The sequence below is a fragment of the Leptopilina heterotoma genome, unplaced genomic scaffold (genome assembly GCF_015476425.1).
Source record: "Leptopilina heterotoma isolate Lh14 unplaced genomic scaffold, ASM1547642v1 Lhet_68, whole genome shotgun sequence".
Lineage (NCBI taxonomy): Eukaryota > Metazoa > Arthropoda > Insecta > Hymenoptera > Figitidae > Leptopilina > Leptopilina heterotoma.
This window is the reverse complement of record NW_025111157.1, coordinates 6,265,347-6,337,435: the sequence shown is the minus strand read 5'-3', so window position 1 is coordinate 6,337,435 and position 72,089 is coordinate 6,265,347. Positions and strand designations below refer to the sequence as shown.

At 24.2% G+C, this 72,089-nt stretch overlaps 5 protein-coding genes across 5 annotated transcripts; 3 read left to right on the top strand and 2 right to left on the bottom strand.

Moving 5' to 3' along the window:
• Nucleotides 1–475: 475 nt before the first annotated feature.
• On the top strand, nt 476–12,083 carry LOC122510216 (40S ribosomal protein S12, mitochondrial). Its single transcript, XM_043624688.1, has 5 exons — nt 476–663; nt 1,124–1,171; nt 1,381–1,449; nt 11,571–11,801; nt 11,894–12,083. The coding sequence occupies exons 1-5, from the start codon at nt 600–602 to the stop codon at nt 12,025–12,027; spliced, it is 546 nt and encodes a 181-aa protein (XP_043480623.1). The 5' UTR covers nt 476–599; the 3' UTR covers nt 12,028–12,083.
• Nucleotides 12,084–35,924: 23,841 nt separating this feature from the next.
• Nucleotides 35,925–42,561, top strand: LOC122510214 (protein giant). The gene is made up of 4 exons (XM_043624685.1): nt 35,925–36,156; nt 38,143–38,228; nt 38,498–39,246; nt 40,617–42,561. Exons 2-4 carry the CDS (start codon nt 38,151–38,153, stop codon nt 40,855–40,857), a joined length of 1,068 nt encoding a protein of 355 aa, XP_043480620.1. The 5' UTR covers nt 35,925–36,156; nt 38,143–38,150; the 3' UTR covers nt 40,858–42,561.
• Nucleotides 42,562–43,709: 1,148 nt separating this feature from the next.
• On the bottom strand, nt 43,710–45,456 carry LOC122510215 (zinc finger protein 511). The gene is made up of 4 exons (XM_043624686.1): nt 45,376–45,456; nt 45,081–45,248; nt 44,749–44,932; nt 43,710–44,301 (listed from the first exon to the last, which is right to left on the bottom strand). Exons 2-4 carry the CDS (start codon nt 45,221–45,223, stop codon nt 43,963–43,965), a joined length of 666 nt encoding a protein of 221 aa, XP_043480621.1. The 5' UTR covers nt 45,224–45,248; nt 45,376–45,456; the 3' UTR covers nt 43,710–43,962.
• A 1,751-nt stretch (nt 45,457–47,207) lies between these two features.
• LOC122510196 (putative uncharacterized protein DDB_G0282133) lies at nt 47,208–52,332 on the bottom strand. The gene is made up of 2 exons (XM_043624663.1): nt 47,927–52,332; nt 47,208–47,373 (listed from the first exon to the last, which is right to left on the bottom strand). Exons 1-2 carry the CDS (start codon nt 52,323–52,325, stop codon nt 47,342–47,344), a joined length of 4,431 nt encoding a protein of 1,476 aa, XP_043480598.1. The 5' UTR covers nt 52,326–52,332; the 3' UTR covers nt 47,208–47,341.
• Nucleotides 52,333–59,670: 7,338 nt separating this feature from the next.
• On the top strand, nt 59,671–66,541 carry LOC122510217 (glycine-rich protein 23-like). The gene is made up of 3 exons (XM_043624689.1): nt 59,671–59,793; nt 61,346–61,542; nt 65,781–66,541. Exons 1-3 carry the CDS (start codon nt 59,782–59,784, stop codon nt 66,058–66,060), a joined length of 489 nt encoding a protein of 162 aa, XP_043480624.1. The 5' UTR covers nt 59,671–59,781; the 3' UTR covers nt 66,061–66,541.
• The last annotated feature ends 5,548 nt before the right edge of the window (nt 66,542–72,089 follow it).

Here is a 72,089-nt window from a genome sequence, read left to right as displayed (position 1 = left end):
TATTAATATGAATTATGATGATTAAAGAATGTTTTTAATAATTTAATTTTCATGTGAAGCATATTTTAAATAATTATATAATATTCAATATTATAATTATATTGAAATAATTTTAATATTGTTTTAATAATTATTAAATATTGAATTTAATTAAATTAAATTTTGGAATTAAATAAATTCCCAAAACTTTGAGTCATACACTAGTGTCAGGAGGGTTGCAGCTTCATTCCCTTTAGAATAGAACAAATTTTTCATTTACTTTAATTATATAATATATTGTTGTACTTCTCTAATTTATATTTTCGTACTTTATCATCTTTGTTATCGGTAGGAACATTTCTTAATGTTTTATTATCTTTATTACTTATCCAAATTATTTATCGTAGTTTTCTTTTGACGTTTATAATTTGTGAAATCTACTTTATCATCTTCAGTAATCTACTTTATCTACAATGATGAAGTAGTTCAGTTCTCTGCCACTAGGCGTCGCATTAGTTTCGCATGGTGGAATATCAATGTGTTTTTCGAGAGTTTTAAAGAGTTTTTACAATCTTCTGACCATGGATTATTAATTTATAAAGGATTTATACATTAGAAACATGAGTTTTCTAGTTAAAAGTGTATCTAACATTGCAAAGTATTGTTTGAGAAGTAATATTCAAGGTATGATTTTGTATTCTTATCGTTGAGAGATTTTTATACTTCCTAACCTCAATTTTGCCATTTATATTTTTATTTTTATTAAATTAATTAACAATTATTGAATTATATTATTAATACATATTGTGCAAACTTATTTATTAAAACATAATTTGAAAATTTCCAGTATCTTGAGTGAGGTTAGAAATAATTTATCAACTTTGTCAAAGTATTGAAATTCTTTGAATATTTTCTTTATTGACACACTAGTTTGATAAAAATTAACTATAAAATAGTGAGATTTTGTTAACAAATCTTAATGACTAGTATTGTTAATGAAAATTAAAGCATAAACATAATTTTTAAATATAAAATTTTCTGGATTAAATAAATGAAACATTGGTATAACCTTAAAGTATTTCAAATTAAAAAATTAAAACAAAGTTTCGGTGAATAAAAATATAAAATGGATATATATTTGCAGGAAATACTACGTCTATAGTAAATCGCTTCTCACATTCAAATAGCACAGGTAAAGATTCCAATAATTAAAAAAATTAATTGATTTTTTCTTTAATTTGAAAACAAACAAAATTTAAATAAATAAGAAACAAAATTTAAAAACAAACGACTAATAATAATTAAAAAAGAGTTTATAAAATTTAACATAACATAAAAATATAACTTACAAAAAATTAAAAACTACTACTAAAAATTAAAATTACTATAATTTAATTTTAGCACAATTATGGAGCGCGGGGAAATTAAATATAATATCTAATTTAATCAAGTCGATCAATCCGATACAGGGTGAGTGTAAAATTAAAAAGATTTTGATTAAATAATTTATATTTTTCAAAAAACTTAATTCTAAATTCACTTAAATATGAAATTAAAATATTTTTTAATAAGTTGAAATTTAATACTTTAAAAAAAAGGATCAATTTAAACCAATTTTAAATGATAAAGAAAAGTTTATGAATATTAAATATTAATTAAAAATTAATTAAACACATTATTTTTTAATAACATTTTTCATAAATTAAATTACGTAAACTATTTTGATCAATGTAAAATAAAATACATGCAGAGAAGAAATTTAATTTATCAAAAGTAGTCGGTGATATGAATATTATTACAGGAATAGTTTGATTCATTTTAAATTTGTTAATAATTGCAATTATTGTAATATTAATATTAACATTAATAGAAATATACTAATATAAGAATAATAATAATAATGATAGTAAGATAAAAATATATTATTTATATTGTATTATTTATTATATTTTACATGTTGTTGCTCTGAAAAAAATTATTCAATTCAAATAACCAATAACTTGTTTATTACCAAATAAATATTTATTTGAAGCAAATGACATTTAATTGATTTAAATAAAAATTATTTAATTATAATAATTTAAATCAATGAAATTGTATTTACTTCAAATACTGAAATTATGTATTCAAGTACAATTTAATTGATTTAAATAAAAATTATTTCATTTAAGTAAATATTTATTTGATAATCGACAAATATTCGGTTATTTGAATCAAATCAATTTTCTTTGCAGTGTAAACGTAAAATTTAATTTTTTAATTTTTATTCTAATTTGTAATAAATTATAATTCATTTTATTTTTAATTTTTATTGCAATCAGTAATTTATGGAAATATTTGTAATAAAAAATATTTGTTTCATTTAAACGTTCCAAATTTGTGAATCATTATTATAAATGACTCAATTAATAAATTTTTAAATAATAATTATAAATAAATAATTTATAAATTTTTGTAGTAATTCATCAAGTTGCAGACTTTATGAAAATTAAATTTTTTCACTGCATTTATTAATAATAATTGTTTAATTTTACATTTATTGTAATTTAAACTAATTTTACATTAATATTTTTCAATTTAAAAATTTTTAATTAATTTTTAATATTTTTTTTATTTCTTTAATATTTTTTTATTTATATAAAAATAGTTTTTAAAACAATCTTGAAAACAAGAGTGTTTAAAACAGGAAAATAGTAACAAAAAAGTGTGAAAAAAATAATATGAAATAAAAATAAATAGTATCAAAAATACTAAAAGAAGGTGCTTTTAGAAAAAAGTCTACTAAACTCTTATGGCCATTTTTATATTTTGGTATAGGGAACGGAAATATTTTTCAATATAACTGCGTTTTACAATGGTTTCCGGGATATTATCGTGTTAATCCTGCTGCACGATTATTTTTCAACTAATATATTTTAATCTCGAAGAATATATGCGCTCACTTTTTTTTTTCCTTTTTGGAAAATCTGAAAATCTTTTGTCTATTGTAAGCTTCTATCAAGTCACAAGTGACCTATTTACATGAAATCGTCTGAAATGTCACTTTCTTTATTTGCATTTCCCATAAAAGCATATAATGTGTCAGAAAATCCGGTCACAAACTTATAGTAGCCTTGTGACAATCTCAAGTTTCTCAATATGTATAATAGTGAGATCTGTATCTCTTAGGCCCGTGCGGAAGGGTGGAGAGTGAGAGAGAGAGAAAGAATTATTTGAAAAAAGAGGTACAAATTCTAAAACTAGTTCACGATTTCCCATCTCATTGAATAGCGTTTTCCCTTATATTTATTATATTCTTTTGCGAAAATGCGCGTGTGGCGAACTATAAGCTTACCTCTTTGATCCCCGCGAAAAAAAGGAGTCTCGAGAAATATATATATAAATATAAGAAAAGGGTATGCGCTGAGTAGCTCTCGGGAAGAATGGGATGCTGTGTTGGGAAACAGCCAATGGTTGGGAAATTGGTGGGAATTGAGGGGGTGACATGTCCATTTGCGGTTGACCAGTCGTCAGACAAGAGAGAATACATTCGCGTTCTGTGAGAAAAATACTTTTTCCTGTTTCTCTAGAGTTTTCTTTTTCTCCATTTTTTTTTCTTTCTTTTCGGTGTAACAATGTAAAGATATTTTCAGTAAAGCGGAATCATTTTCTTAGGTTAACTTTGCATGTTTCCTTTCTTTATTCTTCCTGTTATTCGTTTTAGTTTCAGTCGTTTCGTTTCACTTTTGTAGATGGAAAAAATTTGTTTTTTCATTTAGAGAACATTATTTCTTTGAAAAAAATTCTCAACTTTCTGAATTTGCCACTTTTAACTAATTTGACAGTAACGATTCATTTATATTAAATGAATTAATTAATCAGTAATGGTAATAATTCAGAGTTGCTACAGGTCAGGGAATTCAGGAAAAAGTCTGGGAAATTAGAATTGGTCAGGAAAATCAGGGAAAAGTCAAGGATTTTTATTAAAAGTATTGGAAAAAATTAAATTCAATTATTTTCAAAAGTGATAAACTTCTTCGCATAAAATCAATTAATTATGTTCAAAAATTTTTTTAAATTCTCGTCAAAATTTCAATTATCTTTATAAATAATAAAAATCTTCTCCAAAATCCAATTATTTCCAAAAAATTTAATAAAATTCTTGGCGAAATTTCATTTATTTTTAATATCAACTATTTTATTAAAATTTTCCAAAAGAATTCAATTATTTAAACAAATAATACATTTTTTTATGAGAATTCAATTTTTTAAAAAAATTTGAATAAAATTCTTCACAAGAAATCTATTATTTTCATAAATAATAAAATTTTTTTTCGAGAATTCAATTATCTTAAAAAATTATAATAAATAAATAATTGATCATAGAATACAATTATTATTATTAGCAAAAATGTTTATAGAAATCTTCGAAACAATTCAATTATATCTGCGTAAAAAAATAAAATTCTTCAAAGCAATTCAATTATTTAAGAAATTTTAATTAAATTCTTCCTAAAAATTCAATTCTTTTCAAAAATAAACATTTTCCCGGGAATTCAATTATTCAAAAAAGAATTTTTTTAATTCTTTGTCAGATTTCAATTATTTTTAATTTTTTAATGAAACTTCTCGATGGAATTTAATTATTTTCAAAAAGTTTTAAAAAATTCTGAGAAATTCAATTATTTCGAAAAATTTAAATAAAATTCTTTTAAAAATTCTATTATTTAAACAAATTTTGACAAAATTCTTTACAAGATTTACTTAATAAATTTGCAATTTAAGTAAAATTTTTCTATACAGTTCAATTATTTTCAATACAATTCTACTTGAGAATGTCAACTCGTTTAAGGTTTCACTGTTAATTACCAGTTTTTTTATTAATTCAGATTTAGAGAGCAGGATTTGTATTTTATTTTAAGTAAAACTTTTGATTAATTAAAACAAAATTTGCTCATTTCTGATAATTGCTTTCGTATGTTTGGTTATTACCGGATTTTTCTTTTAATGACAAGTTAATCACTGCACTAATCCTCTGAATTCTTTGTATGCTCGACGTAATTAGGATCCTAAGTGTTTTGTGCAATGAATATTTTAGGGTCACTTACTTTCGATTGTATCAATAATATTCGTTTTTTTTGTAACATGTTTTATCTTTGTTTTATAATTGATAATTATGTAAATTTTAATTAACATAGGAAATTAATTTTGGTCAGTAAAAATTTTATTATGGATTTAAATAAATAATTTTACTATGCTAATTAATAATAATAAATAAATAAATAAATAATTTTACGGTCAATTTGAATTAACGTAGAAAATTATTTTTGCTCATTAAAAAATCAGTTGTGCATTTAAATAAATAATTTTTCTACTAATTAATAATAGTAAAAAGTAAATAAATAATTTTACTGTTAATTCGAATTAACATAAGTAATTAATTTCTGACAGTAAAAATTCAGTTATGGATTTAAATTAATAATTTTACTGTTTGAAATTAGTTTTTTTTATAAAGTTATTAGATTCATTATTTTTAAGATCTTTTTTTAATTGTTTATTAGTAATTTTTTTCCTAATAATTTTTATGCACTAATTTCTGGAGTAGTTTTTGATATTTACGAACATTTTCTTTTAATTAGTGAAATTTTACATTTCATAGTCTTGAACAGGTTCTAATGAATGAAAATTTTCTCCCTTTCGATATTTCCTAATTTTATTGCATTTTAATGAGAAACAGAATAAATTTAACATTTATTAAATAAATAATTTATTTTTTAATGTACAAACTAATATTTTGTATCAAATTTCAAAAATGAATATAGATAAGAAAAAACTTTGTTCATTTTAACGTTGAGAACAGAACAGAAAACAATAAAAAGTTTCTCTTAACAAATATTTTTGTTTAAAATACCTAGTTGATGAAAGAAATTTGTTACAAACTTTCCAAGCGAAAATATCTATAAATTTTATTAGAAAAATAGTTTTTTTTCTAAATTGTTGATTGTTTGAAACAAATTTTTTTCTGAGTCTGGTTATTTTTTATTTTATAAATGTAAATCTAGAGTTTTTTCAAGTAAATCTAGAGTTTTGCTTTAGAAATTTGTTTTCGGGAAAATTTGCCTTTAAAAATAAATGATGGTTTTTAACGACATTATTATTTGAGAAGAATTTACAAATCTGTAATACAAAATTAAAAGATGAAAACTTTCTTTAACGCTTATTTATCGCAATATAAAAGAAGTGCGAAGAAATAATTTTGCATGGATCTTGAGAATTTTTTTCGAATGCATAAATAACAAAGATGAAATAACTTTTGAGAATATGTATACGACAATGACGTGGAAAATTTTTCGCAATGTAATCTTACGCGTATTGATCCTTCCTTGTTCTTTTTTTTTTGTTGGTGGAAGGGGTTGCCTTCCGGAACATAATAATGGATTTTGCTGGTCTCTTTTGGCTTAGTTAAGTCCAAGTTAGGTCGGGATTAGCGAGCGCCACGTTTCGGACATCTGTCGTATATATTGATGGACGCTGGTCAGTCATATCTGGAAAAATGAACAACACAATAGTTACAGACTTTTCCAAAAATACTCACCCACACAGAGACAAACCATGTCAATGGAAAGTTTTTCTATACACACTGACATTATTATTATAATATCGCGCGAAAGTCTCTCGTAATGTTTAGTCATCATTTCCTAGGAAAAGATTTTCTTTCTCTTTTGACATGTCTATAATATTTCCGACTTTTTCAAAAATGGAGATGTACCCTCAAAAAAATCCTTTTTCTCTTATATTTTCGGAATTTGTTTGAAAATAGAAATGAGTATTGTATTTTGAGATTTTTGAATTTTCAAATTATTATTTGTTTTCCTGTATCGCACTCTGAGAAAATCGTTTCTTTGAATCAAGAATATTTTCTTTGAATCAAGCTTAGAATAACTTCTTGGCGGTAACTTAGTCGATAACTTCTTAATTTAATTTAATTAAATTAATTTAATTAACTTGGAGACTTTTTTTTATTGACTTTGTCTCTCACTTTGCCTTGATTTTTGACAATGACATTGACTTTAGCTTTCATTTTCACTTTAACATTGAAAGTGAAAGGAGAAAAGAAAGACGAAAAGTTCGTAAATTGCAATATATAATTTGGAGAATTTTAGAGAAATTACAAATAATTGCAGAAATTCAATTATTTTCAAAAGTAATAAAATTATACGCAGAAATTCAATTATTTTCAACAATTTTTAAAAATTTTCGTCAAAATTTCAATTATCTTTAGAAATTATTAAATTCTTCTCCAAAATTCAATTACGTTCAAAAAATTTTTAAAATTCTCGTCAAAATTTCAATTATTTTCAAAAATTTCTAAAAATTCTCGCCAAAATTTCCATTATTTAGAAATAATTAAATTCTTCTCCGAAATTCAATTATTTTCAAAAATTTTAATAAAATTCTTGGCAAAATTTCATTTATTTTCAAAAATTTTCCTCTATTCAATGATTTTCAATATCTACTATTTAAATAACATTTTCCAAAAGAATTCAATTATTTTCAAAAAATTTAATAAAATTCTACGCAAGCATTTAATTATTTTCATGAAATAATAAAAATTTCACAAGACTTTAATTATTTACATATTTTTTTATAAATTTTTTCGCAATCATTTAATTATTTTCATAAATAATAAAATTTTTACACGGATTCAATTATTTTCGTAAATATTAAAATTCTTTGCAGGAATTCAATTATTTTCATAAATTATAAAATTCATTGCAGAATTTCAATTATTTTTAATACATTTGTAATCGAATTCCTCGAAAAATGTAATTATTCTTAATAATTTTAATAAAATTCGTCGAAAGATTTTAATTATCTTGATAAATATAACAATTCTTCCCAGAAATTCAATTATTTTCAGGATATTTATTAATATTTTTTATAAAATTCAACTATTTTCCTAAATAACAACAAGAATTCAATTCTTTTTAAAAGTAATAAAATTGTTTAAGAATTTAATTATTTTTGACAAATAATAAAATTTTTCACTGGAATTCAATTATTTAAAAAAGTTTAATAAAATTCTTCGCATGAATTCAATTATTTTCTTAAATTACATTTCTTTTCAGGGATTCAATTATATTCATAAATAATAAAATTCTTTTTAGAAATTCAATTATTTTCATAAATAATAAAGTCATCGCAGCATTTCAATTATTTTTAATATAATTTTAATCGATTTCCTCGATAAATTTAATAATTCTTAAAAAACTTATTAAAATTCGTCAAGAGAATTCAATTATATTTAAAAATTTATTGATAAAATTCTTTATGGAAATTGAATTTTAACAAACATTCAATAAATTACTTATTTTTGTATTTAAATAATTGATTTCTAGTAGAATTTTCTAATAAAAAGTGATTTTAAAATGGATTTCAGCTAAAATTTTAGATTATAATTAAATATTAAAAGTATTAGAGCGTCAATTTTTAGGAAAAATTGAATTTCGAAAAGGTTTCAAATTAAAATCTTTGAAAATCTGAATTTTTCATGTTTTTAACTAACAATTCTGTGGAATTAATTTTTTTGAGAAAGTTTAATTGCGAATTTTGTTTTGTATTATTTGAAGTTTTTATTTTCTAATATTTATTTAATTGAAGAATTTACGCATAATTGAAATTTTGTAAAATTGAATTGTAAAAAAATGAATTTGAAAATACTCAAGAAAATTGTGCAAAAATTATTAAAAATAATGCATTTATAGAAGAATTTTAGTTTAAACACAAAAAAAATTTAATTTTGAAAAAGTTACAAATTATTGCAGAAATTCAATTATTTTCAAGAGTAACAATATTCTTCATAAAAATTAAATATTGTTCAAAAATAATAAAATTCTTCTTAGGGATTCAATTGTTATCACACAAATAATAAAACTCATTAGAGAATTTCAATTATTTTTAATACAATTTTAATCGAATTTCTAGAAAAATATGTAATTATTCATAGAAATTTTTTTAAAATTCGTCGAAAGAATTCAATTATTTAAAAAAATTTGTTGATAAAATTTTTTATGAGAATTGAATTTTAAGAAATATTTAATTATTCAATAAATTGTTTATTTTTGAATTTAAAGAATTAAATTCTAGTAGAATTTTCTAATAAAAATTTATTTAAAAATGAATTTCAGTTAAAATTTTAAATAATAATTGAATATTAAATTTTTAGAGAAAATTGAATTTTGAACAGGTTTTAAATTAAAATCTTTAAAAATCTTAATATTTCATATTTTTAACTAACAATTCAATTATTTACAATTTTTTGATAGATTTCTTCGCAATAATTCAATTATTTTTATAAATAATAAAAATTTTTACCAGGATTCCATTATTTTTAAAAATAAAAAAAAATTTTTACCGACATTTAATTATTTTCATAAATAAATAAAGTCATCACAGAGTTTCAATTATTTTTCATAAAATTTTAATCAAATTCCTCAAAAAGTGTAATTTTTCTTAAAAATTTTATTAAAATTCGTCGAAAGAATTTAATTATTTAAAAATTTGTTGATAAAATTCTTTATGGAAATTAAATTTTAACAAACATTTAATAAATTATTTATTTTTGTATTTAAATAATTGAATTCTAGTAGAATTTTTCTAATAAAAATATGTTTAAACATGAATTTCAGTTATAATTTTGGATAATAATTGAATATTAAAAGCAATATAGCGTGAATTTTTTAGAAATAATTGAATTGTGAAATTAATTTTTTTGAAAAAGTTCAACTGAATTTTTTTTATATTATTTAAAATTTTTATTTTCTAATGTATATTTAATTGAAGAATTTTCGAATAATTGAAATTTGGTAAAATTCAATTTTATTAACAAATTGATTTGAAAATTGTCAAAGAACTTTTTCGAAAATTATTAAAAGTAATCGATTTAAAGAAGAATTTTAGTTAAAAATTTTTGAAAATAAGAATTGAATTGATAATGATTTTATCACTCGGTCATCTTTAAATATTATAAAACATGAAGAAAGGGATCACTCACGAGTCGAAGACTCGGATTTATCGATAGCTTCATGTTTCATAGTTATGAAAAATTTAATTTATAGTTTGAAGTAAAATGTTCTTTTATTTGACTCGGACTGTTTATATTTTCGTCAGTAATTGGTCCATAAAGTCCGTATTTTTAAATACTTTCACTGGTTCGAGCCCTGTTGATTTAAACGTTCAGAACTTTAGTAACATAAAAAACAGTTTCCACTGTTTTCTCAGTTTGGAGAAGGGAAAACTGACCATATAATCGAAATTATTAAATGAAATTTAAAAAGCAATTTCCGTTTCTGCTTTTCATTGCGGGGAAGTAAAAGAGAATTTTTTCCGAAAAAATTTGTTGACCCATATAATATTTCAAAAAATTGAAAAAAGAAAAAAATTTTTTTTTCCTAAACCTCAAGAATGCTTTTCCTTTTTCCCTGTTACAGAAAAGAGAATAATGCTTATGATTGCGAAAGAATTTTCATGCAAATGGAAAAAGAGGCTTACTCCGCCCACTTTTTCTTCTCGATCTTCTTTTTTTTTCTTGAGGAAATATCAATTGACAAAAGAGTTGTCCACTTTTGGGATCTTGAAAATCTCGATGGTGACCATCGCTTTTGGGGATGGACCTTGCTTCGTAACATTGTTACTTAATAAGCTTATGCACGCACCATCGAGAAAGGTTTCAAAAATCTCGGTTTGTGTGTGTGTGTGAGAAAGAGAGAGAGAGAGGGCTCGCAGATGTCAAGCGTCTGTCATATTTGATATTTCGCCTTTTTTCGCCAGGGTGTTCTGGGTCCTCCCTTTTTCTTGTTGTGTGTCCCCAAAAAAGATTATTATTATTTGCGAAAGAGTTTTCAAGCTCTCTCGCATCTTAACATAATTCTCAGTATATATACCGTTTTTGAAAAGTTGCTTCGATTTTCTTTTTTCTCCATCCATCCAACGTTAATTCTTTTCTTTACTTTTCTTTTTGTCTCCCTCGCGCAATTCTTGAGATGCTTGACAATTGAAATTAAAAGATTTCCCTTATGGATTTTGATCGATTACCCTCATCAGTTTTTTTTTTTAAAGTTCAAAGAACAGGTTTTCTATTGATTTTTCACTTTTTTGTTGGTAAAATTCGTTTTAGTTATATGATTTTATCTTTTAGGTAGAGAGAAAATTTTTTTGTTGGCCATAAAAGTTTGTGTTTTTTTCAGTTGAGTTTTAATTTGAATATATTTTAGTGGTTGAATTTGTTTAACTTTTGGTAAATTGATCCGAAAATTTGAATTGGATAAATTTTTTATGGAATATTTTTGGAGACAATCTAATGAAATAACATTAAGACAATGTTAATGATTTGCTTAAATATTTAAAGATTTCTTGAGGGCATGTTTAATTATGCAGTAAAAAAATAGTGACGCAAGTTTGTAGCATTATTTCAGTGCATGTAATAATTTTGTAACACTATTAAGCTGTTAAATAATTGATTTAATATTAGAAGCTTTAAATATTTTTGAAAATCAATTAATATCTGTTGAAATGTTGAGATGATGTGTGAGGTTAATTTTCAACTTTATTAGGATTAGCGGGCCTTCAGTTTAGCAGATATGGAAGTTCACTTTGGCAAATGCATAAAAGAGGGCCTATAATTAAAAAGCGTCAGAGGCCAAGGCCTTTGGATGGGAATCCATTTTTAAAGGGAGTCGTTCTAAAGACACTTATTAAAAAACCAAGAAAACCTAATTCGGCGAATAGAAAATGTGTTCTTGTTCGACTTTCAAATGGAAGGGAAGTGACTGCTTACGTACCAGGTAAAGAAGAAGGAGAAAAACAAGAGTGGATTAATTTTTTTCTATATAGGATTTGAAAATTTGAAAATAATTGGTGATTTTCAACTTTGCAGGGATTGGGCATAATTTACAGGAGCATAACGTTGTTCTGGTGAGATGTGGGAGGGTGAAAGATGTGCCTGGAGTAAGGATAAAGTGCGTCAGGGGCAAATTTGATCTTCCTCATGTGGTGAAAAAGACTCAATAGATTATCATGAATTGTGTTTGGAAATAATTTTGTTAATTAAATAGTGTTACTTCGAATTTTCGTGTTTTTCTATATTTAAATTAAAATTTATTTCTCGTTTAGTTCACCTAAAGAGAGATGATGAATAAAGAGAATGAAGCTTTTTACACTTTTTTTCGTCAAATAAAACGGTTGCCATATAGATCAAGGAAAAAGTCAGGGAAAATTATTATTTTATCATTTTATTAGTGAATGAAATTGCTTAATTTTTGGTAAGTTGATCCAAAATTAGTTGAAATTTAAATCAGAGGAATGTCAGGAAATTTTATAAAAAAAAAAGGTTTCCGGTTTAGAAAAGTGCTATTAACTATTTTTTAAATCCCTATAGATAAATGAAAAATAAAAATTAGTGACATTTTTGTCTCTAAAAATCCCAAATATTAGTTTTTTGAACATATTTGACGCTAACTTTAAAAACATCCTAAATTTTCTTTTTTTCTTGTTTAAAAACACTTATGACAAACTTTAAAACTTTGAATACTCCTTGAATTTTTTCCCCATCAAAAACTTTTAAATCACAATGAAAACTTTTAAAACGATATCTTATTTTTTATTTCAGTAAATTATTAAACTTTAGAATAACTTTTTTCAAGTTAATAGTTTATATAATTAACTTAAAAAATATTTTGGTTGAAAACATTTTACAATTTTCAGAATTAATTTAATTTCAGAAAGTTTCAAACTAAATTTTTTTGGAAATTTCAAATGTTTTGAAGAAATTAATAACAATTCTAAAAATAATAGGTTTCTTAGAAATTTTAGTTGAATTTTTTTAAAGTTACTTGAATTTTCAAAAACTGTTTATTAAAATTATAGGTAAAATTAATTGAATTTTGTGAAATTGAATTAAAAATAATTTAATTTGTTAAAGAATTTCATTAGAAATTTAAAAAAAGTCAAATATTATAGAGTCACCATTGAATGTATTCATATGTTTGTTAGTATAAACAGAAGCTTTAAAGGATCCACATGGAAATTTAAATAATTTTCATTATTTAATTAATTTTAATAAGATTTAAATTTGAAATTTTATTAGCAATTTAAAGTTTTACTTAAAATCCTGAAAAATTATATTTTTAACATATATTTCAATTCTATTTTTTAAAGATTATTGAATTTTTATAGAAAAATAATTGGAATTGTTTGAAATAATTGAAATTTCCTAAAATTCTATAAAAAATTATTGAATTTTTTTAAATAAATGGAATTTCCTAAAATTCTATTAAAAATAATTGAATTTTTTAGAAGAATTTTAGTATAACAAGAAGCATTAAAGAGTCCAAATTATATTTTAAATTATTTAATTTCGAAAGAGTTACAATTAAAATTTTTATTAATTTGTTAATTTCAAAGAAATCACAAAACATTAAAAATATTTATAAACTTAAATTTTTTTCAGACAATTGAAGTTTAGAAAAGTTTTCTTTAAAATTCTGAAAAATTAGATTTTAAAAATATTTCAATTCAATTTTTTATAAAATAATTGAATTTCTATAAATGTTATTAAAATTAATTAATTTTAAAAAGATTTAAATTTGAAATTTAATTCAAAACTGAATTTTTAGAAAGTTTTATTTAAAATTCTAAAAAATTATATTTTGAAAAAAGGTCAATTTTATTTTTCAAAGATATAATTGAATTTTTAAGAACCAGTCATTGTTATTTTTTTATATAATTAAAATTTTTTTAAAAAATTAATTTTTTTATATAATTGAAATTTTCTAAAATTCTATTAAAAATAAATAAATTTTTTAAAAGAATATTAGTTTAAAAACCAGTATTAAATGATCGATATTGCATCTAAAATAATTTAATTTCGAAAGAGTTACAAATTAAAATTTTTATTAATTAGTTAATTTTACAAATTATGTAATTAAAAAAAAATTTTTTAAATATAATAAAATGATTGATATTAAAAATATTTTCAAATGATTAAAATTTCCTAAAATTCTACTCTCTAAATGTGAATTAGTAAAAATGTTTACTAATTTGAATTAGTGACTGACTTTTTGCTTTTCAGTTAGTAAATTTTACTAATAAATAATAATTTCCACTTCTTAGTAAAATTGACCATGGAAAAAGGAAAATTTATTAATTATAATTATTATTTATTATTTATTATTATACTTTTAAATTAGTAAATTTTACTAATAAATTGTCATTTTTTCTAATTTATTAGTAACATTTACTAATTCAAAAGCAAAAAGTCAGTCACTAATTCAAGTTGATAAACATTTTTACTAATTTATTTAGAGAGTTCTAAAAGTATTGAAATTTTTTAAATAATTTTATTGAATTGTTTTTTAAAACTATCGAGAAAAATTAGCCACAGTTTTTGCTTCTAAAAATTTATATTTATTTTAGAATTGCCAAGAAATTTTTTGTTATTTTTTACAAATCAGGGAAAATTTAATATTTTGTCTCAAAATCAGAAAAAAGTTGAGGAAAAACAAAATTAAACTTTTGGCAACCTTGAAGAATTGTTAACGCATTTCTGTTTTTTGTTTCCCTTCTTTGAAAAATATCTGTTTTGAATATCAGAAATATTTCGGAAAAAATTGAAATGTATTTAGCGTGACTCAATGTGATGAATTTTTTCAAAAAAAAAAAAAAAAATCTCTATAAGTATATAACATGGCGTTTCGAATTTCCGCAGAAGTTTTTCTTTCCATCGAGCAAGTGATATGTATATTATAATATCGCTTTGGGAATTTGGGATTTTAGGGCATTGGGGGATTGAAAAACGTCACGGTTTTCGTTGAAAGGTGGCACCGCAAATTGCGGCCTTTTGACACACATTTCAAGTTCAACCCCCTTCCTCTCTCTCTCTCTCTCTTCCCTTGTCCTTTCATTTCACCGTTATAAGCTGGACCACGCGTCCTCCTCCTCCTCCTGACCCCTTTCGCATCAAGATGCATAATGCATTTCTAAATTCTACTGACATTGTCGGAGAATAATCTAGGCACGCAGCCCCCTTCATTGAACTCCATTACGGAAGGGTTGCTCATCTAGGGGTCCATGGCATCTGCACATTGATCCACCCACACGGCCAGTGGCTATTGACCATATGACATGCTGACCAACTTCTCAATATTTTTCGGGAAAAAGAAAAAGAAAAAAAAATAGGTTCTCAACTTTGTCAACACCCCGCCTTTGTTATTGAGAGAAATGTAGAAAGAGTAGAGAAAGACGTCATTTTAAAAAGGAACTTGAAAAAAAAATTGGACAGTTATTGTAGGTTTGTCGTAGGTCGGAAATTGAGAGTGGCGATGAGAGAAAGAAAATTCCGAGAAGGAACACGAAAAATTTGTATTTTTCGCTTTTCGGAATAGAAAATTATTTTTTGGATGTTTTTTACTCTTGGTTTTTTTTTATTTTCCTTTCCTCTTTCTAGTTTACGGTCTTTTTGACCTAGAGAATTGAAATTTGGTACAAAACTAGAAAACACGTCTTCTTTGTCAGTAAAGCCAGAGAAATGTCAGGAAAAAAATTGTTATCAGGGAAATTAAGAAAATTTAAACTTTTTTCGACTTATTTTCAAAAATTGCGGCTTTTTCGACTTTTCTTCTAAACATTACAACAAAATACAACAATTTTTAGTAAAGAAGTGCAACTTATTTTGATTTTTATAATGCGATAAATAAGTGTAAACAAATTTTTCAAAAATTGTTTTCGAATCATTTTTTAACATAATTAAATTTTTCAAATATATCTATAATAGAAATCTTTTTAAATATTTGAAATTTAGTAAAATTTAATTGAAAATAATTAATTTATTTCAAGTATTTTGTTACAATGTTTGAAAATCAACTTTCGCAGAATTTTAATTGCAAATTTTGAAAATAATTGAATTACCAAAAATTTTAATGAAAAATCTTTAAAGGTAAATTTAAAAATGAAAATTAATGAAAATTAGCTTCTAATTGTTAAAAATTCAATATTTTCAGTATTTTTAATTACATATTTCGAAAAATTCGAATACATACATACCTACAAAAATAATAACATTTTAGAATTATTTTTAACATTTTAAAGAAAACAATCATGTTCAAAATTTTTAATTAAAATTCATCAAAAAATTAATTAGTTTTTTTAAATTATTCAAAAATTCTTTTAAGAAATTTAATTATTTTCGAAAAATTACATTAAAATATTTTTAAAAACTAATTATTAGAATTGTTTATTTTTAAAAGATTTTATTAAATTTTAATTATTTGGAAATTTTTCAAAATTGAAAAACTAAATTTTAAGTCAAAGTCAGATTAAAAATGAAAGTCAAAGTCAAAGTGAAGATTTTTAAAGTTCAAGTGATCTAAATTATTTTCATTATAAATATTTTCAACACGGAAAAAAATTTTCATTTTGAACAGCTGAAAATTCTACTACATTAACAAAATTTTTAGTTGTTTCAATTAATACTATCGCTATTTTAAAGAAATTTATCGCTGTTCCCATTAAAATTTTTTTTTTCGTGAAAAATTACTGATTGCAAAAAAATTACAAACTGTAATTTAACATTCAGAAACTTTAGAATTTATTGTTTTTTATACTCGATACGAAATTATTGAAATCAAATTTTAATTTGATGAAGAAATAAATAAATTTCAATTTCGTTCATTTAAATATTTAGTTAAAATCATTTAAATCATTTCATTTAAATATTTAGAACTTTAGGAACTTATTATTGACCTGAAAAATTTGACTTAAAATTAACTAGGTAATTTTATTTTTATTTGCATTTTTTTGTCTTTAACTTTTAATAATAAACTTTCGGATTGACTTGTTCATATTTGTTTTGATCGTATATTATTTTGATTTACAATTTAATTTTTAATCCACATTTCATCTTAATTTTACTTATATTTTTTTAAAATTAAATTGAAATCTACAGTGAAAATGGAATATTTAAATATTCAAACTATTCAAATTTTTATAACTATTGTTGTGATTAACAAGTTTTGAACCTTTAAATTCATGAAATATTTAAAATTAAAAATATTTTTAAAAATTACTGATTACAAAAAAATGAATTTAACATTTAGAAACTATAATTTACCTTTTTATACTTGACGCAAAATAATGTAATAAAATTTTAATTTAAAGAAAAGAAAATAAATTTTGATTATTTGAATTTTCAGAACTTTGTAAATATATTGAACTAAAATTGTGTAATTTTATTTTATTACGCACTTCTTTGTCTTTCGACTTTTAATTTAACTTTCAAATTGACATATTCACATTTTTTAAAATATTAAACTAATTTCATTTTGATTTTGATTTTCAATTTGATTTATAATCCGACTTTCAGTTTTTTAGTTGTAATTTCAATTTAATTTTACTCCTATTTTTTGAATATTAAATTGAAATCGACAGTGAAAATTAATTTCAATGTCGAATTGAAGCGAAAATGGAAGATTATAATTCAAAAAACAAATTTGAAGTGAAAGTCAAAATGAATTGAAAGTGAAAGTTAAATTCCTTAAAATTTTCTTTTTTTCAAGTATAATACTGTTTTTCTAAGGATATCAAATTGAGACAAAAAACGAATCAAAATGTTGCGAAGCAACGTTTTGATTCGTTTTTGTCTCAATTTGATATCCTTAGAAAACTGAAATTTTATGTTAAAGAAAATAGTAGCGAACTAAATCGTAATAAATTTTATTAAAACTTCCCTTTTACCAAAAAGCAAAATTTAAAAATTTAGGATTAGGAACATTATTAATTTATTAGTTTTCGGTGTTTTTGAAAAGGCTATTATTTTTTTTCAACCATGTGTTTTACACTTGTATTGTCGTTAAAAATGAGAACCTGATGCTTCATCATTATCGCTAGACTTGCAAGCAAACGGTGTGACGCCAAGAGAGTATACGTCTGACACGTGCCCGAAAAATGGGTGAAAATTTGTGCATCGTATTCATCCCATAATCAATCACAATGTCGAAATTACTTTTCAGCTATCGAATGTTGTATATATTTACTTTAGTCGAAAATTAGTCAGATTGAAATGAGAAAAAGCAATCATTCGTTAATAATCTCAAGAGAGAAAAAGGAATGAGCAATGTTTACTATTATATCCTTTTCTGAAAATTATTTTTCAAACATCTGTTTTGAAAGTGTTCGAAACAGGGTTCGAATGTAAACGGGAAAAAAAGAGAGAAAGAGAAAAAGATTTTTCGATTTTTAAAGAGGCGCCTACTTTGTAACTTAAAAGTAAATGGAGGTCAATTTTTTTTGCGCCAATAACCTAGTCATAAACTGTTTTCCATTTTTTTCGGTTGCGACTTTCTTAATCCAGGATAAGGGCCATTAACTCATTTAAACAGTTTTGCGAGTCAAACAAAGTTAATCCGATACGCCATATAATCGAGTTTTTCTTAATCCTTGTTGTAAAAATGAGGACCATGGCTGTAAAATCGAAATGTTTTTAATGGAAAAAGTAGCAAGGGTGGAAAAAAAAATGTCCGTTAGTTCGTTAAGTATTAAATTTTTTTTCTTTTTTTTTCTTGAAAAAGTGAAAACCCTGTTTTTCTTTGTTGTGTGGCGTACCTGCCTTTTTCAGTTGAGAGATGATGTTTGGAGGCATATTTTTATGACCATGTATTTATAACCTGATCTTGGTTTTGCGACAATTTTCTTATTAGAAATCAGTTTGCATTATGGTTTTCCGTAATAATATACACACCCCTGGGTTCCGGATCGAACATCTTCCTCTTTTTGAAGTTTCGAGACACATTTCTTCGTAATGATCATTTTTCTTCTTCTTTTATAAAAGTCCTGTGAAATTATTCCTCTCGACAGTATTGTGAAAAATGAAATCGTCTCCTTTCGTATAATTATGTGACATGTCAAAATTAGTTTAAAAACGATTTTTTATTTTCAAAAAAGGTTTTCTGTAAATACAAATTTGAAAAATTTGTGCTAATAGGAAATAACTTGTTTTTTTTCTAATGTTTACATTTTTTCTGATTTTTTCCTTACTTTTCAAGTCACAGTTTTTTAAAGGATATCAAATTGAGACAAAAAACGTATCACAATTTTAGCAACAATTTTGATACGTTTTTTGTCTTAATTAGATATCCTTGGAAAAACTATTCAATTTTCAAAACTGAGTTTAGGAAAGTTAATTTAGTTTCAGATATTATTTTGGGAAAAATTAGGTACTTTTTATATGAAAAAGAGAGAGGGATTTAAAATACAGTCCAAAAAAGGTATTTTCAACTCTTTACTTTCCGGATTAGTAACCAAATACTGTGATCTGGTTTTTGAAAGTTTTTTGTCAGCAACCGTTGAATAGCGGATTTTGTCCCTTTTAACTTATGACATGTGTTGCTCTTTCTTGTTTTCCTAGTTTTACGTTTTCATCAATATATGCATACAAATACCGTTTTTTTTTTAATTTTTGTAAAGCAAATTTGCAAACTTCAGACTGTTCTTATTATTTTTTTGGGGAAAAAAATAAAAGTGGAGAACACGTTTCTTTGTTTGTGAAAAACTAGTCCGATGAATGTAAGGAGTTTTATTTTGACCATTAAGCGACGGTAAAAACAGACCTTTGTTTCGAAACTGGAAACTATTTTTCTTTCCTAAAGATGTAAACATTAAATTCATTAAGATTTGAGACAATGTAGACGTACTGAAAACACAGATTTTTGTTGTACATTCGATCCTAAAATAAGATTGTATTAGGCAACAGGAAAATTTTGGGACGAAATTTTTAATGCTGAGTCAGGATTTTTACTTAGCGGAATTTTGACATTTAAGGGAATTGTTTACTGATATTTTTATTTACTAGAATTTTTATTCATTAGAATTTTTATTTACTATGATTTTTATTTCATATGCTTCTTATTTAACAGTGTTTTTATATGAAGAAATATTTAATTGAAATATTGAATTAGTATTTCATAAAATTTTCATTTAACAGAATTTTTGTTTGGTAGTATTTTATTTAGTATTATAGAAATTTAAGTTCAACAAAATTTTTATTAAACAGAATTTTTATTTAGCCGAATTGGCATTAAGTATAGAAAATTTTATTTATCAGAATTTTTATTTAGTTGAATTAGCATTTAGTATAGAAACTTGTATGTATTTAGCAGAATTTTTATTTAGTCGAATTAGCATTTCGTGTAGAAATTTTTAATTGGCAGAATTTTTTATTTAGCAAGATTTTTGATTGCTTGATTTTTGAATTAATTTTTTTTATTTGGTCGAATTAACATTTAATGTAGAAATTTTTATTTAGCCGAATCAACATTTAGTAGTTGCAGATATTTTTATAAAGCAGAATTTTTATTTAGCCGAATGATTATTTAGTAGAATATTAATCTATCAGCAATTTTATTTAACAGAATATTTCTTTAATCGAATTCGCACTTAGCAGAACTTTTAGTCGTATTTTTATTTTTATTTAAAAAGAAGTTCGGTTCAATGGAAATTCTGCTAAATGAAAATTCTATTAAATAAAATTACTGGTAAATTTTAAATTATTTTAATTATAAATTTTATTAAATAAAAATTATGTTTGACAAAAATGAGCTTAAATGAAACATTTGATAATTAGAATTTGTTCATAAATAAAAATTTATTTGAAAATAAATTCGGTTCAATAAAAATTTGCTTGAATGGAAAATTTGTTAATTAAAATTCCTTTTAAATACAAATTTGTAACAAAAGAAATTTAGTTGAATGGAAATTCAGTTAAATAGAAATTCTACTAAATTGAAAATTCAGTTAAGTTGAAAATTATTTTTTTAATTATGAATTTTATTAAATAAAAATTTGCTTAAGTGGAAAGTTTGTTCTTTTAAATAAAAATTTGTTTAAAGAGAACGATTTTCTTTTAAATAGATATTAAATAGAAATTTTAGTAAATAAAAATTTTGTTCCAGTTAAAATTTATTTTGATTGAACATTTTCTTAAATTAAAACTGTTTAACAATAATTTGCTTTAATGAAAAATCTGGAAAATTTGGTTAAATAGAAATTCGGTTAAATAAAAATTCTGTTCAGTTAATATTTATTTGAATTAAAATTTTTTTTTTAAAATCCTAATTGGGAAAAATTTCCTGGTCTGTTAATTAGAATTATTTTTTAAATAAAAATTGATCTGGAAAGAAATTTGGTTAAATGGAAATTCGGTAAAAATACAAATTTCAGCAATTGAAAATTCTGTCAAATAAAAAATTATACCAAATGGAAATAATTCAGTGAAATTTCTTCCACTGAATTTCTGTTTGGTATAATAATTTAGTTGAATGGAAATTCAGTTAAATAGAAATTCCACTAAATTGAAATTCACTTAAGTTGAATATTATTTTTTTAATTATGAATTTTATTAAATAAAAATTTATACTTTAAAGTAGAAATTAAATAGAAATTCTAGTAAATGAAAATTTTTTTTAGATAAAATTGATTGTAATTGACCATTTTCTTAAATAAAAATTGTACGTCAATAATTTGCATTAATGGAAAATCTGTTAAATGAAAATTTGGTTAAATAGAAATTCGGCTAAATAAAAATTCTGTTAAGTTAAAATTTATTTGAATTTAAAGTTTTTTTAAACAAAAATTCTGATTAGGAAAAATTTCCTTAAGTGGAAGGTTTGTTAATTAGAATTATTTTTTTTAAATAAAAATTGATCTGGAAAGAAATTTGGTTAAATGGAAATTCGGTAAAAATACAAATTTCAGCAATTGAAAATTCTGTCAAATAAAAAATTATACCAAATGGAAATAATTCAGTGAAATTTCTTTCACTGAATTTCTGTTTGGTATAATTTTTTATTAAACAGAATTTTATCACGTTCATGAGTATAGAATAATAATTATAACTATTTTTTTTAACCTAATTTTTTTTAATAAAAATTTTTACATTTTCTAAGTTCTTTATAAATAATATATAATAAATATGTTAAATATAATAAATATAATAAATATAATAAATACATAAATACTTTGAAAAGCCATGAAATACAATGATTGAAATATCATCTATTCTATATAGCACATTTTTTAAAAAATGAAGATTCAACAAAATTTTTTTTCTTTATATATAAATACATATTGACCAACATATTGTATAAATATAACCAACAACAAGTCCATTCTCCAGAGACGTTAATACACACACAAGTCAGAAGGCGTGCTTTACCAGAAATGAATGTATTGCTTGTATATATGAATTTTAGAGAAAAGGGGTTCCCCAAGGAAAAAGGCGTGTGCGAGGGGGCCGGAAGTATGCAAATTTTCAAAAGTTATGTTGGCAAAACCTGCCTGCCCGGTGGTCTGTCCTTAAATGATAAATCGAAAAATAATTACTTTAAAAGTCGCCAGCACTCTTCATCCCTTAAACGTCTTAATGGAGGTCCAGCTACTGGTCAAATATTCTTCTCACTAGTTTTTATTTACATCTTTTTTTTATTTTCAAAAAAAAAGAAAGAGAAAGAGAAAAAAATTCCCCCGGGCGCCTATTTTGCTACCAGAAATGGCTAATGGTCTCTTTGCCTATAGAGACAGTATTGTGACATTTTTAGACCTCCCACAAAATATTGACATATTTTTTTTTCTCTTATATATCCGCTTTTTTCATCATTCTCGATGACGACTATTTCCTTAAGAAGGTGGTTTGTGATATTTTCAAGAACAGATGTACAGTTAGTTAGACCTCCCAACAGTTTTTTTTTTAAATTGTCATTACGATTTTTGGTTTTGTATAATTTTGAAAAAACTGAATTTTTATGAAATAAGAATTTAGAGAATTTTTTTTTAAGGGAAAGTTTACAATTGGGTATTTTAGCTTATAATTTTTCTAAGGATATCAAATTGAGACAAAAAAAGAAATCAAAACGTTGCTTCGCAACACTTTTGATTCTTTTTTTTGTCTCAATTTGAAATTCTGGGAAAAACTTCCCGTTAGAAAATTTGTCGTATTTTTAAAAATTGACTTAATGCAATTTTTTAGCACTTGTGTTTCATTTAACAAAATTTAACTATAAAAAATTTTAAATGCTCGAATGAATGAATTTTTTTGTTTTAATAATTGTGACAAGTCGCTAAGAAAAGAAAGAGTTCTCAAAATTCAAAGGTTATGTTTGTCATCTTTTAAGTGAAAATGCGTAAAGTGGGTCAACTCTCAACTTAAATTAATTATGTTCATACCTTTATTACATTAAAGATATTCAAGAAATATTATTTCTCGCTTTAGAAAATTAAAAATTAATCCTTTTTTCAATGTAAAAAGCTGAGAAACATAACCTATAAAATTTTGCTTCTTCCTTTTCTTCGCGACTCGTCACATTTTTAAAAATTACTGCATTAAATTCTAATTTGTAAATTCAGCTTTTATTTAGAGAATAATTTTTTTCTTAGCATTAATTTTTATAATATAAAAAATATGTTTTAAGAAAATATGAATTAAGGAAATTAAGAGAATTAACTAATTAAGGGAATTAACAGAAGTCAGAAAAATATCGGCATATTCATTTGAAAGTTGAAAACTTAAGGGACACATTAAAGGAACTTAATATATATTTCAGCGTGTCTGTTCTTTATTAAAAAGATCTCTTTATCGACGTTCCATTTAAAATTGGATGTAAGAAAATGTGCGGAGTTGTTGGTGAAAGGGAAGATCGTTAAAGTTCCAAATTAAAATTTACAATCTCGGGGATTTATCCTAATCCGTAAATATGACGGGAGTAGCGTTAGAGGATAATAAAGTTGTTTAACCCTCAATAATGAGAGTTACTTCTGGCGTTGAAAAATTCTTATGGCACATGGCCCCCATCGGTTAAGAGTGCATTACTCATTTTTATTAGGTACCATTCGAACCCTCCTTTTTCTGCAATCTACCTGCCGTTGTCACTTTGTCAAGATTTTCGGTTTATACCTTCAAATTTTAGACATTTCTTCTTCTTTTTTTTCTCCCAATGGAACCACCGCACAATATCCATTGTCACTTTCACTGTTATACATATATTCAGCCATCGCACTCTATTAAGATTTTTCTCGTTTCGATTTTTTTCTTAATTATATACTATGGATAGATGTGTAACGAAATTGGTAATTGAGTGCAAATAGGAAAAATTTGGTTTTAATTAGATGTGGTTTTTAATTTATATTAATTTGAAGAATTTTTAGGACAATTTCCATTACCACAATTATTATTTTATTTCCGGTAGTGCGGCTACTACCGAAACGTATTGTTTCATCAGAAATAAAATAATAATTGTGGTATAGGAAATTGGTTTAAAAATTCTTCAAATTAAAAATTAGGTTTTGTTTTTATATCTGATTTGGTGTTAAAATTAGACTTTTTTACACAGTATAGTGTTATTTTAATACCACAATTGGGGTAATAATTCCGTTATTGGTAGTATTTTATTGTACCCTCTAAAGCTGAATTCGTTATAAATTAATAATTGTTTAGTAAAATCTTATATTTTTCTTTAACAATCAACTCAAAATAAATAATTACTAGTAAGAAAAATGACATGAAAAGCTTATAAACGAAATGTAGTGAAATATTTCAATTTCTTTTTTTTTTGTTCTTCGTTAAACATGAATTCAATATCTTTTAATTGAATTAAATTATATTAAATTTAATTTAATTCAATTCAATTTAAAAATTCAATTCTGTTAAAAAAATACACAATTGAAATAATTTTAAATAAAAAACTGTTATGATTCTGTAAAATTATAGCAATTGTCAAGTTTTCTCAGTAGAACTGAATTATTTGAAATTGAATTAATTGCAATTTAATTCAGTTCAATTTAATTGAAAAACACTGAATTGAAAGTAAACCAAATAGAAGTTAAACCGAAATGTCGATATTTTAACCGAAATGAAGTGTTTTTCAATTAAATTGAACTGAATTGAATTAAATAGATTTGATTTGTTTTGAATATAGAATGGATTTGAATTCAATTCAATTCTGTTAAAAATAATTTTCAATTAAAATGATTTAAAATGAAAAAAAATTCAGTTTCTGTAAAATTAATATAATTGTGAAGTTTGAATTGAAATTGAATTATTTTGAAATGAATACATAAATTAACCCGAGTGGCGATATTTTTAACGAAATGATTTGTGATTTAGTCAAATTTATACACAATATTTGTGTGAATTAAATTAAATTAAATTGAATTGAATTAAATAATTTTAACTTTTAATTAAATAATTTATGTTTTCTATTTGGTTAAATATTAATTTAATTTATTTGAATGGAATTAAATTGAATTGAATTCAAAATAATTCAATTCTCTTTAAAAAATTTACAACTGACATAATTTGAAATAAAAAACTATTTTTTTTTGTAAAATTATTGTTATTGTAAAGTATTTTAAACAGAATTCAATTCAATTTAAATCAATTTCATTCTATTCAAGTGATCAACGCTGAATTCATATATCAAACCAAATAAAAATTAACCGGAGTGGCGATAAAAATAAAATTAAAAAAAAATTCTTTGCAAAATTCAATTATTTTCAAAAATAACAATATTCATCACAAAAATTCAATTATTTTCAAAAATAATAAAATTCTTCTAAGAAATTCAATTATTTTTAAAAATTTTAACTAATATCTTGTCAAGAATTCAATTATATTTACAAATAGCAAAATTTTTCGACAAAAATTCAATTATTTTCAAAAATTTAAATAAAATTCTTTGCAAAATTTCAATTATTTTCAAAAGTTTTTCGCAATTCAATAATTTTCAATATTTACTATTTTCATAAAATATTTATCAAAGGATTCAATTCAATTATTTTCATAAATAATAAAATTTCATTTAGGAATTCAATATTTTTAATACAATTTTAAATAAATTCCTCGAAAAATGCAATTATTCTTAAAAATTTTATTAAAACTTGACGAAAGAATTCAATTTTGAAAAACATTCAATTATTCAATAAAATAATAAAATTCTTCGAAATAATTCATCTACTTTCATAAATAACATTTAATTCATTGCAGAAAATCAATTATTTACAAAATTTTTAAGTAATTCTGTAAAAGAATTCAATTAGCTTGATAAACAACAAAATTCTTCCCATAAAATCAATTATTTTAAGGAACTTTAATAAAATTCTTTTCCAAAATTCAATTATTTTAATAAATATCAAAATTCATTACAAGAAATCAATTCTTTTGAAAAGTATTAAAATACTTTGCAGAAATTAAATTGTTTTCAAACATTTTTAAAAATTTCAGTCAATTAAATTATCTTTATACATAGATAGAGAAATTCTTCTCAAGAATTAAATTATTGTAAAAAATTTTTAATAAAATTCTTGGCAAAATTTTTTATTATTTGAACAAAATTTAATAAAATTCTTTGCATGAATTCAATTATTTGCATAAATTATTTTTTAAATGCTTCTCAGGAATTCAATTATTTTTAAAAATTTTAATAAAATTTTTTAAAAAGTTGTCAATTTTTTTCAAAACTTGTTTTAAATTTCTTTAATATAATAAATTTTATTAAAATTTTTATTTAATTCGTTAAAAGAAATTAAATACTTACAAAAGTTGTTAATACAATTCTTCGTAAAATTTAAATTTTAAGAAACATTCAATTATTCATGTTTTCTAATATAATATTCTTATAATTGTTAGAATAAGAATTTTTGAAAATCTTAGTCCCATGGAAAAAAAATAATGACTAAATATTTATTTAAAAATGAAGTTATTGGTGTTTTTGAATAATTTCACAATTAAGGAAATTTGTAAATAAATGTAATAGAACATTTTTTTTGAGTATCTAATCATTTTTAGACTGAATCGCAGAATATTCTTTAGGGAAAAAGTCAAAATTCTGTCTGGAAATCAGGGAAAAACAAAATTTAATTTTTGTGGCAACCCTGATTAAATTCATTTATTTTTTAATTCCTAAATTCGTTTACAAATTTTTTTAAATACTTTTTTGAAGTGTTGTCATCTAAGAATAGAATTTTTATTCCGATAATTTCCGTGAGAAAAAGAAGACAAATGCCGGGGAAGAAAACTATTTCAATAATGAGAAAAGTATATGTATAAAGAAACTTGTTTTTATTATGTCTCGGCCCACCATAATCACGCTAAATTTATTTCTTCAGCTCATTTGCGGGTTTTTGTTAAAAAAAAAAAAAAAATGAAGAGAGTCCTCTCACTCTTTTTTAGTTTCTGTAGATTTTAAGCACCATAGGAAAAAAGGCACAGCAGTATCCCTAGTGCCTCAATTCAAACACATTTGGCCTCCTTTTTCCCATGTATAGAAATTTTTGCTCTTTTAGTCGACACATAACCCAGATTTGAATGGTGTAAGCGACCGCAACCCGTTATATATGCATTTTCCCGTGACCATCGTCCTAGAAGGATGATGATGAATACCTCAAATATCGCCATTTTTACATCTGCCCAAATCTCACGAGAATTACAAAACGGATATTTTCTAACGGTATTTTCTCTCACTTATTTTGTATATCTTTCTCTTTCTTTCTTTCTCTCTTTTTTTGATATTTTTTTTCTTTTTTCCGTTTTTCTCTCTCTTTTTCTTTTTTTTCTCTCTTTTCGGTGCACGGTGGATTGGCAAATCCGCTGGTAATTTTCTCGCCGAAAACGTCTCAATTTTTTTTTTCATTTGGCGGCGTCAAGCACAGCTTCCGAGGATCAATGATTATTTGAGTGATCATCACCCCTCATGCGTGTCACATATACACACACGGATTTACACATTGATGGTTACAATAGCCACTCGAGAAAAAAAGCACCGTTACATCGTTTTCTATTGAAACTGGGCGAAATCTCAACACTTTACAATTGAGATTTATCGTTGCCGACAGACATAGTTTAGTTCCTAATTTGCAGCTTTTTGGTACTTTTTATAATATGTAAAACGATCGTAAATAACGGATCAATGATGCACGAGTGAAAATAGTTCTTTATTTTTCATTTATAATTGGAGACAAATTCAGAAAAACATTTGAAATTATTTCTCATGCAGCTTGTCGTCGTCAGCATTTCGGCCTCGGTTCTTCTTCTTTTGAATTAAGAATTTTTACCTATTTTTTAAGATAAATAGATACTTTTTTATTTTTTGACACGGAAATTAATCTTTGACCTAAATTTTGAGTTTAACTCTCATTATATTCTGATCATGCGATTACAATATATGTATAAACTATAGTTGATGCTAAATTAATCTTAATTAAGTGAGAAAAATTATTTTTAATGGATTTTTTTTAATTATTTTGATGAGAAACTTAATTTTGATGTAATTATTAATGATCAGTTTAAAGACCTCTTTTAAAAATTATGTAATTTTTGAAACAATGTATTATATATTTAACATAATGAGAATATTATGTTGTTTAAATAGGTTTACTATTGACTAATGGGGGAAAAAAATGATAAAAATAATCTCATTTCTTTTTTCTCACATTAATAAAAACAAGTAATAGGAGGTTAGTGATATCTTCAGTTGCGTGGCATAGGAAATATTTTAATTTTTATACAAATTTTTGGGGTATTCCCAAATTTTATCTTTACTTAATGAATTTATGTAGAGACTGTTCTTTATTTTAATTAGGTAAATTTTCTTTAAAATAGTCAAAGTTAGTGGATTGATAAAATAATTTAATTGAAACTAATATTATACGGATTTTTAATTAAATATTCATTATTTTAATTGTCTTACAATTTATATAGTTTATTAGAGTTGCCACAGAGGATCGATTATATAATTTAATTTCTAGTTTGACTTTAATTTTCACTTTCACTTTATTAGATTTTTAGTTTCACTTTGGTTTTCACTTTCATTTTCTCTTTAATTTTCACTTTTATTTTCACTAATATTTTAACTTTGATAGATTTTCACTTTGACAGATTTTGATTTTTCTTTACATAAAAGTAGAAATGAAAATGAAATTGAAATTGAAAATAAAAATTAAGACGAAAGTTAATATAAAAATCTGCCTAAATGAAAAAAAATTATTAGAATAAAGTTGCCAATAATAGTTTAAATGAAAGTGAAAAGAAACATCTGTTAAAGTGCAAATGAAACTGAAAAAACAGCTAAAGTGAAAATAAAAATCTATTAAAGGCAAAATGAATATGAAAATTTGTCAAAGTGAAAGTAAAAATGAAATTACATAATCGATTTCTAAGTAAGGGAAATCAGGGAAATATGTCAGAGAGTGTTAACAGAAGTACAGGAGAAATATCAAATTTTTAGAATTACAACAAAAATTCTGATTTTTGGTATGTAAAAATATTTTTAAAAAAATTAAAAATCTTGAATTCTCTTTAAATTTTTTTTTCATCTTTAAAACTTTTGAATTTCAATGAATTTTAAAATAATGTCTTGGTTTTTATTATTTCTTTAAATCATTCAATTTATTGGAAATAATTAAATTCTAGAATAACTATTTTTAAGTTATTCTAGAATTATAACTAATAAATAATCTTAATATAAACAATATTTTCTACATTAGAAAAAGTTTTAGTCAGAAGCTTACAATTTTTAAAAATTATTATTTTTCAAAAGGTTTTAAACATTTTAGTTAAAAAGACTAAAAAAATTGCATTTTGGAAAAGTTACAAATGATTTCAGAAATTCAATTATTGTTTAAAAATTTTAATAAAATTCTTGACAAAATTTCACGGGAATTCAATTATTTACAAAATGTTTAATAAGTTTCTTCGAAATAATTCAATTTTTTTTATAAGTAATTTTGTATTTTAAATAATTGAATTATTCAATTATTTAAAATACTTAATAAATAATACAATTATTTAAAATAATAAAATTATTTAAAATAAATAAATATTAATTTAAAAAAATTTAATTCTTTTCAAAAATTCAATTATTTTTATAAACTTGGATAAAATTCGTTGCAAGAATTCAATTATTTTCATAAATAACAAAACTTATCGCAGAATTTCAATTATTTTTTTTACAATTTAAAATATATAGATAGAAAATTGGATTTATTCTTAAAATTTTTTTTTAAATTTTTTAAATTATTCAAGAACTTATTTATTTTTTAATTTAAATAATTGAATTCTTCTAGAATTTTCTAATATAAAAATTGATTTAAAAATGAATTACCGTATAATCGATTTATTATTTATGAAAATAATTGAATTCTTGTAACGAATTTTATTACATTTTTTTTTAAATAATTGAATTTTTTAAAGAAATTTTACTACTTTTAAAAATATTTGAATTCTTGCGAAGGAATTTATTAAGATTTTTGTAAATAATTAACTTTTTTTGAAAATTTTTATGGTAATTTAAATTATTACAAATTGTTGAATTTCAAAAAGGTTTGAATTTGAATGTTTTGAAGAATTTTAATTCCTACGGAAAAATAATGATTAAATATTTATTTAGAAAAGAAGTTATTGATGTTTTCGAATAATTTTCCAATTAAAGAAATTCGCAAATAAATGTATTAAGAATATATTTTTTGAGTATTTAGGTAATAATTTTTTGAGTGAATCAGAATATTCTTTAGGGTCAGGGAGAAAGTGAAAATTTTGTTTGGAAATCAGGGAAAAGTCAGGGAAAAATAAAATTAAATATTTGTGGCAACCCTGCTAATTTTATTTTTACAATTATAGTTAGACACTCTTAAAGATTTGAATTAAATTTTTGATTCTGAAAATTATCATTTTTTAAAACAGATCTCCCCTTGAATTTTTTTAATAAGGATCAGAGAGAAAGTTAAAATTTTATCTGTAAATCGGGAAAAAGCGAAATCAATATTTTGTGTGAAACTTGTTTACTTTGAAAATTCATTGTCTTCTGCAAAGATGAATTTTTCAATTTTCAAACTGAAAATGAACGGTTTAACAAGAAATTTCGGATTAAAAACCGAATAATAAGATATTTCTCTCTTCGCATTAAGAAAAATTCAATTGTAAACATAAATGCGAGAAAAGCCTTTTCCAAACATCTATATGTATACATTTCTCAAGACCTTAACCCTTTAGCTTGGAGAATGTTAAAATAAGTGAAAATATCGTCGTTCCAATGAACTTTTAAGCGGGACAGGTCGAAACATTTTATAATTTATGAGAAGTGAGGATGCCTTTACGCAAATTCGCGATTTTAAGCGAACGGGTTAAAGGCACGAAAATACCATAAATCTGTACCAGTGACCAGAAACAAAAAGATTTTGAAATATTACAGAAGTCGGATGGGCTCCGAAAGGGTTAAAGTAAACATTCACATAACAAGAGGAACACTGTTGGACTTCCGCTTTTCTCCACGGGAATGAATTGCAACTTTCGCCTTGTAATAACATTCGCTTTTCACTTTTAACCCTTTTGCCGAACTTTAAGGGAATTAGTAGGCCAAGGATATGAATTGTTAAATAGATTTTAAGAAAAAGTCCATTGTCAATGATACCTGATCGGATTAATCCAACCGGTTCGGTTCATTATTTCGGGAGAGAGGACATATTTTTCAAAGAATGGACTAAACTTTGTCCTTTCGTTATTGCATAAGAGAAAGACTTCCGAAAAATTCTATTTTTACTAATGGCTTTTACGATAATGGTGATAATTTATTTTCTCTCAACAAAACGTTTTTGACTTATTCGTTTATCTTCTTTGCAAATGTTCTTGTTGTAAAATTTTATGTACTTTTTTTTTGTTTTGTTTTGAATTTTAAAATGATGATGAAATTTCTTTGAAATCATTATTAGATTGATTTTGATTTTTATTTGGATCAGTTGTTGTTAAGTGGAATTTACAAATTTTCGTTTGACACAAATTTAGTAGAATTTTTATTTCGTAGAATTTTAATTTACAGAAAATTTATTTACAAAAATTATTATTTACTAGAATTTTTGTTTTAATTTTTATTCAGCCGAATGATCATTTTGTAGAATTTTTATTTTATATTTTTCTTAGTATTTGGCGTTTAGAATAATTTTCAAATAGTAGAAATATTATTTACAGGAATTTTTATTTGTTATGATTTTTATTAGGCCGAATGTACATTTAGTAGAATTATTATTCTTCATGTTTCTTAGTCTTTGGCATTTAGTAAATTTTCAATTAATAGAAATTTTATGTAAATAAAAGTAAATTATCAATTAGTAGAAATATTGTATAAATAAAATTTCTATTAATTGAAAATTTACTAAACGCCAAAGACTAAGAAACATGAAAAATAATAATAATTCTACTAAATGCACATTCGGCCTAATGAAAATCATAACAAATAAAAATTCTAGTAAATAAAAATTCCTGTAAATAATATTTCTGCTAGTAAATAGTTTTTATTTATTAGAATTTTTATTTGTTTTGATTTTTATTAGGCCGAATGCACATTTGATAGAATTTTTATTTGACATGTTTTATAGCTTTTAGCAGAATGTTTAACAATATTAGTATTTAAAAAAATTTTTAATTAGTATAATTTTTATTTACCAAAATTTTTATTTTTTGGTATAATTTTTTTAACCCAAATAAGCATTTAGTAGAATTTTTGCTTAAATTTTTTTCTTAAGTTTCAGCAAAATATTTAGCCGAATAGGCAATTAGTAAAATTTTATTTTAGCAAATTTTTTATTTAGTAGAATTTTATTTACGAAAATTTTCATTCTCCAGAATCTTTATCAGGTAGGATTTTTATTAAGCCGAATGAGCATTTACTAGAATTTTTATTCAAAATGTTTCGTAATTTTAGAGAAATATTTAACCGAATTGTCATTTAGTAAAATTTTTATTTAGCAGAATTTTCATTTGTTATGAAATTTATTAGGCCGAATGATCGTTTGGTAGAATTTTTATTTGACATTTTTCTTACTTTTTAGCAGAATATTTAGACGAACGGGCATTCAGTAAAATTTCCTATTAGCAATTTTTTATTTAGTTGGATTTTTTTTAGGTTTCCATTTACTAGAATTTTTGTTTGGCAGATTTTTTTGGTATGTTTCTTATTTTTTGCCCAAATTAGCTGAATTGTCATTTACTAAACTTTTCATTTAGCAGATTTTTTATTCAGTAGAATTTTTATTTGTCAGGATTTTTATTTAGCCGAATGAGCACTTGGTTAAATTTTTATTTCACACGTTTCGTATTTCTTAACAAAATATTTAGCCAATTTTCCTTAAAAATAGTAAATAGTTTATAGTTTTTAAATTAATAACACTTTTATTTAGAAAAATTTTTATTGAATGGATTTTAATTAAGGAAAATTATTAATTTTATGCAACTAATTTTTAAATATTTTAATTTTGATAAAAAAAGTAAGTTAATATAATAATAATTTGGTAAAAAATGAAAATTATTCGATTTTTTTTGTTCTATTCTCAAAAAAATTAATTAAAGAAATGTCATTCTAACGCATTTAACAAAAATTGTCAAAAAAAAAATGTTTTTTTGGTGAAGTAAATTGTTGAGAAAAACATATGTTTCTAAAATTCTTTTTGCACTTGTATTTTCACAGCAGGAAAAAGAGTGAAAAAAAGTGAAACTTGGCATTTTCCACAGATAAGTTTCCATTTAAATTTATATACTGTATAATTTCTTGAGCCATTATGAGAAATGTTTTGCACTTTTTCTTTCTTATATTATTCACCAATAAAATTGAGTGACAGAAAGATTTTTAAAACGTCTGTTCTTGAAACCATACCATAAAAAAGGGGCAGTAGCTTCTTGTATACAATGTTTTTCTTGACAATTTTCTTGAACCGCTGCGTTAATAAAACTTTTTGTCGGTCTGAACCCGCAAAAAAAGAGGAAAAACCCACTTATTTTTATTGGATTTGCTTTTAAAAATCTGTGTTATAAATTAAAAATTTCTTTTTTCGGAATAGTCGTTTGTTTATGATATTATTCTTTAAGCCTCATTGTGTTGTTTCTCTTTTTTTTGGTGGTTGATTTATTTTTTTGCTTTAGAATTGCATAAGGAAAAAAAAATGCAATAAAATTGTAATAGTTTTATTTTTGGGGATTTTTTAAAACAATTTTTGTAAATTTTTCTTTTTGGATTTTGTTTTGCAGGAAAATAATTACTAAGTGATCGTGGAAATTTGGTGAAAATGCAAAAAGCGAAAAGACGTTTTCTTTGGAATCTTTGGAGGAATCTTCAAGTGGTATGTTACAATAATTTTTTTATTCTATTTTTATATTTTTTTAAGTCAATTTTTATTTCATTTAAATTTAAATTTAATTTTCAATTCAATTTATATTTCATTTAATTTTCAATTTAATTTTTATTTTATTTAATTTTCAATTTATTTTTTATACTTTTTCTATAACTTATTTATTGTGCATTTTTCTTTTCACACATTTTGAAAAGAAAATTTTAATTTAAGATGCGCCGTAAATTTAACGCTTTTTTGAAATTGAGGTTTGTGTTAATTTAAACTAAAATTTAGTTAATTAAGTAAAATGAAAGTTGCATTGGCAGCTACAAATTTTACTATATTAGCGAAAATTTTAGTTGTTTCAGTTGAGAATTTTTCTATTTTAAAGAAACTTTTCGCTGTTCCAAGTAAATTTTTTTTCATGGATTTTTTTCAATTATTTCTAAATTGAATTAAAGATAAAAATAACTGAGAATAAGAGCGATATCAAATAAGACTTTTTTCTTTAAAATCTTTGTAAAATAATATTTTGTCAACTTTTATAAATTTTTTTTTATATAGTTTTTTTTATAAAATTATTTAAAAAAGCTTATTTTAAGACTGGAAATTAGTTTCAATTTAAATAGCAATATTTTAATTTATTTTTGTTGTAATTTTTTTTAAAGAACATAATTTTCACATGATTCAATTTAATATAAGATTTAATATTTACTATGCGCCGCCGGAAATTTTTTCCTATTCGAAATAAGTTAAGAAGAATAATTTATTATAGTTATTGCAAATAATAACAATAATAATAATTAACTGATTTCATTATTATTAATTTTCAGTAAATATAAATATTTATATAAATTTGCTAATAATTTTTATTTTATTTTTTTATTTAGTTAATAATTATTATTATTAACTAGTTAATAATTGTTGCTAGCTACAACAATTATGATTTTAATAATCATCACACTAATGATAATTGAAAATAATGCCAAAAATTGTTATAGAATCACAACATTTTTTAAAATTTATTATTATAATAGTACAATGAAAGAAAAATTTTTTTTGTTTTAAAGAAACCATTACTTTTCTATTATAAAATAAATATTTATTTGTATCGAATAATTTTAGAGTCAATTAAATCATAATTGTTTCAAATACTAAAATATTCGTTCAAATAAAATTTATTTGATTTAGACAAACATTTATTTGATTCAGGCAAATATTTAATTCATAATTTAGACAAGTATTCGGTTATTTGTAACAAATAAAAATTTTTTTTCATTAAAATAATTTAGGAGTAGTATTTGCACGAAAGGCTTCTCTCGTCTACAAATAATTAATTATAAATAATAATTATTCATAATTAAATAATTGTTAAAAAAATACAATAATTATAATATTTTAATTATTGTTATTATTTTCAGTAAATACAATATTCTACCTATTGTTATTATTTTCAGTAAATATAATATTCTAATTATATTTATATATACACGTGGTAAACGTGGAGAATTATTTTTTTTATATCGTAAAGCAATTGCTTTACGATATAGAAAAAATAATTCTCCACGTATATATTTTGAAAGTGAAAAGTGATTCTTGAAGTGTACTCAATATTGTGTATAGAAAATTGAAAAAAAAATACTTGGAAAAGAGCATTGATTGGCACGTGCCAACCCTACCACTGTGGTTAACCATTCCCCGCCCACAATTTTTCTTACCCCCACTCCCAAGAATTTTTGGGACTGCGTGCATATATAAGCAAAATCCCACCCTCTCTGAAACCGATTTTTACCTCGAATAGAGTAAATGGTTCACAGTGGAAATAGAGAAACCGTCGTCTCCTCCTCTATTTAAGTTTCCGGTGTCCTTTTTGGTAGTTCAGGTCTTAAGTAGTTCTGTAGTTCGGTTTACTTCGTTTCGTGTCTGTTCAGTTTCGAAAAGTCATTGGTAGACGAAACATCGTCACCTTGTTGTGTGTTTCTTGTGAATTTGGGATTTATTAAATAGGTAAGTACTCTCAGTTTTGCATTTTTCTTGTTTATTTTTCAATAATAATAATATTAATAATAATTTTTTAAATTGTTTCTTGAAAATTTTTTCTTTAGTTTTTTGATTTTGAAGTGAAATATATTTTTGTGTCAAGAGAAAAACAATATTAAGATACGCAAAATAGTTGTGAATTTTGTGCTTTTTTCGCATTGCGTTTTTTTAAAGTTTTTATTAACAATTATTAACAGTACTTATTGATTATTATTATTAGTAACAATAAAAAGTGATGTAAGTGTAACAGTGCAATTCGAAATTTTACAAATTTGTAGTATTTTTTGTCTACTTTATTTTTGCTGTCGATTTATTTATATTTCTTTCTATAATTAATTTTGTTTATAGTTTTTTACATTTGTTTTTATTTTCTTTTCAAAAATTTTCAATTAAAATTTTTATTTTCAATAATTTGATTTGCAATTAAAATTACAATTTTAAGAAATTCGATTTTTAATTAAAATGACTATTTTAAAGAATTCAATAATTAAATTCAAATTCGCAATTTTCGACAGTTCACTTGAATTTTAATGCATATTTTTTTGGACACTTAAAATATAATTTCAATTTTCGATTTGATTTCAATAATTGAAATTCACAATTTTTCAAAAATTTCGCTAAATTTTAATTCATATTTTGTTTTGTCATTGTTGGCAATTTTTTTATTTTCGATATAAATATTATTTCACTTTGAAAAAGTTGTAGGTTCTAATTTCAAGTTTATACGGCCTTATAATATTTTGATTATCTCTATTACGTAATCGCTTTGAAATGTAAATATAATTTATGATCCTTTAGTACAAGTGAAGGGTAATGAACTCGATTTCAAGATCATTGTCATCAGTTTGTCCATCTTTTAAATTCTATCTTTCATAACATATATTATAATCGGAAGTTGCTCGTGACACTGAGAGTTGAAAAAATGTTTACCTCTCTTTTTTCGCCATTTCTGTTATGAATCGAATTTTTTTAAATCACTTTTTTCTGAATTTTATTTACTTTTTTTTTGTTTGCTGCTATTTTTTTCTGTTTACTTTCTTTCAAAATTGAAAAATATTGTTATCTATTGTTTTCTTACCATAAAAATTAAATTTTTATTTTTTTTTCCTTTTTTTGTCTACTGTCTTTCAAAACACGGAAAAAAAATATTCGCCTGGAACAGCTACAAATTTCGATAGATTAGCCAAATTTTTAGTTGTTTCAGTTAAAACTTTCGTTATTCTAGAGAAACTTATCGCTGTTCCAGATAAAAATTTTTTTTCGTCTATTATTGCTACTGTTGTTACTATTATAATTACTATTATTATTTCTATTTTTTTAGTTTTATTACTTTTTTTATTAATTCTTTTTCAATTTTATTTTTGTCATTGTTAATTTTGATTAATAATGAAAAATTAACGATTCAAGTCTTGTTGAATTTTTAAGTGACATTTTAGGGCAAACAAAATTGTTTTGTGTTGTAAAATTTCTACCTATTTTCAAAAGGAATAGAAAAAATTCTATGTTTCGTAATATTGGAGCAAAGTATAATTGTTCTTTACAATTGGCCTAATTTCGAATTTTACTGCCTCATCGGGTGGTCCTGGGATAATTTTCACTTTGCAAATTGCGGGTGGACGAGAATTATTTTTTTCTAAAGAGAATCCTAAAAGTACCTGAATTTTAATTATACAGTTAAAATTCTTTTCTTCCCACTAAATGCCATTTGGTAATTTAATAAAATTTTATTGTCGCTGAAATATTTAACAAAAACAATTTTCTTTGAACTCAAAACAATATGTAATTTAAGACTATACGAAAGTTAATAATGTTTAATAATAATAACAATAATAATACTGATAAAAAATAATAATGCTAATAATAATTATTATTAAAGCAATAATAATAGTACTGGATTTTTTTTAATTACAATAGTAATTCGTTAATTAATCGTCATCATTGAATTTTTTGCAGTTGAAAAGATGAATTCGTACCTGCCAACGGCTGTAGACTTTCAGGCTTTGGATTTTACTTCAAAAATGAAAAATCCAATAGTGAAGGTAAGCGTCTTTTTCTAATTAAAAGAAAAAATTAATTAATAAAAAATAAAGTAAAAAATAATTAATTTGATTCGTTTTGTTGTCTCAATTTGATATCCTTAGAAAAACTATTTATTTAATTTTATTTTAATTATTAAATATTTAATTTGGTTCTAATAATAAATATTTAATTTTGTTTTAATTAATAAATATTTAATTTAATTTTAATTAATAAATATTTAATTTAATTTTAATTAATAAATATTTAATTTTTGCTTTTTTTGTTACAGACAGAGCAACCAGTATTGGATCTCTCGTGCAAGAAACAACCAATAATCACGACAAATTACGTGAATCGCATTCAACGCGATACATATTCCGATTCGTCATTTAATTCGTCAAATGAGGAACAAACGCAAGCGGCAAATTTATCATGTTCAAGTGAAAGAAGAGAGAATCCATTTGAAGTGCGCAGTTATATGGTGACACCGCCTTCCGAAGAGGAATCACCAAAAAAACCAAAATTCGAACAAACCTACACCACTGCAATCAGTTTACATTCAATTGATCATTTGGCGCACAATAATTATATGAATAGTCCACCGATTCACATACCAGTGCCAATTTTACCATCAGTTGGACAACAACAACAACAACAACAACAACAACAACAACAAACAGTTGTACCAACAGTGCCAACTATGTTACCATCAATTATTGTTCAGAATAGTAACAATAATAATAATAGTAGCAGTCATAATAATAATAATAGTAATAGCAATAGTCATTTAGTGCCACAAATTCAAATGCCAAATGCAACGTCGACAACACAGGATCCTGCGACAACGACAATGTCGACACCTGAATGCAAAAAATCGGCAAGACCATTTAAAGCTTACCCCAAAGATCCACTTTCGTTGAGCGTTGTTTCGGAATTGATATACGATCAAAATTCGAATGATGCGTATTCGGAGTTCCGGAAAAAGATGCTCGACTCTGTGAGAAGGAGTAATGAGGGGACGAATATTAAAATGAGGAGGTGAGCTATTGTTTTCATTTTTATTTTTTCGTATTTTTCGATATCTGAACTTTTGCAAATTATTTTTTTTATTTTCACTTTTTCAACTCAATTTTTTATTTCATGTTTTGATTCAACTGGATTTTTATTCAAGAATATTTTATTGAATTTAATTTTTATTTGGCAAAATTTTCCTTTAGCTGAATTTTTGTTTAGCAAAATTTTTCTTCAGCTGAATTTTTATTTAGAAAACTTTTCCTTTAGCTGAATTTTTATTTAGCAAAATTTTTCTTCAGCTGAATTTTTATTTAGCAAAATTTTTCTTTAGCTGAATTTTTATTTAGCAAAATTTTTCTTTAGCCGAATTTTTATTTATTTAAATTAGCAATTAATGAACTAATTATTTGACTAAAATTCCATTTAGCGGAATTTTTATTTCATTAAATTTTTACGAGAGCTTTTAATAAAATTAAATTTGTTTCTGCTAGGACTTTTTATAAGAGTAAATTTTTTTTCTCGCGAAATTTTTGTTTAGCTAAATTTTCATTCAGAAAAAATTTCCCCTTAGTTGAATTTAAATTTAACGAAAATTTCTAATTAATTAACTAATTATAATTTGGCTAAAATTTCAAAGAGCGGAATTTTTATTCAAATAATATTTTTTGAGAGTTTTTTTATTAAATTGAATTTTTTTTCTCGCAAAATTTTTATTCAGCTAAATATTTATTCAGCAAAATTTTACCATAGTTGAATTTTGATTTAACCAAATTGATGAACTAATAATTTGGCTGAAATTCCAATGAGTGGAATTTTTATTTAATTAAATTAAATTTAAATTTAATTAAAACTAAATTAAAGTTTTTCTTCGATCAATTTTTATTAAAAGTTTATTACTATTTATTTTTATTTAATTTATAAATAATTAGAAATAAAATTATAATTTGGACGAATTAGATAAATTAGAACAAAAAAAAAAGAGAAAAAAATAGTAAAATAAAAAAATTAGAATATTATTAATAAAAATTCTGATAATTCTGCTAAATAAAAATTGTAATTAATTAACATTGTAAAGCTTAAAATTCAACTTAATGGAAACTTGAACTGATTTAAATTTTTTTACAATAGGTTAACAGTTAAAAATACTTTACGAGAGCTTTTAACTAAATTAAATCATGAAAATTAGCTTATTTTTTTTAATTAGCCTAATTTTTTTACTCCAATCAAATTGTAGCAATAATTAATTTACTATTAATTAGTTCAACTAATTTTTTAATTTTGATTTAATTTTTAATTTTAATTTAGTTAAAAAATAAATTAAAAATTAGATTTAATATTATAATTTTAATTTTATTTAACTAATCAACTAATTAACAAATTTCTTTCGCTTGCAGGGTGTCGAAAAGTCCAGGATTGCCAACCAGCACCATGGACGAAAAAGATGCAGCTTATTGGGAGAGAAGAAAAAAAAATAACGAGGCCGCTAAACGCTCGAGGGACGCGAGACGAGCTAAAGAAGATGAAATAGCAATAAGAGCAGCTTTCCTTGAACAGGAAAATTTGAAACTTAAGTATGAGTTGGTTGCCCTGAGAAATGAAACAGCAAAACTAAGATGTATGATATACTCAAATTAAGAATTCACTCTTTAGGAAAACTTGCTCTCTACAATCCATTTCTTCTTTTTTCTTCGTTATTTTTTTTCTTTTTTTGTTGTTCTATTTTTTTTTTTTTTTAAGAAAATGACATGAAAATTATGTTTCATTGTTTAAAATGAATATTTATAGTTGTTTTTTTGTGAACTAGTTATAGACAGTGGTAGAAAATAATTAATTTATATTAGTTTAGGGATAAAAACATTATCGGGTTAGGTAAGGAACTATCTAATCCCTTGCCGAAAATTCCGAAAAAAATTATTTTGTTATTATGATTTTTTTTTTGAAGTCATCCTGAAACTTAGTCGCTGGCACGCTGAGGGAGGGAACTTTTTTTTTAATACGTATCTTTTTCGATAATTCTCATAGTTATTTATTTCATTGCACACACTTAATTATTATCATTATTAAATCATTTTAATTAATTAATTCATCGGTAGGAATTTTTGAGAAATAATGTAAACATTATTATTTAAGGAAGTCCCAAAGAAGGGCTTAGCCGATTGTAGAGAGATACTTATCAAATGGCAATTAATTATTCACTATAAAAAAAGGAAGTTAACAAAGTAAGCTATTTAATTAATGGCTTTTTTATTCGAAATGAAAGAATTTAATTTAATCATTATGCTATAAAAATTTATAGTATAATTGTTAAATGTTTGAAAATTTTTTCTTTCTTTCTTTCTTGAAATTTTTTCTATAATTGATTTTCTATTAGACTGAAATTAAATTAATGATAAATAATTATTCAAAAACTGATAATTTAAAAACAAAAACTGGTAATTTAAAAAAATAACAATTGCAATTAAAATAATACCTATTTTTAGTTAGGTAAAATTAATCTACAATTTGGCAATTCTTTCTTCTCGAGGATTTTTTTCTATCACTGTTTATAACTATTTTGTATTTTTTAAAAAAATATTTGAATTATAAAAAATGCAATTTTTTTTACGCTTGAAACAAAAATTGTCACCAAAGTTGGAGAGTTAGAAAGTTTTCACTAAACGAGTATTAACGTCAAAGAGCTGTGAAATTTTTCTCCATGTCCTTTTTATTGGAGGAACAATTAAAAATAATCATTTTGACAAAAAAGAAAAGAAAACCATTTTTAATGGTTTAAATAATAAATAGAAAATTAAGAATTTCAGTTTAAGATTCTACTTTGTTCAGATTAATTTTATAATTCTATTTTTAAAAAAACTTGTAACTTTGATTAAAATTTATGAGAGGATCTTGAATTTGTTTAATGAAAAAAATTTTTTACACTCAATTGTATATAGATTAGAATTCAGACCAAAAAAATGAAAAAAAAATTACAAAGCTGTGAAATGAGGAAAACGCAGTTTTCTTTTGTCTCAAAAAAAAAATAAATAAATAAAAAAAAAAATAGAAATGGAATTTTCAGGGATTGAGTAGAAGACTGATATTAGACTGATGTTATTAATGTATAAGAAAACATGATTGAATTCGAATCGAAAATATTTTTAATGAGCAGAGTGGATTTTTTTATACTTATATATATGGTCTTCATAGTCAGTAGCGATTAAGTGACAATTGTAAATATAAGATTTTAATTTAGACATTAAGTATATGATTGATCTCCGAATAAATGTTCCTATGTATATACAAAGTTTGTTATAATATTTAAGATATATTTATAATAAAAGTAAACAAATTTTTTGTGAATTTATATTTGTAAATTTATTATTTTGCGTAATTTTATGCAATTTTCAATTTTTTTTCAAACATTACTTAATATTAATATTAATTAATTAATTATGACTTATATTAATTATATCGTTCGTAATTAAAAATTGTTTTCTAAAAAATATTTTTGTTGCAAATTAAAAAATTTTAAACAATTTTCAAAGCAAGGTAAAATTTTAAATCTCAAAAGTACTAAATAGTAAAAAAAGAATTTTTAATTTAAATTCAAAATTAAATCAATTAAAGTAAATACTAATTGAATATTTAATTACATCACTATTTAAATATTTAAAAATTAGTGAAATTTAATACTTTTTACTTTCGAAATTTGAAAAAAAATAATATAAGTCTTAGATTGTATTACTTTCTCAATTTTAATAAAATGCAATTTTTAAAATTTTTTTCCACAAATTGCAATAAAATTAAATTACAGTTTAAGAACCCTCTAATTTAAAATTTTTTGGGAAAATTTTAATTTTCAATAATTAAAATTAAAAATTCTGAAGGACTTAGTTTTTTTGAAACATTTCGAATTTTAGACGTATTGTAAATAAACTTTCCTTTTTTTCAAATTATTAGAATTATTTGTATTTAGAAATAATTAAATTCCAGAAGATTTGCAATTGGAAGTTTAAAATTTTTAAATTTTGTTGAAAAATAAATTTGAATTAAAATTGTAATTTTTCCACGAGAATTAAAATTTTATGAAAATTACAATTTCAAATTTTCTAAAATTTAATTATTATTATAATTAGTAATAATTTTAATAATTTAAATATATTTAAAATAATTTAACAAAATTACTAAGGCATTGAATAAACTTTAGAAATTCTGAAATAATTATTTTTTTGATAAATTTTAATTATAATTTCTGCAAGATGAATTCCCGAAAATAATAAATTGAAAAAATTTTAAACAAAAGTAGAGATTTCGTCAAATTTTATTGAGACAAATTTCATATTTTGAAGATATTTATTACAATTTTTAAAAATAGAAAGAAAGAAGGAAATATATTTAAAAATTAGAAAAAATTATTTGAAAATCAAAATTTTGACTGTTAAAATTAAAAAAATACCCAGAAATTATTAATTTTAGGTGTGGATAGAATAAATGAATGACGAAATAAATATTATGATCATTATAAGTATAATATATTAACAATTTCTATACCCAATATTTAGTCAACATTTTTACAGAATTATTAAATTTAATTCATTAATTCATATTAAGTTATTAATTAAATAATTAAATAAATTGATTTAAAACTTAACCAAAAAAATTAAAATTGAAATAAAATTAATTTTACGATATTCTTTGTTAATTTAAAATTCAGTCTATGTTAGAATTTTGCAAAAGTATATTATTGTAAATTAAGTCCAATTATGCTAAATGAGTTCGCAAATTCATTGCCGAATTTTTATCGAGTAAAATTTGTCTTGGAACAAATTTCAAAGTTGATTTAGATTCTTCGGTTTGAAATTCATTGATTACATTAGTTTCGCAGGCTATTTTTTTATTACTTTCAAAATCGTCATTATGTTTTCGTTTTTGTGAGAGATTTTGTTCATTCATTGTATTTATTGATTCCCATTTTTCCAACTGTCCCCGATGTAGAAAAGTGCCAAAACTTTTTGTATATTTGTGAATAGAAGAACAATGTTCGTCTCGTTCGGATTGACTGTTGAATTTTAAATTACATTTTTGTACGTAGCATTCATACTGAAAATAAAAAGAGAAAAATACAATTATAATACTATTACAATTGTTAGAAGAAAATTTTTCTAAATTTTCAATTACTTTTCTTTTGAAATTTTTATTATTATTTGAATATTTTTTTTCTTACACTAATATTTAATAAATTCTTTTTTTCTCGATTTTGGGATTTATTTACATTATTGTTCTGTTGAAATTTTTATTTATTTATTTATTGAATTTATTTTCCTTACAAAAATATTTTTAAAAATTCTTTTTTTTCTCGATTTTAGATTTTATTTATATTAATTTTCTTTTGAATTTTTTATTTATTTATTTATTGAATTTATTTTCCTTACAAAGATATTTTTAAAAATTCTTTTTTTTCTCGACTTTAGATTTTATTTATATTAATTTTATTTTAGATTTTCTTTTGGATTTTTTATTTATTTATATTAGGAAATAAAGTGTTACCATAGGTTGCTTTTTCGATAGGAGTTTGAAGAAAATATTGTCATGATCTTCTTGAATGTGAATATCAAGAAGTCTGGCACTTGGTTTTGGTATGTTACACTTTGAGCAAATGAATTGTTCAAAGCAATTGTTGTTTAATTCCTCTTGATCGACGTTTCCATCCGGTACGGAAAGTCTGTCTGATCTATAAAAACAATTTTTGAACAAAAAATTTTACAAAAATAATTCAAAAGATAAAAATTATTCTGTCGAATTTACTTTAAATTGGATAAATTATTGTTCAAAGTCTGAAGTTTCTAATCGTATCTAATTTTAATCCTTCTTCTACTTACAATTCTAAAAATGATTCCTCGGCATTCTGAATATTAACTCCTCGTCCCAATGTACCATTAATTTGACAATTTGTTTTCGTACATTCGTTTTTTTCAAAGACATCATTTAAATATGGACCAGATTCGTCAATTTCCATTTGCATCTTTTAGGTCTTGTTAAAATTTTCACTTTTTTGTTGTAATAAATATTTGAATAAATATTACTACTAATTATTTAAATAACTATTACTACTAATTTTTTGAATAAATATTGAACATTAGACAACTTAGAAATATTTAAACATTTAAAGCTTACTTTCCACTATTGTAAAAATTGTTTTTCTTTGAAAATTATAACCAAGGAAGCTAGTTTTCTTGATAAAAACAAATAAACGTCAGGTACATGACATAAATATTGAACCTAGTTTAACCTGAAGTCCCTGAAATTTTGTTTTAGGTTCCATCTGTTATTACTTCTCAGAACTTTTAGTCTGGTAGTTAGAAAAAGGTTTTCTTGGGAATGCACAGATGGCTTTAGTTGGTGTAGAAATATTTGACAATACCTATTGAAGGTTAATTATTTGTAGTAGGTAAAAAGGAAATATTGTTATTAGATAAAAGTAGTGTTCTGTATTAAATTATTTTATTATTATGAATAAAAAAAAATTTAAAAAAATTTTTTTATTAATTTTTTGTTATTTATTATTAATAAAAATGTAATTATTATTAATAATTAATTAATAATGTCATGTCTTCAAAGTTGATTGGCTCAGACAAATATTTCATTTTCATTTACTCCGAAGTGAAAATGGAATATTTGTCAGAGCCAATCAAATTTAACAGTACATACGAAGGTGAAAATACCCTTAAGTTTTCAAAATAATAATTATCGTTTTGATTCCTTGACCTTCAAAATTTATTTTCTTGTATTGGTCTAGCTGTACATAAATTATCCTCAAAAAGAGTGTTAACAATTTTTTTGTTGTGATTACAGGACTAAATAGAGAAGAGACAAGGAAAAAGGAAGAATCAGTGAAAAAGTTTCTTCGTACAACGATCGGTGAGTCCATTTTATTATTATTTTATTATAATTTATTGAAGTTTTTAGAATTCTGATCATAAATTAATTTTCACGCGTGTACTTCTAGAGAAAAAATTTATTTGAATCCTTCTAAATTATTTATTTGTACTAAATTTGGAACCAATAAATAAATTAGTAGGTTCTGTAACAAACATAATTTTATTTAGTTTATAATTATATTTCATAATATTTATTCTAAAACTTTAATTCAAATTAATTATATTTGGCTTAAATAACATTTCACTATAAAAAAAGAAAAGAAATTGCAAACCTGATTACAATACATTTTTTAACTCAACTTTTGAATTTAAATGTCGAGAATTTAAATATTTTTAATTTCCAAACGTCAACGACCCATAAATTTATTTTACCAACCTAAAAAAGTTCATAGCACAATAAAATGTTAGATAAATAAATATTTTAATAAATTTCTTATTAGAACAATATAAACAAAAAACGATTATTGCAAAATTTGTAAAAAGTAATAATAATTATTAAATAACTATGAGCCAGGCTCAATTTTACAAAATTAAAAATGGCGTATCCAATATGGCGGAGAAAATTCACATTGCTTTAAAAAGTCGCGGGTTGAAGAAAAAAATTGCAATTTTTTAAAAATAACTTTACTTAACATTTTACTTTCATTATTTTTTACCTTGAGAGTTAAATTTTGGTACAAATTGTATTTTTAATAAGTGCCAGACTAGAACACTTAATAATTTATTTAATTACGTTAATTGTTCTGGGGATTTAATGATTTTGAAAATATTTTTTTAAAAAAATTGACAACTATTTTGAAATAAATTTTACCAGGTTTTTTTTTTAATTATATTTTTTACAATCTTGAATTCTTGTCATGACTAATTTACAAATAACAATTGAAAAAAATATCTTTTTCTTTTTATAGTTATAATGCGACAATTAATATAAAGAAATTATAAAAATGCTATAATATAAAATAACTAATTATGATTAACATTTTCAAAATATAAACGAAGATAAATTTGTTTTTAACAAAAGCATATACATGATGAGTATTAATAATTAATAAAGTATAATAAAAGCTATGAATCGTTAAAATTATAATTTAATAGATAATAATTTATAATTCGTCTTTAATCTATCACATCTTTTTCATAATCATTCGACTAGCAATCTGGTTTTTAAGTTTTCCAATACCTCCGTCATTTTTGTTTCCAGTTCATTCTTTCGCATCGTTTCTTCCCGTTTTTCCTGAAACATAAATACGAATTCATTTTTTTTTTTAATCTGAAATTTTTAATACAGCAATTTTATTATATAAATTATGTTGTATATAACTATAATTGAATGGTTATAATTATATACATACCTAATATTACAAATTATTATAATTATATAATTATATATTATTATAATTATATAATAATAATAATTGTATAATATAATTATAAATAATTAATTGTATTGTATATTGTCTGTAATGTTTAAATAGTTGATTAAATTTATTTAGAAATTCAGAACCAGTTTAAAAAACCTCCTGAGGGTTTAGAGTTTTTTGAGAGCAGTGACCAAAGTAAAGATCTAATTTCTATAATTGGTTAGTGTTAACTTTATCTATTTCACTTTCCGTTTCCTTTGGAACTTGTCATCATAATAACTGGTGACTTCCGGTGCAATCATCAATTTAGGTCCATTCGCAGATTCCCTCTTATTATAAAGTGGTTTACTTTCAAAATTTATAACTTATAATCATGTGTCTTTAAAATTTTTTTCCTTTATACTTAAAAATTTTTTGATTCTTTACCTGTAGTTCTCATTCTTTTTCGTAGCACTCTTTCTCGACTGTCATTCCTCTCTTTTTGATTGGTCCTTGCTGTCGTTGTTGCTGTTAATTTTCTTCCCTCTCTGCAATTTGCGGTTCTTCGATTTTTATTTCTCGTAGTGGAAATTTGTGAGCAATTTGTTGATGTAATTGGTTCGACACGTCTAAATTTTTGTTCGATTGGCACTGTTGTCGCTGTTTCGAATTTAAAAGAAGAATCCTCGTTTGCTGCTGGTAACTTGACAGTGCTTACTGTTTTAATAAACGACTGAGATGGTTGATAGAAATGTTGGGAATGAACACCACCGACAGGAAGATTGTGAGGATCAATGAAGGACGAAGAAGTTTTCTCAGTTTCTGGACCAGATGTTTCGTATTCGTAAGCAGTTACATCATCGGAATGTGAAGGATACTTCTCTTTGTTTCCTCCTCTTTTTTCTCCTCTGTTTTCTTCTCTGCTTACTCCTCTGTTTCTCTCTGCTTCTCCTATATATACTCCTCTATTTTCTTTTATGTTTACTCTTCTATTTTCCCCTCCTTTTACTCCTCGTTTTTCTCCTCTATTTCCACCTCTGGTTTCTCCTCTGTTTTCACCTCTTTGGGGAAGTATGCTTAATGGATAGTTTTCCCTTTCCACTTTAGCAAATCCCTCTTCTTGAGGGATTCTTCTTTGATGACCATCAGTATCACTATTTTGTTGAGATGAATACTCTCCTTCTGATTTTTCAAAGTCTTTGTCTTTCGAGGATCTTCGACTCAGTGAATAGTGTGTTATGGGTGTTGTAAAAATTGGTTGTTCGTAAGGGTTGAGAACAGCAGTTAAGGGCTGATAGGTTACGGGACGTACCACATTTGTAGTCACAGTACCATCAAAAACGTAATCGAACGGCGAGGGCCATGCTCTAAATTCTTTGTCTTCGATTTCGTGAAGATTTTTTATTGTCAGCTTTTCCGGAAGACCGGCTGGTGTTCTGTAATTGTTTTCCCTTGATTCCACTGCTGATTCTGGTAATTTTTTTTGAGTTTTGTATTTATTTACTCTAGCTGGTAATCTGCCTTGTATTACATTTTTTCTGTTCTTGTCTGGATTTGTATTTCTGCTCTTGTCTTTATTTGCAATTCTGTTCTTGTCTGTATTTGTATTTCTGTTCTTGTCTGCATTTGTATTTCTGCTCTTGTCTGCATTTGTATTTCTGCTCTTGCCCGTATTTGTATTTCTATTCTTGTCTGTATTTTTATTTTTTTCTGCATTTGTATTTCTATAGTCTTCTGCATTTGTATTTCTATAATTTTCTGCATTTTCATTTCTGTAGTTTTCAGCATTTGTATTTCTATAGTTTTCTGCATTTATATTTCTATAGTTTTCTGCATCTGTATTTTTGTTGTTTTCTGCATTTGCATTTCTGTAATTTTCTGTATTCGCATTCCTGTAGTTGTCAGCACTTGGATTTCTATAGTTCTCTCCATTTGTATTTCTATAGTTTTCTGTATTTGTGTTTCTGTAGTTTTCTTTAGGATGTGAACTGTTGAAGATGTTAAATTCTGCTAAATGCTCATTAGGAAGGTGAATGTAGTTCTTTTTGATTTCAACATTTGGTGATGATGCTGATGGATAGGGGAACGGATACTGTTGATATTGCTTTTCATTTGGTTCATATTGTCTTAGTATCCAATGTTCAGGAGCTATTGTCTCATAAGTTGGTGGGTAATAAGGAGTTGTTTGATGAAACACATTCTGGTATTCTTGAGTTCCAGGTGATATGTAATTTATTGGAATTGTCTCTCTAGTTGGTGGGACAAAATTTTCGTTTCTAGGAGTAAATGTTACGTATTCTTCCTGAAGTTCCCCTAAAACCGTTTCTTTGTTATCATGGTTGTTATGTCTGTTGCCTTTTCTAGGAATTTGTACTACTCTGTCTTGCTTTGTTTCGTGTGCAACAGGACTTGTGTTGTTATACTGATGCCTTGATGACTTTTTTCGTTTACTCGCCGATGGTCTATATGTTTCAATTTGTGATTTTTCGGTTGTTGTCGTCGCTGATGAGGAACCGGAAATTTTTCTTGAATTTTTAACAGTTTTATTCGGAACTATAGTTGAATTTTGTTTAGAAACGGATTGACCATTACGTCTTCTAAACGGTTTATCGTATTCAGAAATTATACTACTTGCATTTTTAGCCACTGACTTATCTCCATTGTTGTACGTTTTCAAACTAAACTGCTTTCTCGGATGTTTTGAATTTCCTCCTTTTTTTGAATTCGAATCAGGAAGTGATTTCGCTTCGGTAAAAACTTTTTTTGATAACTTTGTGTTTTTACTTGTTACTTCTGGTTTTTCTTCGAGTTCATATTCTTCGTACTTATTTTCAGCGGGGATGTAGTTCTCCTTTTTGGGGTTATCAATTTTTTTTCTGCTTCTCAATGTCTCTGCTTCCGTAGTTTGGATTTTGTTGATATCGTAAATACCAGTGTCGGGATTCTTGAACATTGTGAAATAATCAGCTACCTTGTCGTCGACGATTCCTTGCTTTTCAAGACTCTCGCCGTAACTATTACGGAGAATTTCGTTTGCTCTACTTTTCTCGCGATCGTAATTTATCGGTAGGACTGTCGATGGATACTCGTTAGTATTGAACGGAATATCGTAATTTTCGGTTGTTTTTTCGTTATCGTAACTGATTGTCGTGGATTCGTAACTGTTGGGAGTTTTTTCTTCTTCTGGTTTTTTGTACTTGGATGATCCTTCCTCGTAATCAGCATAGTCTGTTGATTCTTGCGAAGGATTTTTGGAATATTCTTCTGAGGATGATTCGTCGTCGTTGTATCTTTCATTGGCTCTACTGTCATTCTCGTCGTCGTCGTCGTAATTTGATGATTTATCTTCGTACTGTTCCTCGGAATTATCATCGTCTAATGACTCTGGTGATTCACTGTCATAGGTTTCCCTAGAATCGGAACTGACATTTTCTCTCGAATCGTCGTAGAATTCTTTAGAATCGGAGTCATTTTTTTCCCTTGTGTCGGAATTTATATTCTCTCGCGAATTATAATCAACTTTCTCTCTTGAATTAGTTACTCTTTCTTGTGAGTTGTAATCTTGTGAATTGTAATCTCGTGGATTATTATCTCGTGGATTATCTTGTGAATTGTTATCTCGTGCGTTATCTTGTGAATTGTAATCTAGTCGACTATCTTTAGAGTTCGGATTTTTAGCTTCGTTTCCACTCTTTATTCCCTTATCCTTACTATCGAAATGATGGTCATCAGTCTGCTGTTTATTTTTGTTGAAAGGTCCACTACTGTAGTTTTTATTCTTTGACAATTTGGGTATTTTTTCCTTCTTCGGTGGATTTTCGAAAGGGAAATCTGTAACGAGACCGGAGGGATCCATCACTTCCTTGTCACTAAAAATTTCCTTACTTTCCTCGTTGTAGCTTTCTTTACTTTCTTTGTTTCGGTACTCGAAATCTTCATCATCCGATTGTTTGTCATTTCTGGAGAAAAATTCGTCGTTCTTGAAATCGATATCATCGAAAACTTTCTTGTTGTCATCATCATCATCGTCGTCTTCGATTTGTTCGGTATTTTTGAATTTACTATCAAAATCCTTACCAAATGGATATACGGGAAGTAGGGGTGGAAGATTAGGAGCGATTGGTAGGGGGATTTTTACTAAATAAGGTACAAGGAGTGGAGGTTTGGTACTTTCGTCATCATTCGAACGGAGTTTGATCAGATTGGGTGATTTGGTATTCTCATTAATACGCGATCTGACGTCTATTAAATTAGGAGCACTAATTGGCTTGTTCCGTTCATCATAATCTATTTCGTAGTCGGGTACATCAATAGGTGGTGGTGGTGGCGGAGGAGGTGGAGGCGGAGGTGGTGGTATCGAAGGTCGGGGTGTACTTTGCATTGTAGGTGTAGGTCGTGGACCATGAAATATAGTTTCGTATTGCTTCAGATGTCCAACAAGATCAGAATTATTTCCAAAATTAACAACACCTGTTAAGCGAAGTGTTTCTCTTTGCCTGGCTTGTGCTGGGGTTGCAGCTGCAGTCTGTGGTTGCAAAGGTTTTGCTGCTGTGGTTGGAAAAAATGGCACAGGCGCTGGAGTTGCTGGTGGATTTGGCAATGATGCTATCTGTAATGGCATTGGGTTCCAACCAAGTGCTTCAACTAATCCCTGTATAAGCACACCAAGAGCCCTTTTATCCCTTGGATCAGTTGTTCTATTTAGAGCCAACATTTCTTCCTCAACTTTTTGAATCAAAATGTCCTCCCCATCTTTTGTGATTTTCTTTTCTCCGAATTCTGTTGGTTGTATGAAATTGTCAATCGGTACAATTATTCCCAACACGTGACCATTTAGAAGAAACATCCAAACAATTATCATCTTATAATCCATCTTTTCTATCTCGGTATTACAAACACTTTTTTATTCTCGTGAAATCACTTCACTATTTTGTCTACACATAATTATGATCACAATTTAAATTTTGATATTTATTTAGTTATTGCACAAATTAGCGAATGGATCGACATTATTAAGGGAAAAAAAGTTGAGGGAATTAAAGAAGTGAGATAATAATACAATAGAGTTAGAGATTGGTCCAAGAGAGGTGTACTTGTTGGTTGAAAGTCTTTTCGTAAACTGAGTAACAACTGTCGCTGGCAAAGGCAATAAACAATGGATTTGAGGGTGGGGGACAAATTTTTGCATAATATTGAAAAGAACCGTCAACTCCATCAATGAGTTTCTCTTCAATTGCATGGATCTACCCATTGATTTCAAAGAACTGAAGCGCGACGGTGCAATGGTTGTAAACGAAAAAAAAAATCTATTGGACTAAGAGAATGTGTCGAATCGTTAAAAATTGTATTATTGCTTATGGCTGAAAATTCCTCGTATCTTTTATTACTTCTCTCACTAAAAGAACTTGATATTTACCTCCAGTTTTATAACTTAATAATCGAAAGCGTAAATACACCTTCGTTTATATACAGAACTTAGCTTAATTAGTCTCAATTTTAGACAATTAAGGTCAATATTTAGTTAAGAATTTCTTTGTGGGGAAAAAAATTACAATTATTTTCTGTTCTGAAAAGTAGATGAAATTACATAAAATAAAAGGTTCGTTTAGTCATTGAGATAAATGGAGCATTAGAAAAATTTTAAACCAAAATGTTTAGAAATTAAAAAGTAGAATAGATTTTTAGAAAAATAATTATATATAGTTATTTGAGTTATTGTTTTCTACTTTTCATATAGTTTTTTAAAAAAATATCACAATTTTGCAATAATAGAAATAAAAGGAAAAAAAATTCAGATTCACTTTTTTGCGATATTGTCCATCATTCGATTGTATTTTTTCGCTGTCTGGAAGTGAAAGGATTTATTGATGCATTAAAATTTAAAGCACGCGTTTATTTGTATAAATCGGTTCATTATGGCTTATGTCATCTTTAATGCTGTTACGATTTTCCTATCAAGTTTCTTCTTTAAAATCAATTAGATTTTTTTGATTTAATATTGAATTAAACAGAAATCGACTAATATTAGGTACAATTTTTTTATTTCTGTATCCATATTATTATTTTATGATTACCTAGTTTCAAAATTAGGTGATTTTCATAAAAATTGAAAAATGTAATTATAACTTGATGGAATATAAAAATAGATGTCTCATTTCAATTTTTCCGCATGAAATTATATTTCAATATTGCAAAAGATAGGAAAGTTTTTGGAATAAAAGTGAGGGAAAAAATAGTGATGATAAAATTCTGTTGTCATAAAAAATTATTGATTAACGACGTTAATCAAAGGAGAAAATAATTTTGTTTATGTTTGTATTAAATATTGCATTTATTTTTAATGATTATTGTTTATTAACAACTTTATGGTTTAATAAGTATAAAACATTTTCGATTATAGATGTTGCAGGAGAAAAAAATATCCATAAATGGAATAATTATTTTTTCTCGCCTTTGTATTTGTCAATTTTTATTTTTTGGAAATGCATCAAAGTGAAATTATATGCTTCCTTTTTTATTAGATTCTTATTTTATTGTTGTTATTATTTATATTATTATTTTTATTATAATTATTATAATTATAGGATAATAATATATACTTATTATTGTAATTATTAGAATTGTTATTTTATTATTATTATGATAATTGTTATTATTTTTGTTATTATAGATAATTTGTGATGGTTATTAATTAATTTTTAGGATTGAATTCATTGAATAAGACAAATTATTAGTTGAATATCTAAGTTTGGATTTACTTACGAAAGTAAATCGAACCTGCTTTATATCGCGGAGAAAGTTTTCCTCGCGACGACGTTATTAGTTTTCCTTTTGTGGGACCTTAAGCAAAACCTTGCTGAACAGTAGTGAACTGTGAAAAAAAATGCAATGCGCATTGCACATGCTGTTCACAGATCCGTGTAAAAGGTCGTTACGTAATTATCATATATTAGTGAGCAATTTCTAGGGTTATTGAGTTTTTTTTTCCTTTTTAAGGGTGGAGAGTAATAATTATGCGAAAAAAATTACTATGAGCTGTTTCGAATGGCTTTAAACTTAGAAGTCGTTTTTCACAAATTTGGTAATGATAATAAAAAAAATAATAGTAATTTTAATGTAATAAATAAATTAAAAGAATTTAGCAATAATAATATAATAATTATTATCATTGTTATTGTATTATTATGAAAGCGATAATAATTTTTTCCTTTTCTTAAAATGTTTAATTTAATTCTTTAAATTTTTTTAGAAGATAAGCAACAGTTTTCGCCGAATAAAAATTCGGTGAAAAATGTTGAGTATGTGAAGTTATTTGCCAATGTAAATAAATCAACTGTGAATGATAAAAGTTTCTATATAGTTAATAGTTTCTAAAGATTTGTTTCTTAACTCGCCAATTTAAATAAGTGAAACTGTAAAAATGTTGATTATATTGCAACTGTTATATTTTCTATTGTTTCAATATCAATGGTTAAATACGTGTTACAAGTTTATGACCTTGACAATAAATTTTAGTGTTCATTTCACTTGTTGAAAGTCTGTAAAATGAAATTAATTTTTAAATTAGTAAAAACGTTGTTATTCTTCAAATTTAATAATTCAATAAAATAAGAAAGTAAAATAAAAATGGTAGATAAAATTTATTAATTGTTTTAATAGAAATCGAGTAGTAATCAATTTTATTTTTTTAGCCTAAACAATTTTCATTAATTAGTATAATTATATGCAATTGGTAAATAAAAATATATTTTTTATAATTAAAATTTATATTATTTTTATTTTAATTTTTATAATTAAAATTGTAATTAATTTAAATTTTGCTAAGAGGACAAAATGTTTTCTGATTCATTCAATAAAAATAATTCATCTAATATTGAAAAAAAAATCAATCAAATATTTTTTCGTTTATTTGTTATTTGTAATACGTAATATTTTTCTAACCATAAAATATTCTTAATTAAATTAGTGATAATTTTTCTTTTGTGATTATAGGACTAAATAAAGAAGAGGAAAGTGCAAAAAAAAGGAGAACGCAGTGAAAAAGTTTTCTTCGTACAACGATTGGTGAGTCCTATTTATTATTATTTATTTATTATTATTTATTTATAATTTATTATTATTTATTTTTATTACAATTTATAAAAATTGTTTTTAGGGTTCCTATCACAAATTCACGGTGAAGGAACCCTTATGGATTTAATTGCGTGTCCGTATATGAAAAAGCCTCCCCCCACTCCCTGATTTTAGCCGAACATGATTATATTTGATTAATTATGATTTTTACATGGTTTTTCGATAAAAAACCAGAAAATTTTTGAAAAAATCGTCCTCCCTTCTCCAGACACATATATTTTGCCCTAAAGAATTGAAACCTGGTAGGAAAATGGATTTTTAATGGAGATTAAATAAAAAATAGATTGAACCGAATTAGATTTGATTTTAATAGCGTTTTTAAAGAAAAAAAATTATAATTTAACTTTTTTAAATTATATTGACCAAAAATAAAAATTGGTAAAAATAAGTAAAACTTTTTATTAATTCTTATAAAAATAAATTAGTCAAATTTTATTATTTTAGTAAATATTTTTCACTTATTAGTAAAATAATTGGTAAATTTAAATTTTACTGAGTAAAAAATGTTTTCTAATTTTTTAGTAAAATGAATTAGCATTTTATTTTTAATATTGTTTATTTATTTATTATTAATATTATTAATATTTGTTATCTTCTTCAGCTAATAATTAAATTAATACTTCTTCTTCAATCAATAATTAATATTATTTGAGACAGTGGTAGTAAAAAACGTGAAATATGTAATAACTTAATATTTTTTTAACAATTCTTGATGCTAAATTCTATTTATTTACTTTTTTTTTTATTTTGCCTTTCTTTATAAAAAAACTTACCATGAAAAAAAATACAATCAACTTTTTTTTCAATTACTTGTCATTTGTAACACGTAATATTTTTCTAATCATAAAAAAGTACATGTAATAATAAAATATTTTAAATTGGTCGATATAATATAAAACAAGTTACTATATAGGCACTATAAAAAATATCTATAACTATATAAAAAAATAATAATCTACAAATTACTGTATAAATAAAATAATTATTTTTACGGAACTATAAGAAATATAGTACAGAAAATTACAAAAAGTTTTTTTTTTGTATAATTCATTTTTTCCGTGCTGAGTAAATTGAAATCGATGTCTTTAAATTCATAAAGAAAGGAAACTCATGGAATATGTAATATTAAACTGAATAATAGATAATATTAAATGAAGTGTATTATTGATATAAAGAAAAAATATTTTTTTTTCAAATATTACGTTTTGTTACGAGTGCCTTCAAGTTAGTGTGGTTAAACAGTGATAAATCGATTAAACTTCCTTATTTTATTTTTTATTGCCCTAGAAAGCAGGAAACAGCTTCGGTATCAAATTCCATGAAATCAACTGAAATTTGTCCCTCTTTATTATGTCACTATTGAGATAATTAAAAATCGAGAAAAATTTCGTGTATTTGTTCTTTTTTGAATATATAATTATAATTATTTTTCGGTTTCAACTTGTATACAGATTTTAATATGTTAATTAAGTAATTAATAGGGAATTCACATCTTTTGCACTGAAAAAAAAATTATTTGTCTCAAATAACCGATTACTTGTTTATCAAATTAATATTTACTTGAATCAAATAATTTTTATTTAAATCACAAAAGTAATTGTATTTGAATCAATAAATTCGGTATTTGAATCAAATCCTACCATTTAATTGATTTGAATAAAAATTATTTAATTCAAGTAAATATTTATTTGAAACAAATAAATTTTTTTCCAGTGTAATTGATAATTTACTCTCTAATTCTTAATTAGTAAAAAAATTGATTAAATAAATTACGTATTTTATTTATAAAATATGAATTAATAATTAATTAATTAAAAATTAATAATTATTAATAACATAGTTAATTAATAATTGATTAACTTAATATCTAAGTTTAATAATTTTTACATTTGGTAATTTACTGTTAGCAATAAATTAGTTAAATTTGGCTAATAATTGGATGAATGAATTACAACAGAAGTGTTTTGTTCTTCAAAATTAAAAATCTTGAGAGATTTTGTTCTTGGAAATTAATTCGATGATGGTAATTTGTTCGATAAGAATAAGTTCGGTCAAGTATTTAACAACTCATTATAGGATTATATTTTAATTACCATCGCATATCCGGATCGTTTGTAATAGTTATCTCACAGTTTGATTCCGATTGATTTCTCCTTGATTAAAGAAAGTCTTTTCCTCAAGTATTATATAGCATGGTTTGTTTGTTCTCTCCCGTTAAATAGAGTTGAAAATTTTCAGTTGTAATAGTCATTAATTTGCATTTTATTTCTTATTCTAATTCGATTGATGCAATTACAATAAAAAAACATTTCTTCAAGTAATCAATTTAATGTGACATAATTACAAATATCGAACTTCTGACTGTTTGTAAATTAGATGAAAAATATTTTTTTAATCGAATTTATTTTACAATTGAATTTTCTTTCGAACCGAGTTTATATTAGAAGGAATTTTTATTATTTATTTCTGTTATTATTAATTTACATATTTTTATTCTTTATTTATTTTTGTTATTTTTTATTAGAAAGAATTTCTGTTGGTAAAATTTTTGTTGAATGACATTTAGATGAAATTTAATTTTTATTTTAAATAATTTTTGTTTTAGGGAAATTTCATAATGAAGGATTTCTAATAGTAGAGTCTGTATACAATGAAATTTGGAAAATTAGCTAAATAAAGATTTTCTTTTCTTTTAAATTTACACCTAACAAAATTCCCACTAGCAGAATTTTTTACAAGCAGAATTTTTATTCAGGGGAATTTCTATTAAAAGAATTTTTTATTAAACTGAGTTTTTATTTACATTAATTTTCCTTACATAGAATTTCTATTCGAGACAATTTTTCAAAGGTTTATTTTTATAAAAAATATTTTCAATAAAGAGAGTTTCGAACAAACAGAATTTGTATTTTAACAAATTTTTCAATTTCAAAATTTTTAACAAATTTAGCAGAGTTCTTTTAGAATTTTCATTCTACAACGTTTCTACTTTCTACAAAATGTTTATTTGAATAAATAACAATTTTATCAAATAAAAATTTCTTTAAAATAGAAATTACTTAAAATTTTAAATTTGATGTAAATTCTATTATTCTAAAATTCCAAATTCGAATTTACGTAAAATTTAATTTTTATTTTAACGAAATTATTATTTGATGAATTTTTTACTTTTCCGAATAAACCTACAGAAGAATTGTCTCAAATGAAAATTCTATGTAAGTAAAATTCTGTTACATAAAAAGTCAGTTAAACAAAAATTATTTTAAATGAAATTCTGTTAAATGAAAATTTTCCCGAATGAAACTTTTGCTTGTAAAAAATTCTGCTGACGAGAATTGTGTTAAACAAAAATTCAAAAGAAGTGCAAATTTTTATTTAGCCAATTTTCTGCACAATTGAATTTCAAATTAGAAATTGTATTAAATTATAATTTAGCCAACTGAAAATTCTGTTAAATAAAAATTTAGAAACTCAGAATTCTGTAAAAAGAACAAAATGTTAAACAGTAAATAAAGATTTAGTCAATTATTAAATATAAAATTAATTGGAACTTTAGTTAAATACAAATTCTGTTAAATGGTAAGGAAAAGCAATTTTTATTTGGCTAAAGTTGCCAAGTGTGATGTTAATTTAGTTGACCAGAATTTTTAATTCTGTTAAATGAAAATTTGGAAAAATAAAAAATCTACTGTTAATTGAACAAACTTAAATATTATTGTTAAATATTAATCTAAATGGAACTTTAGTTAAATAGAATTTCCGTTCAAGTAGAAATTCCGCTAAATAGTGATAAGATTAGGTAGAAAGGTAAAAATTATTTAATTCATGTAAAAATTCCCTTTCTTTTGTCGATTTTGTATAATTAAAAAAATTATCACGTTCTTGATGTGAATAAAAAAATGGTATTTACTTCTAGTATAAATAAATCAAGTGGGGAATTTTTTTTCACCTTGCACGTAAGTCACTGCCCTTATGAAATGCTTATTACGTTTGTTATGTTTGTAAAGTAAAACGGGAGTGGTGAGTAGTACTTGTACGTAAGCGAGAGACCAGTCTTGTTCTTATATTTACCATATTCTGGCAAGCAACTTTATAACGGAAAGATAGTATAAAAGAACTGTCAATCGAAAGTCCACACATCAGTTGAAAGTTGCATTTAGATAAATAATATGAAGCTCCTGGTAAGACGGTAAAATTTGTACGTGCAGTGATTATTTTCTATTTTTTTCCTTCGTAATTTGACAAAATTTTCAATAATCGAAAATTGTTTTAAAAAATCTCAAAATTTTCCCCCTTGTATTTTTTTTCAAAATTTTGCACTTAAGTTTAGAATTATTGCGAAAAAAGTGAAATTCTACTTGAATTGTTTGGAAATTCCTCTTGAGAATTTGTGCTCGGAAAAAAATTTTAGCTGGAACAGCGATAAGTTTTTCTATTGTAGGAAAAGTTCTAACGAAGAATTTGGAGGATAGTCAAAACAAAAATTAATTAATTAAATGTCATAATTTTGTATTTAAAAAGTAAAAGAAAAAATTTTAAATTTGTTTTAGTGGAAGGGTAAAGATTTTAATTTTGAACATTTTAATCAGTTAAAAGTTGCATTTGAATAATAATTAAATTAATTATTAAATTAAAATTAAAATAATTTTCTGTCAATGAGAAAGAATTTAGGTAACATAACCTAAAATACATAACCTAGGTCTAAGAAATATTTCTTATTAATAGAAATTGTGATTTCTATTCAAATGCAACTTTGTTTAAAATGTTAAAAATTTAAATATTACCCTTCAAGGAAAACAAATTAAAAATTTAATTTGTCTACTTTAAAAATACGAAATTATAACATTGGATTAACTTTTGTTTTGACTGTCCATCAGATTCTTGGTTAAAACTTTCTCTACTACTCAAAATCTAACAAATATTTCTTATTCGTAAAAATTGTAATTTTCATTCAAATGCAACTTTTAATTGTTTAAAATTTTACAAATTTAAATCTATGTCCTTGCACTAAAACAAACTTAAAATTGCATTAGTATTTTTTTTTCTAAAATATGAAATTATGAAATTGAATTAACTTTTGTTTTGAGTTTTGACTGACCGCCAGATTTTTCGTTAAAACTTTCCCTACTAATAAAATCTAACAAATATTTCTTATTTGTAAAAAATTATAATTTTTATTCAAATGCAACTTTTAATTGTTTAAAATGTTAAAAATATAAATTTTTACCCTTCCACTAAAAAAAATTTAAAATTAATTTTTCTTTTTTAAAATACGAAATTATAACATTGGACTAACTTTTAATTTGACTGTCCGCCAGATTCTTCCTCAACTGAAGCAAATAATAATAAAATAATAATTTAATATTTAAATAATAATAATAATAATAATAATAATAATTATTATTATTCTTTTTCTATTCTGGAGAAACTTATCCTTGTTTCAGTTATAAATTTTTTTCCTGTAAAAACTCTGTTAGTTACTTTCAAATTTCGATTAAAATTTATACCAAATTCGATAGAATTTCACATAAAAATTTCCGGGCACTTTTTTTGTCTCGCACCACTTTTGGTATTTCGAAAAAAATTTTAGTTTCTTCTTTCCCACCTTTTTAGATAGTGAAAATAATCAAGTTCTCTGACACAGTAAAAGAAAATAGTTTTTGACAAAAAGTGTTTTTTAAAACACTTTCTAAAAGTGCTTTTTGTTTCAAAAAAAAAAAATTCTTCTTTTAGTTAATTTTGCCGTTATTAGTGGTCCTAGTTTCGGGCAGTACCTACGACGATGCAACAAATCGCGAGGAGGTGAATAATTTTGAATCCGATATTCCTGTTTTGGAATCGTACAACGGGGAAAGTTCGGCGGATAAAATAATTCAGAAAAGAAGTTACGGCTTAGGATTGTGGGGTGCAGGCGGCCTCGGATGGCCTATGTAAGTGTCAATAAAAATAATTTTCCCGCAGATTCTCTTTATTAAACTTTCATATTTTTTTGGCAAATTGCTATGATTATTATCGGTGAAAAAAATTTACAACCGAAATTGTCAATTAACAATTATATTCTCACGAGAGGGAATTCATTTTAAATTGGTGTGATTTTCGAATAAAAATTCTACAATCGAAATTGTCAATTAAAAATTATATTTTTACAAGAGGAAATTAATTTCAAATTGGTTTGGTTTCGAATAAAAAATTTTACAATCGAAATTTGTCAATTAAAAATTATATTTTCACAGGAGGAAATTAATTTCAAATTGGTTTGGTTTCGAATAAAAAATTTTACAATCCAAATTTTTCAATTAAAAATTATATTTTCACAAGAGGAAATTAATTTCAAATTGGTGTGATTTTTGAATAAAAAATTTTACAGTCGAAATTTTTCAATTAAAAATTATAATCTCACCAGAGGGAATTAATTTCAGAGTGTAAATATTTTTTAAATATAAAAAAGAATAAATGAAAAAAGATTAAATAGAAAAAAAATAAATAAAAATAGAATAAATAAAAAAAGGATAAATAAAAAAAGAATAAAGTAAAAATGAATAAAGAAAAAAAGAAAAAAGAATAAAGAAAGAAATAAAAGGAATGTCGAAAATATAAACGGCAATCTTGTATATATAGAGACAATCTAAATTGCGAAAGTAAAGAAGTAAGTGTCTAATAACGTACAAATTTTGATGTTTAACATTTCACATTCTAAACTAGGGACATTCTTTCTTATTGGAAAGTAGTAAAAAACAATACAAAGTCCAGGAGATAATAAAACTGGTAAATATATAGGGGTAAGGGAAAAAAATCGATTGACAGTGAACGTTTATTGTGCTGTAGAAAAAGTTATGTTTCATTTTAGTAATTTCTTTAATTAGCACACTGTGTATTGTTTTATTTAGTGATTGTGTCATTGTTGCGAAAATAGATTTTATTATGGGATTTTTTTTCAAATTCTTTTCGTACATTTTGGTGTATTTTTGTTTTTGAAAATTAGTCGAATTAGTTTTTTTCTTTCGATGAAGAAGAGGGGAGTGGTTTTTAAATAAAAATTGTAGATGTACACTTACTTCTTTCTTCACAATGTTGTAAATAAAGTTATAAAATTAAAATTGAGTAATTTCTTGTCTAGGTGTAAAATATTATGTAGTCTTTTATTGAAGTTAGATGGAAATTGAGCGTTTGCAAATTTTTTCAGAGCTGAATTTTAGTTGGTGTAATTTTTATTTAGCCGAATATTTGTATTGTAAAATATTTTGTAGCTTTTTTATATTGTATTTTATACGATTTTTTATACTGTGTTTTATACATTTTTTTATAGTTTTTTTTTGCATTTTTTGGTTTAGTAAAAAATTCAGAAACTTGTTAATTTTTTTATAACAGATTCTCTACTTTACTAAATTTTCACATCCAGAAAAAATATTATTTGACTAAAAGCCGGCTACATTAATTATTTGTTTTAAATAATTTTCATTTGGAGCAAATAAATTTTATTTGATTAAAGTAATAGTTTTATTTCATTCAAGTAATAGTTTTATTTGCTACAAATAATAATTTTGTTGTGTTGAATACATTTTTTATTTAAAACAAATAAACAATTTAGTATGCTCTGTAACAAATATACATTTACTTGATTCAAATAAATTATATTTGCTTCAAATAAAATATTTCTCTGGGTGTATGAAACATAATTTTTGATTTATTTTTTGTTAGGTTGTAATTTACATTTAACTTTTCTTAAGTCGAATTTCTATTAAAATTTTTATTCATTGCATTTTTCATTAAACATGTTTTTTTTTATAATATTCCCACACTCAGAAAAATCTTCGTCTGGAACAGCTACAAATTTCCCTAAATTAACGAAATTTTCATTTATTTTAATTAACTTTCGCTATTCTAAAGAAACTAATCGCTGTTTCACGTAAAGTATTTTTTAAACTTTAGTAAAATTTATCTGCGACTTAAAAAAAAATTTTTTGTTCTAAATTTTTCTAGAAATACTTTTTTAACAAATATTTACAAATTTTTGAATAGAAAATTTTTTATAATATTTCTCTACTCACTATTTCTCAACAAAGAAATTTTTTAAAAAAAAGTTTATTATTTTTCTTGTGAAAAACAAAAATGAAACTTTTAACAAAATAAAAATCCTGTTTTAAATGAAAATTAATTTAACGAAAAATTTCTTTTATAAAAATTTCGTCGAGTAAAAATTTTTTTAACCCCTTCACTGTCAGTGGGCTCTATAGAGCCATAAAAATGTCGTGCCCTGTATGTCCATGGGCTCTATAGGGCCATCGAAAAAAAAGACATTTAAAAGTTAACGAATATGGCTAAAAATCCTTACTCGGGGGTTTTCGGGGTCGCTGAATCCAAATCCGTTGTCGAAAATTCAAAATTCAAAATGGCGGCTTCAAAATGGCGCCCAAAAAAAATTTTTAAGTTAACGAATCTGTCTAAAAATACCTTAAAATGCCTACTCGGGGGTTTTCTAGGTCGCTGATTCCAAATCCGTGGTCAAAAATTCAAAATTTAAAATGGCTGCTTTAAAAAAGCTAAAAAAAAATTTTTAAGTTAACGAATTCGTTAACTTTTTAATTTTTTTTTGGTGGATATTTTGAAGCCGCCATTTTGAATTTTGGCTTTTCGACCACGGATTTTGAATCAGTGACCTCAAAAACATATAATATGACAATATCATGATTTTAAAAAAAAAATTTTTTTTTGAACACTTATGGCACAAAAACTTTATTTTCACTCGACTGTGAAGGGGTTAAATTGAAATTCTATATAATAAAAAATTTTCTGCAATAAAAATTTGGCTAAATGACAGGTTTGTTCAATGGGAATTGTGTTAAACAAAAATTATGTTTAATAATATTTGGGTAAATAACGGTTTTAGTTAAATTTATTACAATTTAATTTATTAAATTTATATTAATTATTTTATTAATTTAATTCGATTGAACAAAAAAATTGTTTTATTAATAATATCGTTAAGAAAGTTATTAAGCAAAAATTTGGCTAAAAGAACTATGTAATAGAATTTTAATTAATTAATTTATAAAATGCAATTTATTACAAAATTTTTTAATTATTAATTCCATTTGGGGAGTATTTAGCAAAAATTCGGTTAAAAGCGCTACTAAATAGAGAATCTTTTAGATTCAAATTTGGTTAAATAAAACATTCCTTCAAAAAAAAATTGTGTCAAGTAAAAATTATGTTTAAAAAGTATTTGCTTCAGTATCGTTTTCGTTAAGTGAGAAATTTATTTAATACAAGTTTGGTTAATTAACTATTCCCCTAAAAGAATTTTAAGCAAAAATTTGGCCAAAAAATAATAAAATAGTATTATTGAATAGAAATTCTTTTATATAAAATTTTGACCAAATAACAAATTTGTTCAAAGAAAATTAAGTTACATAATAATTATGTTTAATGAATATTTGTTTAAATTACGGTTTTATTGAATAAAAATTCTGATTAATACAAATTTGGTCAATTAATAATTTCGTTAAAGGAATTGTTTAGCAAAAATTATGCCAAAAATTAGTAAATTAATATTACTAGTTAACAATTTCTTTTAAATGCAAATTTGACAAAATATCAGGTTTATTCAATGAAAATTGTGTTAAATAGAAATTATGTTGAATTAATATTTGATTAAATAACGATTTCGCTAAATAAAATTTCTGCTTAATATTTATTTGGTTAAATAAGTTAAGGGAATTTTTCAAGTTTGTTAAGGGAATTTTCAGCAAAACTTTGGCTAAAAAAATGTGGCTATTTACTAAAGAATAGTAAAAATAGTACTGAATCAAAATTCTTTTTAATGCAAATTTGGCTAAATATCATATTTATTCAACAGAAATTGTATAAATAAAAAATTATGTTTAATGAATTAACAATTTCTTTAATGTCTTTTAACAATTTCGTTCAATAATAATTCCCCTAAGATAATACAAATTTTAACCAAGATATATTTTAAAAAAACACTACTTTATTAAAAATTCCTTCAGATGAAAGTTTGGCTAAATAAATTGTTTGGGATGCCTAAATATATAACTCTATTAATAAAATATTATTTCTAGTTGTATTTTCGCTTGGCTTAAAAGAAATAATTGCAAAAGATACGATTTTCAGGGAAGGAGAAAAATAAATTTTCTACTTTTGTTTTTAGAGCTAGTTCTGGATGGGGCTATGGACTTAATTTAGGCCATGGGATTGGTTTAGGACATGGCATTGGTTTAGGACACGGCATTGGTTTAGGACACGGCATTGGTTTGGGCCATGGACTTTCATATGGACATGGAGGATGGGGCGGCGGCGGCGGTTGGGGTGGATGGGGTGGACTGGGTGGATTGAGTGGTGCAAGTTTAGGTTGGCACGGAGCTTGGTATCCAAAAGTGCCCTTAATATACGGAGGCTATGGTCTTAGTGGTTGGCATCATAGAAGATAAATTCTCCTGAGATGATGAATAATAATTACTTCTAATTTATCATTTTCATTTATAGAAAGAGGGAAAAATCTTTTTTCCTTCTGTATTCATTTTGTCAAAGTTCCTTTAATATTTATAATTTTATAATCGTTAGTTTCGATAATCATTTTCCAATAGAATATGAATAAAAATAAAATGGAAAAATAAAAATTAAAAATAAAAATTAAAAGTAAATAAATATTCAAAATAAATAAAATAAAATACTCAATTAGTTGATAGTATTTTGTGTATATTAAATAATCTCGTTGATAATTTTATAATAAATTAGAAACAATTTTGATAGGATTGTAATGATATTGATAGAATTATAATGGTACTGATAGAATTGCAATTTCTTTGGTAGAATTGCAACTGAATTGATAGAATTGTAACTGAATTGACAGAATTGTAATCGAATTGATAGAATTGTAATTGAATTGATAGATTTGTAATCGTATTGACATATTAGGAATAATATAAATATATTTAATATAAATATATTTAAATTCTAAATATATTTTATAAATTTTTGATAGAAAAAATAAAAATTTATTGTAACATACCTGTGACCTCTTTTGAATGTAGGTCGTAATAAGTTCTTCACAAATGGTCAAATTTTTCTCAGTGTCCTAAAACAGAAAAGAAGAAAGCAAAGAAAACTAAAAAAATCACATTTGTTTCTCATGTTCTTTTTAAAAAAAATTCATTTTTAAACCTTTAAAATTGTTCTTAATTCTGATATCTTCTTTGGAAACTTTTCCTGCTGTTCCTCCTGCATTAGCTTAGAATCGGAAATTTCACCAGACTTTTGATTTAACATAATTGTTTGAAAAAATTTTGTAAATGTATATATTTTTTCTTTTAATGAAATATATCGGCTCAGAGGTAAGTTGGTCTGACATAGGAGCAACCGTGACTACTTAAAAAGAAATGTCAACGTGTATCTTGAATCAGGCTGCAATGTAGATATCAAAATTTGTATTGCTCTTGTTGCTTGGAAACGGAAAATGGTTCGATAATTATTTTCAACTGTAGTATGTAGTGTTTTAGCTTTGTTGTTTATTGAAAATTTTTTTGCTGATATGTAAAAAGTGTTGTTTATTTTTTTTTAAAAATATCTTTTTATGGGAAAAGAAAAATGAAGTACCACAATTGGTAACGTTACTTAGTGGGTATAAGTTTAGAATCTACTTTATCTACAGTGAATAAACGTGTTTCTCGATAGATAATTCAATTGCTAGGTTCAGTTGTTATCAATTGTTGGTACATGGTCCTAATGATAATTTATCATTTTTGCATGTATAGTTAAAATTGTCAAGAGAATTTTTTATCAAATTAGACAAATTAATTTTTTCTTCACAATTTACAATTTTTGTTATAAAATTCCCTTTCTTTACCCTCTTGCTTTATCGATTGAGTGACTTTAATTCCTTTGACAGTTTCTGTTAATTCCCACTTTTACCTGTAGAGGGCTACAAAATTATTTGATTCACAATTTAATTTTTGATCATCATTATAATTGTAATTGTTAATTTTATTCATATGATTAGTAATTTTACTAATATTTTTTATATTTATTTACATTATATTATTTTTTTTTGAGCCCCCGAAAAGTTAGTTCCCCATTTTTTCATAGTTTTAATTTATTTTCAATTCTCGCCAGAGAAGAGGGAAACTGTAGAAAACCTCTCCTGAGTACAACCGGTTTTATCGACAGTCTTAGGTACTATTAACATTATTATTTTCTATTATCATATTTTTCTAGCACTTGATATTTTAATAATTATTTTATTTCCGAAATATTTTTTAAATGCGAAAAAAATTCTTTGTTCCGCCGGTAGGACTTGAACCTCTAGAACCTGTCGTAGAATGACGCGAGCTAATCCACTGAGCCATTTATTTTATTGCAAAGTATTTATTATTTCACATACAAATCTATTTATTTATTTTTTGATTTGACTTAAATAACCGATTATACCAGTATTTTATTAATAGTTCCAGTATTTGAAGCAAATACTATTTAATTGATTTAAATAAAAAATTATTTGATTCAAATAAACATTAATTTGATGATAAACAAATTTATAAAGTAGACAGTTTATTAGAATCAAATTAATTTCTTTTCAAGTTTCTGCCCTGCTCCCTTGCCCCTGAAGTTTTTAAAAATAAGATGGATAAAATATATTTTCCTAAAAATTAGTAGAAATTTTTACTAATTTTAATTAGTTGGCGATTTTTCAGTAGATAATTTAGATTTATAGAGTATTATACTAAAGTTTTAGAGTCGACAAGCTACACTTTAATTCTGAATCAGTTTGATTTACTTTTGAATCAGTGACTGATTTTTTGCTTTTGAATCAGTTCAATATTATTGATTCATCAGTTAAAAATTTTTTTCTACTGTTGGATCAGTAAATTTTAACTGATTTAAATTAAAATTTATTGATTTATCCATTAAAAACATCTTCTGGGGGTCGATTATGTAATTTCACTTCCACTTTCACTTTCACCTAAATTAATTTTCACTTTCACTGAAATTAATTTTTATTTTCACTTCCACCTAAATTAATTTTCACTTCCATTTTCACCTTAATTAATTTTCACTTTTACCCAAATTAATTTTCACTTCCACTTTCACCCTAATTAATTTTCAGTTCCATTTTCACCTTAATTAATTTTCACTTTCATTTTCACTTTCACCTAAATTAATTTTCACTTTTTATTTAAATAATTATTTAATTATTTAATAAAAAACAAGGTTTTGGAGAAGAAATCGAATGTTTACTGAGTCAAGCACACAAAATTAGATTATTTATACCTAATAGCAATAATTTTTCTCCTTTTTATAAATAATATATGGGTAAATTAAACATTAGACTCTCAATTTTATTTTAATGTGCATTAAAATTTTGTTTAAAATAGTTTTTTAATGTATAGAAATATCATTAATCAGCGCGAAGTAATTTTAACGTAAAATTGAAGACAAAGTTCGAACATTTTTATCATATATACAAAACTGAAGTCTAAAAAGTGAAAATGAAAGTGAAAATTAATTAAGGTGAAAGTGAAAATTAATTATGGTGAAAGTGAAAGTGAAAATTAATTTATGTGAAAGTGAGAGTAAAAGTAGAAGTGAAAGTAGAAATGAAAATTAATTTAGGTAAAGTAAAAGTGAAAGTGGAATTGAATTTACATTATCGACCCCATCCATTTGTAAATTTTAACTAATTTAAATTTAATTTAAATGGAAATTTACTGAATCATCAATTAAAAATTTGTATCTGCTGTTAAATTACTCTCTAAATTTGAATTTAGTAAAATTTTTAACAAATTTGAATTCAAATTTACTGATTCATCAATTAATAATTTTTTTCAAGTGTTGAATCAGTAAATTTTTTATGGATTCGAAAACAAAAAGTAATTTACTAAATTAAATCAGTTAAATTTTTAATTAATTGAGATTTAGAAGAGACTTATAGAGTAGGCAATTAGTAAATTTGAACTAATTCAATTTTAGAGAGCAGAGAATCATTAAATTCGATTCAGAGAGTAAAGCGATAATGTTCTGTGACAAAAAAACTAATTCCTAATGTGATGAAATGTCTCTTAAAGTTCGAAGAGGGATCATCCCCTTATTTTTAGATATATTTTTAAAAGTCAAAGGGTAACTGGGATCATTTTGCGGTCTAAATTTGCCCTTAAGTTTGGACACTGGTCAATTGTTGTGTATACGAGAAGAGCAGCATCCCCTTTTTTCGAATCCTGTGTGGACCAGTTTCTCCCGTCTGTCCCTCTCCTCTCTTTTTGGCACGAGCCTTTAAACGGGAAAAAGTGTGTACATTAAGTGGGGAGAGAGAATTGAACGCCACGCGAACAGACAGGTTCCTCATTTTTGAAGAGATGACCCTTGTGTCTTCTCGACGAAAAATAGAGCGCGCTCCATTTCAGGTGAGAAAACTGGTCCAGCGATCATCATCAGCCCCCGTTAGTATTCTCGTTTTCCGGTCATGGAGCAAATATCTCGAGATCAAAGGTGTCCCTTTCGGCCTAAATTGACCTTATTTTCGACTCGGGTGCAAGTGGTCCATTCTTGTAATCTTTTTTTTTTTAATTTGTTATCATCACCTGTTTTTCAATTTAAAATTTTTAATTATTTAAATTTAAATCAAGAAGTATTAGAATTAATTTATTTCGAAAGCAAAATAAAGTTTTGGTCTTTAAACTGTTGTATGAAGATCTTTTCCCGCGCGAAGCAAAAAAAGAGTGAGAGAGAGAGAGAGAGATTGCTTTGATTTTCGATGCAAAACGTCTAGGATGATGAGAGGGAAGTTAAAGTGAAATTTGGTAAAGGTTTTTTGGGTGAGACAAAAGAAACCTGAGGTACTCAATCAAAGGGACGCGAAAACAAAAGTGGCTCGACGCTCGATGTCACATGAGACGTCGAAAACAGCCCACATTGGCCACTTCTTTCACCCGTCTGTCATTCGTTTACCCTCTAAAAGAGGACATTTTTCTCAAAAGAGAGGACATTCGCTTCCTACTGGGCTCTTTTTTTTCCCTCCACATATACTACACAGTCATTGTACCAATTTATCTCCAACTATGCCTTTCAACGTTCATTCTCCTGTCAATCGAATCACAAAAAAACAGTTTAGACAAATCGCTAAACAAAACTCCCCAACGTTTTTTCCTTTTAAGTTCAAAATTAATTTATCTCTTTTTCATTCTAGATCTAGTGGTTTATTTTTTTATAGTTAGATTTTTGCTTTTATAATTTTTTTGTTTCGTGGTCAATTTTTTTTCATGTGGATAAATGTTTTATTTAAATTCAAATATAATTTATTTAAGTCAAATAAACTTATGTATTTGTCACTGCGAGTATAGTAAATTATTTATTTGTTTTATGTAAGAATTTTATTTAGAACAAAAAAATTATTATTTGAGGCAAATAAAACTTTCACTTCAAAACTTTTCCCTGATTTCCAGGCAAAGTTTTGACTTTTTCTCTGACCCCAAAGATTATTCTGAATCACTCTAAAAAGGATTAGATGCTCAAAAAAATGTTCTATTACATTTATATACGGATTTCATTAATTAATTTTCAAAAATTGAATTCTCATAAAGAATTTTATCAATAAATTTTTAAACAACTGAATTCTTTCGATGAATTTTAATAAAAATTTTAAGATTAATTAGATTTTATCAAAAATTATTTCAAAGAATAGATTGAATTCTATCGACGAAATTTACAAAAAATTTTAAGGATTGTAATTTGAAGCCTTTTCAAAATATAATTATTTCTATAAATTCATGCTATAATAGTTTTAATATTCAATTATTATTCAAAATTTTAACTGAAAGTCATTTTGAAATCGATTTTTATTAGAAAATTCTACGAGAATTCAATTATTTAAATACAAAAGTAAATAATTTATTCAATAATTGATAATAAAACATTTAATTGAATGGAGGAAAATTTTTGAAAACGATTGAAATTTTGCTAAAAATTTTATTAAAATTTTGAAAAACAATTAAATTTCTGCAATCATTTGTAACTTCTTCAAAATTTAATTTTTTTAGTGTTTTTAACTAATATTCTTCTATAAATTCATTATTTTTAATAATTAATTAAATATATATTTAAAAAATTTAACTAATTTCAAAAGAATTTGGATTATTACAATTTTTCAAAAATCTAAGTTGTAATTTTGAAATATTTGAGTTTATTAGAATTTGTGATAATTTCATAATTTATAAGGCAAACAAAGAAAGATACCATAATTCAGAATTTTCTTAATGAATTCTAAAAATTAAATTTCTTCCAGTACTTTTAATAAAAATCCCTGACGGTTGGGGTGCAGTTTTTCTAAAAATTTTTTTTCTAATAAAAACGAATTTCTAAGAAACTTTTTTTTAATGAAGAGAATTTTCTAATTTTCTTTTTTCTAATAAAGGTCATTTTCTAAAAATTTCTTTTTCTAATAAAAGTAATTTTCAAAAATTTTTTTTAA

Coding starts and splice junctions, on each gene's coding strand:
- LOC122510214 (XM_043624685.1), top strand. CDS start 38,151: ATGAATTCGTACCTGCCAACGGCTGTAGACTTTCAGGCTTTGGATTTT. Junction 38,229..38,497: donor TGAAAAATCCAATAGTGAAG/GTAAGCGTCTTT, acceptor TTTTTGTTACAG/ACAGAGCAACCAGTATTGGA. Junction 39,247..40,616: donor ACGAATATTAAAATGAGGAG/GTGAGCTATTGT, acceptor TTTCGCTTGCAG/GGTGTCGAAAAGTCCAGGAT.
- LOC122510216 (XM_043624688.1), top strand. CDS start 600: ATGAGTTTTCTAGTTAAAAGTGTATCTAACATTGCAAAGTATTGTTTG. Junction 1,172..1,380: donor CTCACATTCAAATAGCACAG/GTAAAGATTCCA, acceptor ATTTAATTTTAG/CACAATTATGGAGCGCGGGG. Junction 1,450..11,570: donor GTCGATCAATCCGATACAGG/GTGAGTGTAAAA, acceptor CAACTTTATTAG/GATTAGCGGGCCTTCAGTTT.
- LOC122510196 (XM_043624663.1), bottom strand. CDS start 52,325: ATGTTTCTTCTAAATGGTCACGTGTTGGGAATAATTGTACCGATTGAC. Junction 47,374..47,926: donor AAAAAGAATGAGAACTACAG/GTAAAGAATCAA, acceptor TTTATGTTTCAG/GAAAAACGGGAAGAAACGAT.
- LOC122510217 (XM_043624689.1), top strand. Junction 61,543..65,780: donor GGCGGCCTCGGATGGCCTAT/GTAAGTGTCAAT, acceptor TTTTGTTTTTAG/AGCTAGTTCTGGATGGGGCT.
- LOC122510215 (XM_043624686.1), bottom strand. CDS start 45,223: ATGCAAATGGAAATTGACGAATCTGGTCCATATTTAAATGATGTCTTT. Junction 44,933..45,080: donor GAGGAATCATTTTTAGAATT/GTAAGTAGAAGA, acceptor TTGTTTTTATAG/ATCAGACAGACTTTCCGTAC. Junction 44,302..44,748: donor TATCGAAAAAGCAACCTATG/GTAACACTTTAT, acceptor TTTTATTTTCAG/TATGAATGCTACGTACAAAA.